At 39.5% G+C, this 72089-nt stretch overlaps 1 protein-coding gene and 1 pseudogene across 2 annotated transcripts; one reads left to right on the forward strand and one right to left on the reverse strand.

The window, feature by feature from the left end:
* The first annotated feature begins 21499 nt into the window (after nucleotides 1-21499).
* LOC143572588 (heat stress transcription factor A-1-like) lies at nucleotides 21500-24953 on the forward strand (annotated as a pseudogene). Its single transcript, XR_013142283.1, has 4 exons — nucleotides 21500-21536; nucleotides 22704-22918; nucleotides 24053-24762; nucleotides 24853-24953. The product of XR_013142283.1 is annotated as a heat stress transcription factor A-1-like (transcript).
* A 1728-nt stretch (nucleotides 24954-26681) lies between these two features.
* Nucleotides 26682-32103, reverse strand: LOC143573783 (MACPF domain-containing protein At1g14780-like). Its single transcript, XM_077058583.1, has 8 exons — nucleotides 31870-32103; nucleotides 31550-31791; nucleotides 29885-30086; nucleotides 29672-29749; nucleotides 28349-28532; nucleotides 28095-28264; nucleotides 27526-27590; nucleotides 26682-27434 (listed from the first exon to the last, which is right to left on the reverse strand). Exons 1-8 carry the CDS (start codon nucleotides 32101-32103, stop codon nucleotides 26819-26821), a joined length of 1791 nt encoding a protein of 596 aa, XP_076914698.1. The 3' UTR covers nucleotides 26682-26818.
* Between the last annotated feature and the right edge of the window lie 39986 nt (nucleotides 32104-72089).

Consider the following 72089-nt stretch of genomic DNA (forward strand, 5'->3'; position numbering starts at 1 on the left):
AATTGAATGAGCAGGAAAAATGGCATGTTCGTGTTCTTTCATTTAACTTTAAAATAACATAGACACTTAATTGAACACATATTTATGCTCATGTTTGTTTATTTAAAAAGGGATATTGTGTTCCTTTGTTTAAAATCTAAACGAATATAACTGAACAAAGATAAACGAACATATATGAACAAATGTACATGAACACAAACAAACATAAACGAACTTAAATAAAAACACATAAATGAAGTCAAATTAACAAATATAAAACCTTTAACCAGATGACCTATCAAGATAATATTTAATTATTTTCTATTAATACATAAACGAACGTTAATGAACATAAATGAACGAACGGAACATGTATTCCTGTTCGTTCGAACACAAGTTTTTTGTCCAAGTTCGTTCGTTTATTAAATAAATGAACATAAACGAACTTTCCGCCGAACGATTCACAGATGTTTACCGAACGTTCGGTTCGTTTACAGGCCTAATATTTGAACAAGGAAGTATGGTCCTTTTTAATGTATTTATGTCAATTTGTGGGACATAGCGACCCAATTTAATCTCCTAAAAAGATTTTTTCTTCTTTTTTCTTACGTAGACGCTAAGGTTGAGGGAAGGTTCGTGGTTTAATAAAATATTAAAATTTGTCGCCACTCGTATAGTTTTTTCTTTTCTTTTTCTTTTTTTTCCCCTTACTTTTTAACAAACTTTTACATTTACAAGCATTTGAACTCATGCCAATTTTATAAGAGAAACACATTTTTCTATACCATGGTAGATAGAGATCAAACTAGCTAGTGGAGATGTAGAATTAGATATGGGTTTTATAAGTGGACAAGGTGTTTGTGAGGTCGAGTCGAGAGTCAAGACACATGCTGGTGTTTATTAACTTGGGTTTTATTCATGTTGGACTTACGAACCAGGCCACCAGAGTTGCCAACTTGGTGGCCATATTTATGAACATGTTGCTTACTTTCACGAGAACAGGTTGGGGTCATGTTGGAACGGTGGTGGATTCTGGAAATTCTTTTGTTGTGGTCGAAAATTTTCTAGGTTGAGCATCGCTATATACTCACAATGGTCGGTTAGGATTTAGTTTTTCACAATATATTTAAACAAAAAAAATATTTTCATTGGAGGCACTCGACCCTCGTACCATGTTGGAACCTATTCCCACGAAGGAAGTAAGGCGCCTAACAAGATGTAGAGAATGGTGATCAAATGTTGATAGTGAGTAAAGAGTATGTTGTATTATTAGTGAATGTGTGATGATCTTTACATGATTCTTTCCTCCCCTTATATAGAGGGGAGGTATTACATGATGTGTGGTTAGTTTCCCTCCAATTCTATAAGAGGCATTTTCCCTCCAAATCCACATGAGGCATTTTCCCTCCAAATAAGCTTTTAGAACGTTTGGGCCATTGGGCCTCTTGCTATTGGGCTTGTTGTTGTTACTGGGCTGGAGCCAGCTCATTAGGTCCATCTCATGGGTAGGCTCTTCAAGTCCCCCAATCTATTGCCCTTGTTATTTATGATAAAGGTAATAGACTTAATAACTATGTCGCTGGTGTCTTTCTTCACTTTCTTTTTTTTGGGCTTTGGGCACCTGGCCCATTGTGTATTCCTCCCTTCAGCCTTGGGTCTTCTTTCTTGCTTAATGGATTTTAGCCAACCTCCAAAGCCTAATTCTGAGGTAGGCTCTTCAAGTCCCCCAGTCCATTGTGCTCGTTATTTATGACGAGTACAATGGACTCACAACAAGTCTCTATTCTTCCTCCGTCGTGAGCTCTTGTGTGATCCTCCTTATTTTCCGATTGACCTTTATATGGCTGGGGAGTACCAAAAGAATATCCATAGAACTATTATATGCTGGTTCTTGACCTACGAGCTTTCCCCTAGGCCATTGTTCTCTTTAACTTAGGCCCCATCCATTCTAGCAACATGTGTTATTCTAATCCTTTCTTTCGGGTTGATATCACCACTTGTTTAGATTGATTGGACATGCCCTTAATCCTTCTGGAACCTTTGATTTCATTTAGTTACTTGGAGAGGTCTTTTGGTTACTCTCTTTTGGGCTTCCTTTCTAAGGTAGCTTCATCAGGTCTCGCTCGCCTTGTGGTAAGGGTGATGAACCAACTCAGCATTTTTATTGACTTAACTTATCCAATCCCCCTTTTATCTGTTCAGCCTATCGTCAGGCCCATACCTAAACGGGTGATAGTTCTTAAAAAGCTTCTCTCGCTCCCCCAAAGATGTGATGACACCTTTTGACTCGCCAGGTCTCATAACTGCTTGTTCCCTTTTCTTACTTTCAAAGTTGCATTTCCTATCTCCTTCATACCTGGTTGGTAGGATGTTTGGTTAGAGTAACTAGAACTCCCCAAGTATTTTGGTTTCTTCTGGGCTTTCCTGACTTGGACCTCATCATGTGACGGAGACCGGTTTTCACAGCAGGCTTTGCAAGTCCTCCTAGTCCTTATTCTAATATGGACAAGAGACTAATGTAGTCTTGGCCATCTATATATACGAGATAGGTTCATCCCTTTTAAACGCATTCCTTGGACCAGTTTCGGGGGAGATCCTCTTTTGATATTTTGGTTGAAGTAGATGATACTTAGTTCACATGATCTTGATCCAATTCTCTTGATAATTTAAATCTACCTCAATAGGAACACGCGGTCCTTCTTAATTTTGCCTTTTCAAATTTGGTCCCAGTATAGTCAAGATGGAGAAGTCATGGATGAGACAAAAATTACGCATCTCTAAAATCATCCCCATACAATGGGCCCGATCTTGGAGTTACCTCTTCAAGTTCCCTAGTCCCTTATGCTAATTATTTATGATTGGGAAAAGGGACTTTTAAGCCCAAGTTTCTTTATCATAACCAAGACAATGTTAAGCTTTCTTTCCTGGGTTACTATGTTGCTTGCACGTAATCTCTTCTTGTTGAATAACCCTACCAAAGTTGTTAGTAACCGATTAACAGGCTGTAATAATGATCATGCTATTCCTGCTTTACTAGTATTGGACATAAAAACTAAGTCGTAAACAATTTCCAATGTGATAATAAATGATGAAAACGTGTCAAACCGCTAGCATTAATCATGGTGATTTTAATTCTTTCTATATGTTTCTTCTACAAGTTCTTGTCGGTTAAGATGATTGAATCACACTAAAGATGTGAGTGGATATTGCATTTCGACTCCACGGTGCATTTGAACACATTTTGGGTTATACCTCCTGCTTGGGGGAGGGGGTGTAAGTTCCAAACCTTTTACAAGGAGCTATTTTCCTCTGGGGAAATGATAATTACCGGGCCTCATGCATAAGGCTATTTTCCTCGAGGGAAATTACAAGTATTGAGCCTCATAGATGGGGCTATTTTGTATATGGATCCAAGCCTTTCACCCGGGCCTTCCTTTCACACTCGTGAAGGAGAATTTATGTCTTTTTCCCATTATGGGGAATTATATGTATTATGCCTCTTAAAAGAGGGTTTTCCCACATGGGGAATTATAAGTATTGTGCCTTTTAAAAATGGCGTTATCCCACATGGGGGAATTATAAGTATTGTGCCTCTTAAAGAGGGCTTTATCCCATCGGGGAATTATAAGTATTATGCCTCTTAAAGAGGGCTTTATCCCACATGGGAGAATTATAAGTATTATGCCTCTTAAAGAGGGCTTTATCCCACCAGGGAATTATAAGTATTATGCCTCTTAAAGAGGGCTTTATCCCACATGGGAGAATTATAAGTATTATGCCTCTTAAAGAGGGCTTTATCCCACATGGGGGAATTATAAGCAATGATCGACCAATTATATTTGTTAGTCATAAATATAAAAGTATATTTTTACTACACGTTAGGAGTCTTACACGTGAAGAATGATGAAAGGGGCTGATGGAAGGGGATAATGGGAGGGCCCCACTCCCTTATGATAAAAGTTAATATTGATATGGAGGTTTCTACCCCTTGCAAAATTCTTGGGATGTTAAGTGCTGTTGCAGGAGGTTTTTTCCTTTCATAGAGACTTTATTACTCTTCAGAATGGGACTCTTCTTCTTTAAAAGGACAGCTCTTGAAACATGAGGGGTTGCTGTAGAAGACTTTCATTCTTCTTGGAAGGGACTCTCCAATACCTCTTTCACTGGAAATAGACTATTTTTCTTGGAAGTCTCTTTAAGATGGCGATTTCTTTATGAGATATGTCTTTATGCATAAAAGCTGATGAATGGGGTCCCCTTGTCTTAGTAAAAAGACTTCAATGATGAAACCCACGACACAATGGTGCAATGTCAAATTAGTCCCCCAGCTCCATGTTGGTGTAGGGAGGGGGTTTCTTCTGCATGGGATTGACCTTTCACGTGTGTCATCCCCTAGGCAGGGATTTCTCTTCTTTCTAGAAAACTCTTGTAGTACGGGATGTTGTGATGTAGCAAGGATATTTTACGGAAAGAAGTACCTTTGAACATTTCATACCTTGGAGGGGGATTCTTCTCCTTCAGATAAAAATCAAATAAAAATCCTGTAATACAAAAAGTTGTTATAGAAGTCTCTCCTTCCTCACAGAAGGAACTTTTCAAATACTTCCTTCATTGAAAAGGGACTATTCTTCTTGAAAAGGAAAATCTGGAAGAAGTTGTTTTCCTTTGCAGATAACTCTTGCCCAAATGATATTTTTTCTTCGGGGAAGGAAGTTTTTACACCTCATCCCTTGGAAAGGGAATCTCCTTCTTTGAATAAGATTCTTGTAATATGGAAAGGGGCTTCATTACGGATTGTCTAGGAGGAGTGTTTGTAATGAAGGGATTATTTTGGAAGGGGCATCATTATGAATGGATTGTCTTGAAATGAGGCCTCCTTCTTGGAAGGGGCTCCATTATGACTTGCTTTTCTTGGAAGGGGCTTTGTTATGAAGGAATGTTTAGTAAAGGACCTTGTTTTGAAGGAATTATTTTATAAGAGGCTTTGTTCTAAAGGTATTTTTCAGTAAAGGGCTTCGTTCAAGGGAGATTTTTTAGTGAGTGAGCTCGTTCTAAATGAATTATTTTTTAAGGGGGTATGCTCCAGAGAGATAGTTTACTAGGGGCTTCATTCTGAAGGAATTTTTAAGTAGGGAACTTCATTCTGAAGGAACTGTTAAGCAGGGAACTTCCTTCTAAAGCAATTGTTAAGTAGGGAGCTTCATTCTGAAGGAATTGTTAAGCAGGGAACTTCTTTCTGAAGCAATTGTATTCTTTTCAAGAAAATGTTATAAACTACAAATGTAAGAAACTCTCAATGTATAATAGGTGTTGGGGATTTGACCATGGACGTTGAGTCCTTAATTGAACACGAGTAATGTTTCTTGGACTCATCGGGGTATGGTTCGGTAAGGGATCTTGTTCTAAATGAATTATTTTGTGAGGGGGTTTGTTCTAGAGAGACTGTTTAGTAAGGGGCTTCATTCAGGAGAGATGGTTCAATAAGGGACCTCGTTCTGAAGCGTTTATTTGGTAGGGGGCTTCATTCTGAAGGAATTATTCAGTAAGAGACTTTTTTAGAAGGGCCTTCATATTAAAGTAATGGCCCAGGGCACCCCCTAAGAAGGGGCTCGCCTTCAAACTTTAATAATGTTTAGAAGATAAATAAAGTTCAATAATGTATGGGGCAGGTAGGGTTGTCTAAAAAGATGTATGCTTGTGGGTTAAGTCACATCAACTTTTAAAAGGCAAATTTCCCATCATCCTTCCTTGTTAAATGTGAAGTTTGTGTTTGAAAAGTCAAATATACATGCCTCCCCATGTGACCATGTCTCCTCTTTTGCAACATATTAAATTAAATTAATACTTTACAAAAGTGACTTGCCAACCTTTTATAATAACAAATACTTTACAAAGTAAGTAAATGTATGATTTGACCTTACTTTTCTTTCCTTCTTTATTCTTTTACTTTTTATATTTAGACACATTTTTTTTTCAATATAGAAATTCATACCTTGTGGTATGCTAAAGTAACTTAAACAGATGAAGAGGCCTAAATAACTTAAACAAGATGAAGAGGCCAAACCGATTACTTTCGTTAGGAGTGGAGATACCGGTTAGGTGTCTCTGGCGTCACCGTAATAAAAACCATTCCGCAATATCGCAAGGCTTTTCTATGCCTTTGGACAGAATCTAACTAGAAGACTTGTTGTCCTAAACTAAATAGGCTTGAACGTGAGCGGATAGGGGCTCCAAACTGAGTTGAAATGGCGCGAACATGGGCAGAATGGGCTCAAATCGAGCTTATTCATTCCCCCATTTCTACTAAACATGTGTAGATCTAAATATCATGTAGACACTTGAAGTTTTCTTCATACTCTTGCTCTTCGACGCTTGCTAAGCGTCTCGGTAAGTTCGTATGAACTCCAAGGTTATCTTGGGTCTTTCGGCCATAATGTCTTCAACCTCCATATCATCTTCATTTTCGAACAAAACTGGTCCATCGGTGTTCTTTGTATCTTCCCGGTATGGGTGTGCACTTGTGGGCACTATGGACTTAGCGACGGTGCTAGTTACGATGGAGCCGGAGGTGGAGGTTGCGGTGGCCTATCGCCGGAGTTGCTGGAATTAGTAAAATACACCGAGCATGTGTCTTGTTGGTTGAAAGCAATCGTCATGTCCGACTTCTCAAGACTCGCCGGAAAATATTTCTTTTGACTTCACGAAAAATTCCGAGGAGTCGGGAAAAGATTCCGACGACGGAAATAACACCGGAGAATTTGAACCAGGTTGTTGCTTGTTTACCGAAACAGTGGATGGACAAAACCAAGACCTTTCAATGGTGAGACAACGGCGGTGATAGCAGATTTGATCGACCATTCTTTTAGAGGTTTAACTGAGGCCTGTGATCATGAGGTCCCACGGATGGCGCCAATGTTGAAACCTATTCCCACGAAGGGAGTAAGGTGCCTAACAAGATGTAGAGAATGGTGATCAAATGTTGATAGTGAGTACAGAGTATGTTGTATTATTAGTGAATGTGTGATGATCTTTATATGATTCTTTCCTCCCCTTATATAGAGGGGAGGTATTACATGATGTGTGCTTAGTTTCCCTCCAAATCTATAAGAGGCATTTTCCCTCCAAATCCACAGGAGGCATTTTCCCTCCAAATAAGCTTCTAGAACGTTTTGGCCATTGGGCCTCTTGCTGTTGGGCTTGTTGTTGTTACTGGGTTGGAGCCTGCTCATGAGGTCCATCTCATGGGTAGGCTCTTCAAGTCCCCCGGTCTATTGCCCTTGTTATTTATGATAAGGGTAATAGACTTAATAACTATATCGCTCGTGTCTTTCTTCAGTTTCTTCTTTTAGGGCTTTGACCACCTGGCCCGTTGTGTATTCCTCCCTTCAGCCTTGGGCCTTCTTTCTTGCTTAATGGATTTTAGCCTACCTCTGAAGCCCGATTCTAAGGTAGGCTCTTCATACCACAAGGGTAGATCCTCCCTATGTTGGAATGCTAATATCGATGTTATTACTATATCATTGTCAAACTCTATAAATGAAAAGATAATCATTTAAAGTTAAATCTTTGATGAAATCTGATGGAAGGATGAAAACAAATAATTTATTTTCTTGAAGCTTCAAAAGATTGCGCAGTCTCTCTTTGAGTGCTTCCGGGGAATGGGTCGACTTAATTGTTTTCATGGATGTGGAGGAAGAAACTGTTCAATGAGGAAGATCTTATAGAGATATTTGATTTGCAGTGTATCCTTGAATGTTTACGGTTCAAGTTGACGACGATTGAAATTGGACATGGGACATCTCGTGTAAATTATTGATAAGATTATTGGGGCGACCTATGGTGGATACATTGGGGGTTTGACAACCTCTTTTCGATGGGTCAACTAGATCGTGATCAAAGTCAATTGTTTCTCTTGGAGGTTATTATGCACCAGTAAGAATTGTAAGTAGAGCTTCCTACGACTCAATTGAACCGATTGAGACGATACAACCCCTGTTGGTAGCAAGTTACTATTGTTAACACCGAACCAACCTTCCATTATTCAAAAACATAGAGTAGGCTTTGAAGTAGCTTGAAGTGCATAGTGTAGCATCAAAGCGTTGCATCACCATAATCACTAAGTACATGTAGAACAAATGAACAATTTTTTATCTATTTTCATAACTTTAAACGTTGCAATCATACAACTTTAATTATCAATATCGTATTCATATTAGAGCTTCGTTTTGGACGAAAAATCACATTTTCACATATTTTTTATTCAATAATGTGAATCAACTTTGGCAGGCTCTAGAGTTAAGTCGAATATTGTTTTAATTACTAATATAAGAATTAAAAGCAAATTGATTTTGGAAGTCTTAGAGAACTGAGTATGGAGTCCATACATTAAACTATGAAAAAGGTAAATACATAAAAATTAAAAAGAGCTAACAATGGATTCTACTTACATACATATAACATGTACACACGTACACATGCACTTGTTTATTTTGAAATCTAGCACTGTTACATGTGTTGCATAAATTCATCCTCGACATTTTAAAATTAAATGTTTAATCTATCATTAATTATTAACTTAAAATTTAAAACTCCTTTAATCATTAGTTTCTATATATTATTGTTTTTCTTAAACTGCAAATTTATTAGCAAGACCAATTGTCCTAATACAAGCTGAATGCCAAACTGAAGAGGTAGGTCCCAGCAGAGCCCAGTTGGACCCGCAAGACTCACCTTGAAGAGGGACGTCTGCGCAGAAACCAACTGGATCCGCAGGACCCACCATGCTCAGAGACGTGACGTCCTTACGCGCAGTACGCAAGCTGTTCCCGCATGAAATGCCTCCCAATGGTGAAGTACTCTGCCTGTTCCCGCAGCTGCGGATACAAGCCATCAGGGAAGGCCACCCGCGCAGCAAGGCTACACGCACAAGGCACTTAGCTCTCAATCACTCAGTTGTCACCTGAAGGAATGAGCAAAGCCGGGAACAATCCCGCACAAAGGCGGGAGGGGGAATACTCCCGCCCAAAAGCCAGTCCGTACGATACGGGAAGATCTTTTGTACTGTACCTGACGAGGTATGGGCAAAAGATCTGACTAAAGATACGACAGCTTATTGACAACAGTATAGCGAGCAGCATGCTCTTGTACTGTATGTCACTATTAGCCGCTGCCTACTCACCAACTCCTGTCATACCACGTGCATAGCCGGCAGTTGGTGGAAAAGGAATAGTACACAGCAGGCCTGGTCACTGTCAGCCGCTGCCTACCCACCAACTACCAGCATGGCACGTGCGTAGGCCACAGTTGGTAGAACAGGAATACTATTCAGCCGGCCACACCTCCTTGGAAACCTACCTTCGGCTATAAATACCCCAAATGGTATGATCATCTTATCTTATCACATTATCATCATATACTATCTCGTATTACATATTATACCTGATATCTGCTCTAGCAATCTCTTAATATACATTTATATTTAAGAGCAATCTAGTCTGATTCTCACGCCGGAGGGTGGTCACAAGGAGGAACCCCCCCCCCCTCTCAGTGACGAGCTCACGGTGTCTGTTTTGCAGGTTATCAGAAGAACCATCTTTGCCGGGTCTAACCCCTCGTGGGAAACATCTATCTAACCCCCAGGTTATCCGTAATCTGCCCGGGGTCAGATTAGTGTTTCTTCATTGGCGCCATCCGTGGGTAAAAGCTAGAACTTCATTTCTTTTCAGTTTTTTCAAACTTCTGGAAAGATGGTTAAAGAAACTCCGGTAACCACAACCCCAGCTACTGGGGGGAATACCGGCGACTACACAGTTTTTACGAACACTACCCCGGTTACCCAAGCCGGGGCAAGTGCAGTAAATTTTACAAACACTACCCCAGTTACCCAAGCTGGGGCAAGTGCAATAAATAATCGCTCACTGGGATTCACCGATACCCGGTTAGAGAGAGAACGAACGAGACTCCCCCGCCAAACACTCGATGAAATTAAAGCGTGGGCGGAAGCACGTCAAAAGGAATTCCAAGCTGAGTTGGACGAACGCTTGCGTTCCGTCCAACAGGCTGACGAATTTGGAAGCACTCAACAGCTCAACATGAGTAGTGAGTGCGAATACTCGGAGGAATCTGACACCGACGCGAATCCTCGCCATAGGGCAAAAGGGAAGCGTAAGGAAACAGACTCCCAACCGAGAAGGCGTTTTGGAGAAGCCTTCAAACCAAAAAACACAGGTGGAAGTCCACGTGACTTCTCCAAAACATTCAGACCAACTGTTGCAAACGCGGGAACGTCCAAATTTGCAAGGGACATTGCGGAAGCAATCGCCCCGAAAAGTGCCAAACAGATGTCCAACATCGGCACTTACGATGGTATATCTGATCCAGACGATCATTTGAACAGGTTCATAGCGGGGGCAACCGTCAGTAGTTGGACGGAACCTACGTGGTGTTACATGTTCCAAATGACGCTTGTTCGGGCTGCTAGAGCGTGGTTCAATCGTCTACCGGTCAACCACATCTACGACTGGGCAGACTTCCAACAGAAGTTTAGCCAACACTTCAGCCAACAAAGAAAGTATACCGAAGAGCAATGGACAATCCTCAAATGCATTCGAGAGGAAGAGGAATCTTTGCTAGACTTCATCACTCGCTTCAACTCAAAGAAGCTAAGTCTGGGTAATATCAGCGAAGATCTTGTTCGCGCTGCTTTCATCCAGGGCGCGAACGACCCAGAGCTCATCCGCACCTTAACGGGTAAAGATGGCATGCCATCCACATGGGATGCCATCATGACAGCAGCAAAACGCTTTGCGGAAACGGAGAAGCAACTGGGTAGAGATCTCCCCCAGAGCACAAACCTCTACACCCAGAAAACAAGAGAAGACAACGTCCTTACCGCCCGACTAAACAAAAAGCGGAAGCTAGGAATTTGGCAGTCAAGGGTAAACTTTGACACCTCATCCGGCTTGCAACATCGGTTAGGCGGAAGGGATAACGTACGGTCAAACCAGAACTCCAGATGGACGCCACTCACCAAAAGCGTCACCGAGATATTCGCCACTGAGGAGCTCCCATGGCCAAAGGCTCCAATAATCCGACATCGTCACAATGCTGATCGGAGCAAATACTGTGACTTTCACAGGACAAAAGGCCACAACACTGAAGAATGCATAGACGTAAAGGACATGGTCGAAGCATTTGTCAGAGATGGGACACTTGCGCACCTCGTGGCGCAATGAACGCTGAGCAGGCTGATGCGTGTAGAACCCCAGCTGGGGAAAACACGAATAAAATTGCAGCTTCAATGTGGAGACTACATGCTGCGTAAAGAACGAGATCCCGAACCAGGTATCGGCTCGATGGCACTCCCATCCCAACAACATGGAAGGGAGCTCAATTACACAGTTTGCATGTAGATCAATTCCAAATTTGTAAAGAAAAGGCCCAGAGCCACTTCTAATGGAAATGATTCTCCCTAGAACATCGACGCTGATGATTTTACATCTATACTTTTATGAACTTTCAACACTGATGCCGGTTTTCACCGCATACATAAGTGTGAAAGTCGTTGCGTGGGGAAGGCGGCAAAACCCGCATAAACCCAAAAAATGGCAAACCTTCACGCAGGTCAGTTAAAGGTAAAGTTCAGTCATCCCACTAAATGAAAGTTCCGGTCTATCCGCATGAATCATGATAGAGGAAACTGAACACTAACCTATTAACAACCGCGCGTCGAACGGTTAATTTATTCAACACTGATATGCCGGTTTTCACCGCATAATTACGTGGAAAGTCGTTGCGTGGGGAAGGCGGAAAAACCCGCATAAACCCAAAAAACGGCAAACCTTCACGCAGGTCAGTCATAGGTAAACTTTGGTCAACTAAGTGAAAGTGCCGGTCCTAACCGCACAAATCATAAGAGGAAACCGAACCTATTGACAACCGCGCGTCGAACGGTTAACTTATTCAAAAGAGAATTTCTAACAAAAGGATGAGGAAAACCTACACGCAGGTTAGATGTAGGTAAAGTTTAGCCATCCTACTAAGTGCAAGTGACGGTCTTACCCGCACAATCACGAAAGAGGAAGCAAAACTTCAACCTATTATCTACCACGTTCAAAGGTTAACTTATTCTAAACACTTAGAAATTTCTAAAAAGATGAGGAAAACCTCCACGCAGGTCAGATGTAGGTAAATTTTAGCCATCCTACTGAGTGCAAGTGACGGTCCTACCCGCACAATCACGAAAGAGGAAGCAAAACTTCAACCTATTATCTACCACGTCCAAAGGTTAACTTATTCTAAACACTTGGAAAATTGCTAATTTAAACTAAAGTATGCAAGTCATATAACGTTTTTAGAGCAAGGAATCCAGTGAAAATAGCGGTCTTACCCGCACAAAGATTTATATTTCATAATATTCATTACAAGAATGGTCGGGTAACTACCCGCCTACAAGAATATAAATCTATACAAGCTAAATCTATCCTAGCAGTGGGAAGGGATCTTCAGGATCAAGCTTCAGGGCCACTTCCACTTGGACCAGCACCATCAGTAGAGCGTGGCAGTTCAAGGAAAGCTTTAAGGATAGCTAGCCCATCATCAGCAGCAGCAACTTCGTTTACCTTCTCCACCACCGGATGCGGGAAGGCGACATACTGATTCACTGCTTGGTCGTATACAGCTTCAGTATCCACATCAAATAAAGGGAAGTTGGAAGGCGAGATGCCTTTCTCAACGAACCCTAGACCAAGCAGGAAGCCGGCCTTTTCCCCATCCTCATGAGAAGCGTTGAGGGCTGCGCTCATAGCATCGTCATAAGACGTATCCGCGAAGACCCGATGCACAACCTACAAGAAAAAATACAAGTATCAAAACATTTTCTATTTACAAAGAAAAGCGTGAATACATGAAGCTAAACATACCTGAGACAACGCTTCTCGAAGAAGCCATTCCTTGGCAACCAGAGCCTCCTGGAGGGCAGCTTGAGCTTCGTTACGGGCGCGTTCGGCTTCACTTTTGTTGAGGTTGGCAATCAACACTTCTTTAGCCGCAGCCTCTTCGACGCCCTTTAGCTTCCGCTCAGTGTGGTCAAGCACCCCCCTCTGGTCCAAGATCTCTTGGAGCTTTTTGGCGTCTTCCATCGCCAAGGCATCATGAGCCTGCTGGAGAGCCTCTAATTTGGCTTTAAGCTCCTCAATCTCCACGCGTAGAGGCTCAACAACAGCTTCAGCCTTGGTGGCCCTCTCGGTTGCGTTCCTTGCAGTTTCCTTAGCCAGCCGAAGCTGTTCGTTAACAGCTTGGGCAGCCTTGGAACGGGCCTCGAGCCGGGCCTGAACTTCAACCTCGAGGGCCTTGAAGGCCTTCTCCTTTTCCGCAGCCACTGCGGTAAGCCTTACGTTCTCCTCCCGGACAGCCCGCGCCCGAGCTACTTCTTGAAGGCGAGCTGCTTTTAACTTGTCGTTTTCACGACAAAGCAGCTCGACGCGCGGCTGCATCCGGGCCAGGAGAACCCGAAGCTCATTGGTTAGCCTACCCTCCTGGTAGCTAGCCATGGCTTCCCCCAACGCACCACTCGGAGCTGCGTGACGAGCCCACTCCACGCACTCCACAGGTGTGCGAAGGGTTGTTCCTCGGCGGATGTTCCATCGTGGAACATACACTTCATTGGAATCCGATACTGCAAGAAACAAAAAGCAGTTAGGAAAAGATGATATATATATAAAAATAATATGCCAAAAGAACCCTACGCACCTGTAGGGTCAATAACAGGCCGATAGCCGCCAAACCCATCACCTGAACCCAAGGGAAATCCGTCCAAGAGGTCAGGCAGATGGGAAGGAGGCAGAGGTTGGCGATAAGCCCCAAATATACCTGAAGGATCGGCTGAAGCTGCCGACGTCGGAGGCATGGAGGCCGCCGCGGTAGAAACCAACGGAGGTGAACTCACAACCGTGGTCGCCGCTGCGGAATGCGCAGAAAAAGTAACCGCCGGCTCAGTGAAAGATGCGGTAAAAATGGCACTGACAGCCGGCGGTGATGTCATCACAGCTGGAACAGTCGGCTCAACGGAGTGAGCAACTGAACCAGCGGAAGCAGGCGCAGGCGCAGCCGCCTGGGTCGTCGCCTCAGGTAGGCTGACCAAGCCTACCGTCATGGGCGGAGAGGTACTCCTCCCCGCTCCACCCTGGAATGCGTCAACATCCACGCCTGCAAAAAGAAAAGTATTAATGATGGAAAACTATGAAGTTAAAAATAAAGTTTGTACTTACGGGTTTTCTTGAGCCTAAAAGTGCGGACAGGCGGGGATGAACCCGATGGAGCCGGCCTCTTCACGCCGCTCACCATTGTCATCCTGGGCTCTCCGGAGGTGACAGTCGTCGCAGCCTCCGGAGCGGTGGTCTTATCACCACCGGGGTTCCCCGCCACCTCCTCGCTCTCGGCCTCTGAGTCAGACCAAGGCACCGGATCGGCAGTGGAGGCCACCTTCTCCTTCCCCTTCCCGCTGGCAGCCTTCTTCTTCCGCACCAACGGAGGACCATCTGCGGATTCCTCATCAGAACATAAGATTAGAGGAATACCAGCAGAGGTTTCAGCATTGAGGGGTCGAGGGTTGAATAACGCCTTACCTGGCCGCCTGGCGCTCAGGATCTCGTGGCCTAGCGGGTAGACCTCCACGAACCGATCCGCCGTCTGTTCAAGGATGGGCAACTCGTTCTCATCCAGAGCGCGAGTACCCATCCGAGCGGGACTGTAAGCCTCCCGCGGATACAGGAGCGACTGCAAGTCGTTCCCCTCTGAAATAAACAGGAAAGAAGTTAGAAGAGATTCTAAATCAACAAAAAGAAACAGAGCATACCGTAAGGAACAGAGTTCGAACCGTATTCAAGGACGATTGGGATCTTTTGCGCATCCGCATCCTTCCACACCCGGCTCATCCCGAGCATCACCATCCCGGACTCCGCAAACCGGTAAACCGGAGATTGGACTCGGGATATCTTCGAGAACCATTCCGCCTCCTGGTAGTTGGAGGCGTGAAGGCTTGGGAGAGCTTGCCCATTCTTAAATTTCATGGCAAGGGGGATGGCCCGAGCGGAGATGTAGAAGAACTCCCGCTTCCACGAACGAAGACTGCGCTCGGTTGCGCAAATCTTCAAACCCTTGATCCGGGTTATCAGGGTATACCACCCCTGGATGCACCTCCAAGAGTAGAAGGTCATCAGGCGGTCGACGAAGGGCTCAATGCCCAGAATCCGGCACACCCACTCGAAGTGGCGAATCTTCGCGATCGCCATCGGGTGCACCTCGGTCAGGTGCACACCGTGCCTCTCCAGGACACGGTAAACAAACTTTGTCAATGGGAACCTAAGATTCCCATAGACAAAGAATGCAGCATATACCCCGATCTTGCCTCTGGGGGCATCATACACCGTCTGATGGGGTTCAGGAAACTCAGGCTCGAGAGACTCGAGCATGAACTTCCTGACGATGTACTGATACAGATCGACAGGCAGAGCACACTGGCACTCGCCAGCAGTACTCTTGTCATCGGCGAACACCCCAGCCTCCTGGGCTGTAGCTTCGAGATCGTGAGAAGACATCTTGCAGATGAAAGAAGAAAACGATTTCAAGAGAATGCTCGACTGAAAAGATGAGTATTCGCCGGAAATCGTTTTGAAGATGAAGAGAAAAGTGAAAGTGTGGATTACAAAGAACCCTCTCCCCTTTATATACTAATCGCAATTAATGCGATGAATTTAATGCGGAAGAGAGAGAAATCGAAGGTGCAATGAAACTATGACACGTGGCAAAAAGCAAGCTGGCAACAGCTGTTGAAAGGACGCGTACCATTAATTTCGCGGCCACGCGCCCGGAAAATCGCGCCCACGCGCCTGAAAAAGCGTCTGGAATGACCATGTATTGTCACGTCACCATAACTTCCTGCACGTCCTGACAAAGTCAGAAGAAACCGTCGCACGACGTTTCAGAGGTTTGGATTGTTCTTATCCTTTCACCAACTCTTCGAATTTCAAAATTCAAAAAGATTCAAAAGTAAGCGGGAAAATACCCCTTACCTTGGCAACCAAGTAACCATAAGACGGGTGCGGGTACAGTGTTAAGGCAAAACCCTTCACATACTTAGCACCTGCAGGGAATTGAAGCCAAGAATACCTCGGCAACCAACTATAAGACGGGTGCGGGTACAGTGTTAAGGCAAAACCCTTCACATACCTAGCACCCGCAGGGAATTGACGCCAGGAATACCTTGGCAACCAAGTAACCATAAGACGGGTGCGGGTACAGTGTTAAGGCAAAACCCTTCACATACCTAGCACCCGCAGGGAATTGACGCCAGGAATACCTTGGAAGTAAAGTAACCGTAAGACGAGCGCGGGTACAGTGTCAAGGCAAAACCCTTCACATACCTAGCGCTCCGCAGGGAATTGAAACCAATAAGGATCTTCTGGGCAATGCTTGCGGAAACGGAAATAACATCCCCGCATAGCGGGAACGTCGAGAACTACATTGTTTGAAGCTCCAGGATGGAATTGGTGGTTTTAACATAATTGATCACTATGTTCAAAACTACCAAAACCTCATGGAGAATCCACACAAGTGGGACTCAACGCTCCTGACTTGCGAGGAGGTTACAGACCTACCCGCATCATACCCAAAGATCAAGCAGGAAAGTCGGGAATTTCTGCAAGTGACAAGGACTTCCGCGGGAAGAATCCCCATGGAAAACCTTAAAACTAAACCCTTTTCAAAACCCTTTGCTTAAGTCCAAAAGTTCACCTCACTTTATTAAACATTCATGAGAAGAACATTGGACTGGGGGGACTTGAAGAGGTAGGTCCCAGCAGAGCCCAGTTGGACCCGCAAGACTCACCTTGAAGAGGGACGTCTGCGCAGAAACCAACTGGATCCGCAGGACCCACCATGCTCAGAGACGTGACGTCCTTACGCGCAGTACGCAAGCTGTTCCCGCAGGAAATGCCTCCCAATGGTGAAGTACTCTGCCTGTTCCCGCAGCTGCGGATACAAGCCATCAGGGAAGGCCACCCGCGCAGCAAGGCTACACGCACAAGGCATTTAGCTCTCAATCACTCAGTTGTCACCTGAAGGAATGAGCAAAGCCGGGAACAATCCCGCACAAAGGCGGGAGGGGGAATACTCCCGCCCAAAAGCCAGTCCGTACGATACGGGAAGATCTTTTGTACTGTACCTGACGAGGTATGGGCAAAAGATCTGACTAAAGATACGACAGCTTATTGACAACAGTATGGCGAGCAGCATGCTCTTGTACTGTATGTCACTATTAGCCGCTGCCTACTCACCAACTCCTGTCATACCACGTGCATAGCCGGCAGTTGGTGGAAAAGGAATAGTACACAGCAGGCCTGGTCACTGTCAGCCGCTGCCTACCCACCAACTACCAGCATGGCACGTGCGTAGGCCACAGTTGGTAGAACAGGAATACTATTCAGCCGGCCACACCTCCTTGGAAACCTACCTTCGGCTATAAATACCCCAAATGGTATGATCATCTTATCTTATCACATTATCATCATATACTATCTCGTATTACATATTATACCTGATATCTGCTCTAGCAATCTCTTAATATACATTTATATTTAAGAGCAATCTAGTCTGATTCTCACGCCGGAGGGTGGTCACAAGGAGGAACCCCCCCCCCCCTTCTCAGTGACGAGCTCACGGTGTCTGTTTTGCAGGTTATCAGAAGAACCATCTTTGCCGGGTCTAACCCCTCGTGGGAAACATCTATCTAACCCCCAGGTTATCCGTAATCTGCCCGGGGTCCGATTAGTGTTTCTTCACAAACAAATACAAACAGGTATGAATCTTTCCTTTGAATTATTCTAAATGTAAGTTTTATATTTTTATGATGTATTAATGTTATATATTGATTTCGTTGACGGGTGAAAAGTTTAAATCAAAACTACGATACACACGACTCATTAAACTATTTAAGACATTTTAAATATGTAGCCTATCCAAACTATCTCATTGATATGGAGCCAAGCCAAAGAAATATATATTTAATCCATTTCTAAACAGAATAACATTAATTTTTCAAAACAATGGGGTGGTGGTCAATTGACAAAGACTGAGGTCTTGGGTTCAAATCCCGCAAAAAACAGAGATTATAAAGAAATTTGTCCTTCAAAAAAATAAAAATTAAAAAAACGCCAGCTTATATATAAAAGAAAACACACACACACACACACATATATATATATGAGAAGTACAGTTTGAAAACCCTCTTGAGTTGAGAAAACCCGTAAAAACCCTATTTAACATCGTTTTTTTTGTTACATGTAATATATGTTGTTACATTTAATACAAAACATCGAAAACATAAAAAAAATGTTTTGCTTTTTTTTACATTTTTTTATAATTTTTATATATGTTTTCAGAAGAGAGAAAATGTAAATAAACTTTTACATTTTTTATTAACTTTAATTGTGGACCACAAGATTTAATTTTTAATTAAAAACATGTGGTTGAGAATGGGTTTCTTGAGTTTTCACAATTCAAGTAGGTTTTTATTCTAACCTAACCATATATATATATATATATATATGTATATATATATATATATATTTTTTATTTGATATATAAACAATTTTTTAATAAAAGAAATTAAGCAAGCTAACTAATACCAACATGTGCGGGCTAATTTTTAAGTGACAGAGAGCATTTTATTTTTAATGGACCATTATTTACTTTTCAAAAAAAAATTTACTTTTTTAAAAAATGAGATTAAATGAAGCCAAAGTTTGATTGGTGGATTATGAGATTTATCCTATAGGGTAGGGTGTAAATGAAAAATAGGGTGTGTGCAGTTAGAAAATCCCTTGCTCAAACTAGCTACCATAAGCTAAAAATCGAATAAAAAAGAATTTGAAGAATAATGAATATTAAAAAACAATATATGGAACATCATAAATGATAAACCCTAAAATGTTACATGAAACGAATGCTCTTTCTCTTGGGACGAAAAGTCGATCGTTGCTTGAGTCCATCAAGCTGCATCTCCCACACCACTCTCGAAAAACTAACCTTTTGTTCACCGCAAGCATGGTCTCCAACCAAGCTCAAATCATACATTCTTCGAGATTGTGGATCTGAAAGAACTTCATAGGCCTCGCGTAACTCCACAAATTGCTCGGTACATTCCTCCTTTTTAGCCGTAGGACAAACATCCGGATGCAACTGAAGAGCCTTGGCTCGGTACGCTTTCTTGAGATCATGGAAACTAACATTTTGAGACTCAACAGAAAGAACTTGGTACAAGTTCTTTTTGTTATTTATTTGCAATTCTTTGGTTTTACAAGATATGATACTTGTGGTCTTGACACCAATATTAAGGGTAAGAGACATATGAAGAGATGTGGTTTGTGTGTTTGAGAGGAAGAAGTGAAGAAGTTGATGTTTATAAATATAAGAGATGTTGGGTGTGCATTGTTATTATCATAAGTAATATAAACGAGTCTTGAAACAGCAGACGCTTTTGAACGAAAAAGTCAGTTTGTGATGTCCTGGTGGAAGTTTCCAATATTCGGTGTGTATTATTTCATAGATTTAAGTGTTGGAATTAGTCTTAAGGCTTAGTTTGTTTAGACAGTGAAAGCTTCTCTCACTCTCCATTTTTAATTTTAATCTAACCTAATAAAAAAATTATTTTAAATAAATATTTATCATCTTCTCTTGACTGTTTGGTAAGCTCTGAATGATTTCATTAAGAGACTACATCTGAATCGATTAGAGGTAGAACGTATTTTGTTCATTAAAAACGTCTCTTAATGGTTCATGAATGGTTAAGATTTAGAAAATACCGAATGATTCGAATGCAACCTCTTAATGATAGCACAAAACTGCCAAACGTATATATATATATATATATATATATATATATATATATATATATATATATATATATTTACTAGATTTTATCCCCCATATTACGGGGATTGTTTTACGTTATTCGTTTTTAATATTTATATATGTATATTTGGGTTTTAATTTTATTTATTGTAAGAAAGTTGATAATTAATATACTTGAGGTTTGATGATGAAATGGTTTCACAAATAAATTATATGTTATAATCCGGTTTAAAAGCTATCTGGGTTTGGTGATACCCATTACCCGTTTATTTTATTTATTATAAAATTGTTTCTTAATTATAAATAATATCTTTTTTTTAAATAAAATAGGATATTAATTTTTAGTATTTTCCTATTTTATATGATTTTCATATCAAATATTTGATTAGATTATTTTTTATTATAATGAGACGTTATAACTCGTTTAAGAGCTATCTGGGTTTGGTGAGACATTTACCCGTGAATTCGGGTCAAATGCGTAAGAAGCCTTCATTTACAAATAAAACAATCTGATGGCTTGAGAGAATGGTTGTTTTACATTTTTTGTTTTTTAATATTTATTTTTTGTATTTTAATTTTCTTTATTGTAAGAAAGTTAATAATATACTTAGGGTTGGATGATGAAAGGGTTTCATAAATAAATGATATGTTATAACCCGTTTAAAGCTATCTGGATTTGGTGACCCATGACCCCCTTATGTTTTTTTACTATAAAATTATTTATTAATTACAAATAATATCTTTTTCTTTTTAAATTGGATATCAAATTTTAATATATCCCTATTTTATAGGATTTTCATATCAAATAATTGGTTAGATTAATTTTTAATTTAATGAGATGTTATAACTCGTTTAAGAGCTATCTGGTTTGGTAAGACCCATACCCATGAATTTGGGTAAATCAATGAGAGACATCCATTTAAAAATCAAGAAATCTGGTGGCTTCCATAAAAGGGGGGAGCGACCACATCGCGACACATAGGATTTTAGGGCTATTGTTTATATATATTATAAATGAGTGATTTCAAATGAGAACCCCTTTGAGTTTTAAAAACTCGAAAAAACTCAGTGTAACGATTTTTTATTTTTTTTTTTGAATTTTTTTTATACATGCATAATATATACATATACGTAAAAAAAACTACATTTTTTACGCACCGAGTCGACTTTTTACACATGTGTAACGGACGTAAAAGTTAGTGTAACCACTTACATCTTTATTCTCTCTTCTACTTTGACTTTTTTGCCAGATTTAATTTCAACCACATATTTCAATCCATTTAATTAAATGTGTGGTCTAGAATGGAGTTCTTAAGTTCTCACAACTCAAATGATTCTTAACAGATCACTCCCTATCACCTTAAGAGGGTGTTCGGGATTCCTTGTTTCACCTCTTTTTTAAAAAGTTAATAAGTTACAATATTGTGACTTATTAACTTTTTTTCTCACAACATAAAATGTATATTTGGGTCTTTTGTAGTTGTTTAAAATACGATGGTCAAATTTTATTACAAGTTCACACGACTTTCTACGAGGGAGTTTTTGTAGTTACAAGTATATGCACATTCACCAAATTATTTCATATATTATTCCAAAATTTCTTTCTCTTCATATGGACACTGTTCTTTTTCCATGTGCATTATACGAAGGTACTATCCGCTTTGATTATGGCAACAGAGAATTTTGTATTCCTTGTCTTCGGTCTATGTACCAACCACATGCATCTAATAATCGGGTGATCTGCGGGACAAGGCACAAGTTCCTACGTATCATTTTCCTGTAAGCCCTAAATTCGTTTGTCATGACATTACACCAGTTATGATTGGTTGGAATGGAAGGGATAGGTTGCGCGATGTGTAAATTTAAACAAGTAATAGGTTTAGTAGTACTGGATTTTTCTCTCGAGTGGCCATAGTGTGAGGATTATTAACTGGACGAGCGTATGCAGTGGGTCATCCAAAAGGCTTTTTTTGAATGGCTTTATGCAACTAGTTGCCGGCAAACTCCAAAAGTCTTACCACCTGCATACAATCCACTTTACCGAGTTTGAATCCTAGAACAATGGTGATCTCCCCTATTAATGGCACGCACTCGTCGTAATCGAACCGAGACCCCTAAGAGGTCCTTACAAAATTCTGGCCACATGTATATTTCGAAACATGATACATCACCTTGTCTCACACTTAATCCAACTAGCATTTCCCAATTAAGCTAAGAATTACTGGAAAAAAAAACGGCACTTAACTCAATATCATAGATGTGGCATAAAACCCGGTTTCAAACCTAACCCGGAATCGGACCCGGTATACCTGACCCGCATGTACGAATCATGTTTCAGTTTCTTAGAGAACCCGTACTTGAAACCAACCTGGACCACCCGCCGAAACCAGTTCCACCTCTACCAAGTCAAAACTCTAAAGCGAACCACTCAGTCAAAGACCCAACCATGCTCAAATCGGTTTCCACCTAACCCAGTTATAAACTTTATTAACCTAACCCAAAACCAGTTCCTACCAGATTCCCAGTTCCCAAAAAACCCCAATTTACCCACCTCTAATCTATCCTTTTAAATTACTTAAATGGGCTAAAAGTCTAAAAAACAAAGATAGAAAACTTAACTCCTAAGTTTAGTATATCGGCCCAAACATATATGGTCACCCAACTTGTTTGACAAGTCTTTGTGTTCGTCAACGTCTTCTTCCCCTTAGGGTTCCAATAATAATAATAATAATAATAATATCTCAACACAACACAAACCAATCCAAACACAAATTAAAACCCATAATAATCCATGGCTAAGAAATCATAATCAAAAGAATCTGGAGATGGGTCATCATCATCATCAATCGCACCGTTTCTGTCCAAATGTTACGAGATGGTGGATGACCCATCAACTGACGCCTTAATTTCTTGGAGTCCGACTTAAGACAGTTTCATTGTGTGGAATGAAGCCGAGTTTACTGCCGAGTTGCTTCCTAAGTACTTTAAGCATAGCAATTATTCCAGTTTTCAACGCCAGCTTAATATCTATGTGAGGTTCTTCATTTTGTGATTTGGGTTTTGGGTTTTGTTTGATTATATATTTGTTGTTGTTATGTGTTTAATTTGTAATTTAGGGGTGACAGTTTCTGACACTAGTACGGAGATAAATTGGTTTTGGTTTGGGATTAAATAGTTTCGTGTCATGAACAGGTCGATTTGTTTAAGACAGGGTTAAAATCATGTCTAAACAGGTCTTAACCTAACCTAGGGATGACTTTGGTACCGGTGTCAGAAGTAGTGATCCCAAGAATTACAAAAACGGGTAGCGGTACCGAAAGTTCTAGGTATGATACCGAAAGTTATAGGTGTGGTACCGAACCGGTACGGTAATTTAACCCAAAATGCCGGTATCGATCCCGAAAAAGTCAAAAGGTCAGTACCGAACATTTATGGTTTGGTAGCTGTACCAGGTACTATTTGCTCATCTCTATTGTAACCTGCTTAACCTGATGATATCTATTTATATTTTTTTTTTAAATATATACATATTTATATTTGTTGGAAGGATATAATTGTTATGGATCTTAATTTATGGTAATATTTATTTTATTTTGTTAATTGTTAACTATATTAAATGTTCCGGGCTGTGTCGGTTCAGCTTGTGTCGCGTCAGTAAATAGGTGATATTAATTGTGTTAAATAGGTCGTGTCGTGTAACAAGTTTATTAACAGGTTCGTGTTTGAAGAAAATGACATGATTAGTTTGTTGTGTCGTGTTCGTGTTTAGCACTTGTGTTAATCGTGTCATGTGGTGCCTGACCTGTTTAACACGTTTTAGACCTGTTTTGGCAGCCCGGTTTAATTTCATATTGGTGATTAAGATTAACATTTTGAGTTCTTTACATAGTTTCTGTGATATTTGGCTTATTTTATGTGTATGCTTAATTTTATCTTGAAGTCTACCACGGAATGCTGCTACTGTAATCGACTGAATTTTATTTCAACTACTTTCATATTTATGCTGATGGAGTTAATAACTTATTTGTTATTTTGTTTATGTTCTAGCTCATTTGGATTCTAATATTCCATGGTGCTTTTGGGATAAAAAGATTGATACTTTACTTGTGATTAATTTCTTGGCTTTTTACTTTATTTCCAACATTTTTTTTTCCAATGGAATTAGGGATTTAGGAAAACCGACACGGATCGATGGGAGTTTGCAAATGACGGTTTCATCAAAGGCCAAAAACATTTATTAAAGACCATCAACCGAAAGAAAGCAACGATTGTAACCACTCAGCAAAAAACTCCACATCAGCAACCAACTGAGCCCGACCTCAATATTGTTAACCGACATGAAGCAGCACCGTACACCAACTTATGGAAAGAAGTAGAAAGCCTCAAAACGGATAAAAACTCGTTAATGCAGGAGCTCGTGAAACAGAGACAGCATCAAGAAACATCAAAAACTAAAATGTTGGTTCTTCGTGAACAGTTAAAAGGTATGGAAAAAAACCAACATCAAATGTTGTCGTTTATCGTTATGGCGATGCAAAGCCCTGGTTTTATCGCTCAGTTATCACCTCCGGTGCAAACAAAAAGTAAAACTAGATTGAAGCCACGAAGGCGCAATTGTGAAATACCAGCCGCCAGTTGAACAACCGAGTTTGATGTTTGAAGATTCGATTGAAGTCGATGATCTTTTTATGGATTGTGTTCCCGAGCCTGCGTTTGATGTGGGTATAAACGAAACGGAAATTATCGACCCGTTAATATTACATGATCTGCCTGACGGCGATGATATGCTGGATCAGCTTCTTGCAAGTGATGTTGATGAAGAACACGAGTTTGGTATTGTTATCATCCGATTCTTATTAACTTTAGTATTATGTGGTAAGTCTGTTTTGTTAATTTTGGTTTACATTGATCGCTTATCGTCGAGTTTCTTGTTTGTAATGTTCTGTATACGGTGTTATAATGAAGGTGGATTCTCGAGGTTGCTCTCGGGTTATGAATGTATATTGAGAAAGCGGGTTATAATCCGTCTGACGATTTTGGTCAAGTTATTTTTTGTGAATCTCTAGTTGTACATCAGTGGTTGATGGCTATGGATTGAGAATTTGACAGTGTTAATCCTTCCTGCAAGTTAATATTCAAGCTTGGGCTTGTCTCGTTTCAAGCTTGAGATCTCTTATAGTCAAATGAAGTATATGTTTGTAAACAAGTTGAGTTCGATTTGTTTAACTTAAGAGAACTTCAAGCTTGAGCTTGGTTTATTTCAAGGGAGTTTTATTTATGAAGCTCAACTTGTATATAATTTTTCATGTTTTATCTCTGTTTAGGCTTGACTAGTTTACTATTATTGAATATATAATAATTATTTAATTTGCATATATGTAAAATAGTTTATGCATAAGTATTTAATATATAATATAAGTTATATTATTTAGTTATTTATCATATACTTATTATTAACATGCAAAACTATTTTAGTTATGAAGATTGTGATCATTCATTAATTTAATAGGATTTGATTTAAACTTAATTTTGAGTCTTTTAAACTAGCAGTCTCAAATCTTTTGATGAGTCAAAATCTCAAATAGTTCACGAGCTGCTTAGTTTGTTTTAACACATTTTAATCAGTGACGGTTAAGGCTTAAGAGTCATCCTTGCTCGTAGAGAACCGTCTTTTTTAGTTGTGATTCCTTCGTTTGGACTCGTGGGCATGGATGGGTTTGGCTACTCTTGACTTGGGTAGCTGGCTACTTGGGGTCGTGGTCGAGTGAGTCACCCGTTAGACTGTAAGAGGCTCCCTAATGTGGGGTTTATGCCTCCCTTTCCCTTGGTCTTTGAACAATCAGTTTTTGTAATTTATAATTGTTTGTTCATGGGCTCATGGCAACCCAAAAACGATTTCAGTATTACCTTTTCAGATTAACTTGTGAAAAAATAAAAATAGGTTCGAGAACCGAAACCATTATTGAGACCCGTTTGACAAGAACCAGTTAGGAACCGACACATGTTGTTGGTTTGGAGTTTCTGGGCCAGGAGTTAGTTTGAAACCGGGTATTTAGGATCAACTTGTGGAACCGGTTTATGATAGTTTGATAAATTTTAGCGTTTTTTTCTCGCCGTTGAAGGCCTTTTTTACGCCTTTGCCTCACATTTTTACCTTTTTATTTATGCCTTTGCCCCACATATGTAGTAAATAAAGCTATTGGTTGTGTCGGTTTAATCAAAGCACCCTCTAATTTATTAAATCTCAAATAGCTTTCGAAGGGGAGCAACCTTTCGTTGGTGTTGGATCTCCGTCAAGCAACTTAATAGGTTTTGCGATCATAACTATGAGGAGGAACGGATAAATTTGGAAGCATTTTGATTAATGCGAAATGTTAGGTGGTCCGAACAAAGATCATGCCATTAATTGTGTTGCCGTGTTGAACCAATGCCTACATGTTGGTGAGGTTGAAACTTGCTTGAAAGAATAACTATTTGAGGTTACTTTGTTAACTATTTGATTCCCAATCGGTTTGGAACCTAGACCGGATCCAATGGGATTGAATTTTTCTCGAATTAGTCCAACTGAAATCCTTTTTGACTTTTGTTGACCAACAATAGAATTGATTCTAACCAAAACCAATTAGGCCAGGATACCGAATTTGCAATTGTGGCGCTATACATGAATTTCTAAAAATCATGCAATGAAAATTATTATATTAAAATAACCGTATGAGTTACAAGAAAATAAAATAAACTTTTACAAAGATTGAACAAATTAAAAAGAATAAAACATTCCTTCACCATACCAAGTTCTAAGTGGTTCTAAATATGTACAAAAATGACATTTGGTGCTACATTTTAATGGACTTTTGAGTCCTTAACCTTTATAGGTACGTCAAACTTATATAATGACAGCAAAACTCATTCACTTCTTACAATTTAACTAAGTTCAACATATGTTCAATAACGAAAACTTGACAAGAAGGCATATTTTACCTTTATTCATGTGAAGTTTAGCCCCGGTAACCAACCAATGTCCGGGGTTGTCCCTTGGTCCCTTACATACTTGTGTCATATCAACAAACTTCAAAAGTTTTGGCGTCGGTACCTCCACTGGCGGCCCCTTTGGGAAAACACCAGAATCTACCACTACATCAGAAGATTTTAACTCTTTCTCGGGATTTCCAGTCAATGTTGTGCTTATTGCTGACATGAAACCCGACCTTTGTGATTGATTGATCGGGCCTATAGTCCAAGACGATTGGGCAATGCATGAATTTGAAACCTTAGAATATAATAACCGGAGATGCAAAATGCTCTTTGAGTCATGCTTTTGAACATGAAGTTGAGCTCCTGTAACAATAAACGAGGCATCTTTTCCAGGGACCGCCCAGTCAGGATCGTATTTGACCGGGGCGGTGCAAATATGGGAAAACCTCTTCCATTGAACTGGCTCATAGAAGCGTGGATCAGCAATTTCTGATCCACGCCAATTTAAAGATTCATCAATTTTATCTTTAAATAAAACAGGCGTCTCTGATAAGTGTTGTAAGTGTATGGCTAGCCTGATATAAGAGAAAGGAATGTTTTTATAAGAAGTCTTACAATGTGCAATGGGTATACGTATTTTGATAATCGCTTACAAAGATAGCTTACCTGTTGCATTTCATACCCTCGAGATAGAGTCGCATTCCAGTAACAGGCTTCTTCGATATTGTGACCTTTAAATAACCGTTTTTAACATTAGCATATTAACCATTGGAATTAAAAAAAAAGTAATATTCATTTAATTCTTGTTAGGGTGTGAAGTATTCAAATCGGGTTTTGAAAATATTAAAATTCAAATGGAAACAAATTTGAAGTAATTTTTATGGTTATTTTTGTTGTATTAGTGATAAAACCTAATTCATAATTTGGTTTTAGAACCTCGTTTCGATATGAACCAACCCGAAAACCCGTAGTAAATGTATAATTTATCCTATTATAAAATAAAGCCATACTCTCTTTCAATCAAATTGGATCGAGTTACAAATTTACCATTTCTCCCGTTATTTGGTTTATACGAGACAACTCAAATTTGAATCGGTTTTTTCAGTTCTAAGACAAATTCAGTCCGATTTCAAATTCATTTTAAAAATTCTAAATTCGATGAATCCGATTCAACTAACCCGAAAACCGATTCGGTAAACCATCATTACCGTAACTTTGAGGCATGGTGTATTTACCTGTGTGGTGTTTACATAGAGCTTGGGGCCCATCAAGGTAAAATTCAAGCCCGGGGTTCTAATGGCTCTATTAGTAGTCAGGCCCAACGAAAGCTCACTATGAACGGGAGCCCATAATTTATGGGCTTGAAAGTCCAAAAAGTATTCCAAATCTGCAATTGGAGGCTTATCTGCATTTCAATAATAATTATTATTATTCGTTTATTATACACTATTTATTTAGTTTAAAGAAAAATAGGAAAAATGAACCGTACAACGAAGATAGAGGTTGATCGCATGCGATAAGAAACCCTTGCCAGGAATACCCGGAAGGAGGGAGGTGATCGGGATGAAGTCGAAATTAATAGCGTCTGGCATTGACGGCACCGTCAATAACCATTCACAATGTGTAGTGGAAGTAAGATCTCCTCCTCTCTTTGAACACATTACACTTAAACCCTACACCATTCATGCAAGTATTAGTTAAAAATATTTATGAAATAATTTAATATACATATAATTGCAATTTAGTATTTACATGTAAAGGGACATAATTATGAGAAAACTTATTTTTCATTAAAAAACAAAAAACTTTATACTACACGTTCATATATGCAGTATATCAAACCACACATATATAATATGCATATATCATGATATACTGTATATATATAGTATAAAGTTTTTTTTTTCTTGCTAAGAAGAGTTTTGTCATTATCCCTCTTTCTCTACATATGAATTGTAGAAATTATAATGTGTAATACAATAAAATAATAAAAAGATATATTCTTAAAAATATTCAGTGTACATGACCAAGTCAAGAACCTGCTTGCGTTTACACATCTTCAAAGGAAATGCCGTATGAATAAAGAAATGTAAAACTGATATTACATATAGCTTGCCTCACACGGTAGCGCGCCTTTTGTTATCTTATAGATATAATGTATATATAATAAATAATACGTTGAAATAATAAACTAAAGAATTATACCAAGTCAAAACTATAAAGTAGAATTTTACTCTCTTGTAAACTCGAAACTGGCCACACTTCTCTCCTTTGAATTTATCTTTTGAATTATATATAATTATATACCTAATGTTTGTACGTAATTACAAACCTCATAAACTGTTACACTATAAGTTGTTGAAGGAGATGTTAGGATCTATTTTGTCACTCAGTTAAGAGTAGTCGGGTGTGGGCCCAAATGTGAATGGTTTAAAACTCTCATTAAGTTCGAAGATGTGTACATATATGTACACACTCAACCAGAACCAATGATTGATCTAAAACATATCCAAGATTGGTTATAGGACCACCTAGACTAAACAAAAATTGGTATGTCCCATGCAAGTACATAAAAGTAATCGGGTGTATATATAATATGATTTTGGATCAAATATAAATGAAATTAAGATGTTAATTGTAAGAATCAAATAGAGTAATTATATATACAAGTGGAGTAATTATGTAATTACATCATAGAATAATTATGTAATTACTCTACTTGGTTCTTATAATTAGCACGTTAATTTTATTTGTATGTTAATTTTCCCCTATATAATAATATATTGCTTTAGTGTATGGTAATCAAACTTACATCCTTGGGTGTGGTAGACGAGAAGCCGTTGTAGAGCATTAGTTCCGGGTCGAAAATGGTTGTGAATGCGGAAGGTGTCTGCAATTACGTTGATAAACTTGTTAATTTAAATAATATAAACTTCATATTTTATTATGTTATATATAGATGGTTATGTTTTTTTTTTCAATATATATTGAAGACAAGAAAAAGAAACCCTAATGACTATTGAACCTTGTTCTTGTGTTCCTTGTTCTTAAGTTGATGAGGGGAGAAAGTGCAAGAGCCATTGAACATTTGATCTCCAATGTCTTCCAAGTGTTTTTTGAGTTGTGAAGGCTCCAAGTTAGAGGTTTTGCTTTGCTTCAACATTATTACGTCTTGCCCTCCTATACCAATCCCAACTATTATGTGTGTTCCATATTTCTCTATGAATCTTAAAAAAAAAGTAAAAAAGAAAGGCATTCAATAATTCAATAAATAATTATGGATAATTGCTCAAAGTAAATGATAACATGTGTCAAACATCAACATTACTAGAAGGAAATCACTAACATGTCACAATATTGACTTGATTTATTTTGTATCAACTAAAATTTTTATAATTCTTTGTATGTGGTATTTGATGTCTACACCTAACCAACTACTCATTTGCCATCTCTTGTTTATAAGTCATGGTCATTTGTTACATTTATTAATTCTCATTTAGTTTGAAAAAATCTTAGTTAACTTTCAAAATATCGGTTAGGTAATTTGACCATTTTAAATCAAAGCAAGAAGAAGAATAGCAAAGGGTTAGAATTTTTAAAATGAAATATTAGCCAAAATCGGTATAAGATCTGTCGTGTCAGATAAGATTTTTTGTAGTGCTTTTGTCTTTTTGTTGATAAAATATTACTCATTATATTATACCAGGTATCACTACCAGAAAACAGGTCAAATTGCGACAACGATTTTTTTGGCAAAATTATGGTAAATGGCATGTAGCCACGTGTTTCCGACAAACCTGATTTGCGTGAAAAAAAGCTAGATTAATTTGTGTATTGAATGCCTAGATGAATGTATTGAATGCCCACGTGAATGAAAGCAAACAAAACAAGATACTGGATTAATTTGAATAAGTGTTTGGTTAATGTTGTTTCTAGTTTATAAAACTTTATAATGTTTTATTAAAATAACGAATGTCTTTTAATTAAAATTAAATTCTACATGAACACGCAAAATTAGCCATTGATATTGTTGTAATGAACAGTCAAACAATTGAACAACTTTAATTACCTGGCTATCGTTGACATTAATGAAATTCTTTAAAAGTCTCTGGGATATTATCCATAAATAAAAAATTAATTCTACACTTAAATAATAACAAACTTAAATAGACTTATAACTTACCATGATGTATTTAAAGAAAAATATTATTATTATTATTATTATTATTAACCATAATATTATAATATATTATAATAATATAATACATTGTGCAAATTTCTTGACTTGGTCATTAGTTACCGGTTTGGTCATCTATAATGGGGTCAAAAACACAAAATCCACCATGTCTGCACCTCCACAAAATCAATACACACCCACCAACCTGATCATGCCATATTATGCATATTTGACTTTATAATTATGATCTTTAAATTTTCAAAACAATAAATATTTAATAATAAAAATAGTAACCTTCAAGGTGTGCTTTCTTAATCTAATTTCCAACTTAAATAATAAAGATTTTCTATGAAAATATTGATAAGCATCTAATTCTAGTTTATGTAAGACAATTAAAATATTGATTTCACTAGTTTTTCGCTAATTAGCAGGTTGATGATGGATTTTCCTGTAACTATTCACGTATTTAAAATAATATGAAAATGATGATCATACTATGATAGTTCTTCTTACCTTGCAAGAGCAGGAGGATCCCAAGTTGAAGGAACCGCGTTTCGAACTTCATCCGAAAGAATCAACGGGTACCGATCAAGATGAACATTAAACAACATAATGAAGTAACCATCCAACCCTAAATACTTTGTGTTAGCAGCATCACTAGCCCACGAACCGCTTTGAAACCCGAACATGGCGTTAAAGAACCCGTTCGGGATCTTACCAGGTACTGAACACTTTTTGTTGAAGAACTCCGACATCTAAACACAACAATCAAAGCATCAAAAACCCTTACATAGTATTTTTATTTATTTACAAACTATAAACTTGAAACTTACGTGATTAAAGTCAAGAATATCAGATTGAAACCGAACCCTATCGCCTTTGTCGCATTTAATATCCGGTGACACGCCTTTAAACGATCCAAACCCAGGCACACGAAGCTCGGTTTCGTTACCGTTTAGTTCAACTAAGCGGTCTTTGCCTTTGCAATACTTTAAGCGGAAATCAGATGTTAAATCAAAGCCTCTTCCAAGGCTGTTGATGGCTTTTTGAACGAGTTTTTCGCTCATTTTTTGTTTGTTTATTATGGTTTGAGGGGCGGGTGAGTATTAGAAAATGAAATTGTGAATATGGAAAATATGGGGTTTTAATATATGGGTGTGATGAATGAAGACAGGATTGGAGAATTTGTGTGGTGATGTCTTGGAAGTTTCATATTTGGTTTGTTTTTTTTGGTTCCTTTTGTTGATTCTCTCTGACTGATAACTTATTTGTATTTATTGGAAAGCCGACCTTAATTGGTAATAAAAATAATATTCTTACATTATTTATGTATTTATTTAAAAACGTTTAAGTATAGGTGATTAATAGCTTATTTTTATTTAAAGTATATCTAGGTTCCGTGTATTACACGGGTTTGAAAACTTAAATCTTATTTATTATCTTAATATATGATTTTGGTTTTTCAAGTTGCAATAATCATATACAAAACGCACATCAAAACTCTTGAAAAAAATCACAAAAGCTGAAAAATGTAAACAAACTACTTCTAAGTATATTATTATGTTAGTTTCAACATATATATCTTGCTATTGAACAAACAACTACAATAGTGGTAAAAAAAATTTTACTAAAAGATTCAAATTGAGGGTTTAATGATATTAAATTATTAACCATCCATAACCAACAAAAAATAAACTTGTGTGACTTACTTCATTTATTTTTTTTTCTAATTCATGTCTTAGGTCATAAAATTAGAAGCAATGACAACAGCATATTATAGGCAAAGAAGGTGTAATACTAATCAAGTTATAGGCATTTGATTACGAAATTTTTTTTTTTGTTTCAAACATGCCATCTTACTAAACTTTTAATTTTAAACGATCTTGACACATTTTACTCAACTCTAACATACAAGAAACTAAACAGTTATAGTGAGTTTTATATTTGTGTGTTAGAGTAAAAATAAAAAAGTTGTAAAGAAAACATGTTCCGAACCAAAAGTAAAATTTTTTTTAAAATAGCCAGTTTAGACCCTAACTTGTACCGACCAAACCGGTTCTTATGAGTTGTGCCGATTGACACGACCCGTTCGTTTTGCCAGTTATAGAAGAACACGGTAGCAAATTAAACCCATTTACTTAAAGAGTCGAATACAAGTTTAACTTGCCCGAAATGTTTCAAGTCATACTAAAATGGGTTTGTTTCAAGTGGAACTTGTTGTGACTGGTGTGCTAAAACTAGTCTAATAAAAGCACGCTAATCTAGACACTAAGTGATAAATTCTAGACTCTTAACTTAACTAAAACTACTAACCGGCAAGTGAACCGATCGACTCTAGTACAGCTAAGCAAGTCCAGATATCGAACCCACGAGACTCTTTTAATTACGTAAACTAGCTAAATTAAACTCAACTACAAACACGACTATTTATTTATTATTTGTTTAAGAAGGTTTTACTAATAAACTAATTTTAAACTAATTAAGAAAACTAAAGACAACTAAACTTAGAAGTTGGACTTAATTCAGATGATGATGAGATAACTACCTAGGCTAAAATCCCCTAAATTTCAGTTGTTAATTAATCAGGAAAATATTTAGTTATGGACTGGGATCGTAAAATAAACACCTAAGAGAAAACCCGAACAAGACCTCTGTCTCTTCTCAAGAGACACCTATGGGTTTCTAATAAGTTTTAACACACACCAGTATTAAAAATCAAGTTTCCTTGCGGTCACCTAATTATTTATGACTTAGTTCCTTTATACGAAATCCTACTTTATAGTGCGGAAATCAAAAGCAGTTTAACATATTTAATTGATTCAATAGAAAATAATTAAATAATCAAACCTAGACGGACTCCTTACGAAGAACTAAATCTAGCAAGATTAAATAATAAAGATCTACCAATAACCTAGCACCTTACAGATTTTAGGTTAACAGCACACTTAGGTTTATTTAATTAATAATTATTATTCCTATGATCTTATCGCGAAATCAATCATAAAATAATCAAAAACACAAAGTAATTGACCTAATAGCAACCTATCATAATGACAAACAATAATCAATGCAACTATGGAATAATAACATTCAATCAAACAATCCTAAGCATCCATATGCATCAATTTAACATGATTAAACCTTTCTACTAAATCATAAAAATCATAACGATAAATAAATCCCAAATCAAATCACAACGTCAAAATAGGTTCATCATAAGCCTAGGCAGTTTATAATGTTTAGCCTAGCATAATAAAATCCAACAAACAATAATAAAAAAAATCATGGCGAAAATAAATAAGAACGGAAGATTAAAAGTGATAAAACCCGTGGTCTTCGTTCTTGAATAATAAGCACGTCATCGGCTGATTCCTTGCCTTCAAACCCTCCAAAAGATCTCCTCTAGAGCTCCAAATTTTGTCTATGACTTTCAGGTTATGATTAGGGTTAAGTTTATGGGTGTTTATATAGACTTTCAATGCCCATAAACTTAAAATTAGTAAAAGATTCTGGAAATCTAAGCCCATAGACTTAATATTTGTAGAATATTCTAAAAAATTGAGTCCATATACTTAATATTTGTAGAAGATTATAGAAAACTGAGCCGAAAGTGCCACGCGACGGGCCTTCTCCCATTTGTTTGTTTTCGCTTGCTTTTCGCCCTCTTTTCGACATGATTGAAACCCGGAACCTAAAATATATAAATATGTTAGTAATATACAAATCTTATATAAAACCGAACTAAAGTAATAAAATATTATATGAAATAAACAAGGGATTTATATATATTTAGCATTATATCAAATATCCCTACACTTAACTTTTTTCGTCCCTGAAAAAGTGTAATTGCAATGGGATTAAAATCAGAGAAATACAGTCTTAAAAACATATTAGGTTATCTCAAAGCTCAGATAAATGTAAAAACCGCGATGGCCGATATTGTTGTCCACTTAAACCCAACCACCAGGCTATCAAGCCCCCACGCACATTAAGCATTTAAGTTCATATGATATCAAAAACCTATGGGTCTTATACCTTTGGAGTTAAGATCCACCAACCCCATCTCAAGCATAGTAAAGACAATTAAAAATAATCGAGTTGAAACAAACGGGTTCAACATATCGCCATAAGATAACAACCCCTTAATGGTAAGAAGAAAATGCACTTAGATAGGATTAATGGATGATAGGTTAAGTGAGGTCGTATGAGCATGCCCTAAATATTTTTGGACTTTGTCCTATATATGCCCTAAGAAAATATTTATTGACTAGAAACTTTCGAGCCCCAATAGTGTATCCTCAGAGTCGCCCTCCCCTTGGTAACACGTAAACTCTCAGTCTCGTCTAGTATGTGCACTTTGGCCTCTTTTTTTAATTTTTGAGAATGCTTCTTTGGCATTTTTCATTACATAACTTTTCTCACTTTTGCTTTTTAGATCAACGTTTTGAATACTTATTATTATTTTTTTTTATTATATTTTTTAATTTTTTTTTTGTGCACATAGGCATCTTTAACCTAAAAATATATAACTAAAGACTAAAGCTCGTATAAAATTGGACATGGCGGGGCATCACCACTCTTTATTTATTTTCATAAAACGGAGTGGCGTGCTAATTTTAAAGTGTATTCAATTCTCACCACCTTAGGGTAATCAGCTTATGGTAATACTCTCTATGCCTTATCGAATTTCAGCTTCACTGTCCCCCCTTAGGATGAGAACCCACAAAATCTAAGATTAATTAGGTTTATTAAGAATATGTAATGGAAAACCTTTCAAGATTAGTTGGGCCTACCGACACATCCCAAGTTAAGTACGCATTCTTTTATATTATCTTGTATTATTAGTAGCTTGAAAATCCGATTCCCGATAAGTATCCTTGTCTCCCATTTAAGTGCAAAAAGAGACAAAATCAAGGGACATTTTTCGAAACTTTTTTTTTTTAATTTAACTATGACTCAAGTGTCCTATCCCCACACTTAAATTCTGCATTGTCCTCAATGCAAGGATAAGGACTAAAAATAAAAATAAATTCAAAATACAAAAAACTAAAAACCTAAAAACCAAAAATAAAAACAAAAATAAAAATAAACAAGCAAGATAGATAATGGAAAAGACTTAGCTGGTAATATACGCATGACGATATGATGCCAAAGTTTTCTTCCGAAGCTGCCCTCCAACTCCAAACATGTGCCCAGCAACCGGTATCTCCTTCTCTCACTCATAAACGGAATCGGCAAAAATTTCAACAAAAAATATCTAAACTTATCAGCTTGATAGATATTCAACATTAAAAATATGTCACCCGACCAACCGACCCACCCAATATATAAACATGAAAAAATAGTAGCAAATAATGAAAAGTATACAGGTCGGCTGCTCCATCCCCATACTTGAATATTTCATTATACGTCATGGGGTCGTTTTTCTAGCTCTCTCAATCCTGCAAAAAACTTAAAAACAAATAACAAAGAAAACTACAAAAATCTACGTTAGTGACTCGACAAGACTCAAAAATAAAGATGGAATAACTATACAAACTCTACACTTGAGTTTTCACTCAAGACACTCTACTGTGTAAACTACTCGACAGTCCGAGTAGAGCTTCCTCCACCTCGGTCAAACTCCATGGTCCTCCAAGAAACTGCATCACGATACGACCATTCATCTTCAATCTTATTCCTCTTATCTCCAACTTTTCCAAACTTCACAAACTTATGCATACCACCACCTCTTTCTCTATCAAACTCCGTCGACTCTCGAGAACTCGCGACCTCTCTCCCCTCCTCCATATAAACTCTGACGGAACGGGGGTGCTCAAGACGTAGATCCATGCCTAGAACAAAAGACTCAATCGCATAAATGGGATGGCATGGATCAATGAGACCGTCTTGACTACTCAGGTGTCTCATGGATTTAGCAACATAAGTGACACTATCGTCGCCGGCTCTAAGGGTGATCTTACCTTCAAAAACCTCAATGAGTGCCCTAGCAGCACACAAGAATGGACGACCTAAAATATTAGGAACTCTCTCATTGGCCTCCATATCTAAAATCACAAAATCTACGGGGAAAACCAAATTATCGACTTTCACGAGCAAGTTTTCTATGATTCCCCTAGGGTACTTCACCGAACGGTCAGCTAAAGACAATGTCATACGGGTTGGTGTGAGTTTTCCTAGGCCTAGCTTCTCAAACAACGAATATGGCACTAAATTTATACTAGCTCCTAGGTCCGCTAACGCTTGGCATGAGGTATCCCTACCGAACAAACATGGAACAGTGAAAACACCGGGATCGGGTAATTTTTCAGGTACCTTATTGAGAACTACTGCCGAACACTCTCCGTTCAGTGGAACGGTCGAAAGCTTCTCCAGACTTTCCTTTCGTTTAAGAAGATCTTTCAAAAACTTGGCATATTTCGGCATATGCTGGAGGACCTCGATAAATGGAAGATTAATCCTAAGCTGCCTAAACATATCTAGGAAGTTCCCGTACTCTCTTCTGAATTTCTAATTCTTAACACGGGCTAGATACGGCATACGAGCATGATCTATAAGCGGTGATGGCCTAACATCTCTCGGTTTCTTTTCCTCATTTCCTCTAACCATGGGCTCACTGGTTGGTGTGGTACTTGCTGGGCCTAGCCTACGTTGCATCCTCCCAGGAGTCTCCATCACTATCTCCTCATCAACTAACTTATCTCTCTCCTCTACCTCAATATCTCTCTCCGGACCTAAAACCCTACCACTACGAGTAGAAATGGCATTTAACTGAGCTGCCGGATTTTGTTGAGTGGAACCCCAAAACTGACCTGGGGGGTCTCTCATCTAAATGTCGAACAATATCGCCTATGGTTCTTTGCATGTAGAGTAGAGCCGATTGTTGATTCTTAAAACGCAGGTCATGATCGGCAAGAGTCTTTTAAGTAACTTGATCTCTAGTAACGATTTGCTGCATCAGCTCATCCAACTTCTTACTCAGATCTGGCCCATTATTCGAACTCTGACTATTTTGATCCCCACTAAACGACTGATCATGCCCCCGGTTAAGATTTGAATTTGATTGGAAACTAGGGGATGTACCAGAGGAACGCCAATTAGAGTTATAACTATTACTTTTATAAATGTTCCAATTCGAATTATTATTTCCATTAAACGTATTAGGAACCCTATTTTGCCCTCCTATGAACTCTACCTGCTCCTGACTCATCAACGGACAATCTAAAGTACCATGCCCCCTCTACACAACCCACACTTATCTATCTTAGCCTTATGTTCTTTAATCTCACGGGTTAGGCACTCTAAGGCAGCAGCCATACTAGCATCCAGATTGACCTGGTGCACACCTCGGACGGATGAGGGTGTTGTGACATTTGTCAATTTTGGGTTATTTTATACTTGTATTCTTAATGTAAACCCTACCCGTTTTGTATCCCGAACCTTTTGATATTATCAAAATGATGAATTGTATGTTAAATATTTGTTTTATAGTTGTTGGATAAAAAAAAACACCTTTTTCGGTTCTTAAAATTCCGTGAAAACACTCAAAACGAACTCCAGGGACTAAAACTACCAAAATGGAGACTTGAAGGACCCATTTGTAGTTTGTGCTTCTTGGGTCTATAACCAACCCATTTTCATGAAACACCCTTTATGAAAGACCCATTCAACTTACTCTATATATACACACCCATCTTCTTCATTTGTGCTTGCTCATTTCTTCATTTCTCTCTCAAATTCTTGAATTCTAAGGTTGTTCTTCATAAGCTAATCTTTCATTTTAACTAACTTCTCAACACTTAAAGCTTGATGTTACAACATATATATAATATACACTCCTTGTTTACCTTCGGTCTTTCATTTCTCCGGTCTCAGCCGGTTGAAATGTCGGGCTAGTAAGGCAAGGTTACATGGAGGACTTTGTAGTCCTTGTTTATATATTTAACAAATCTAACCATATAACTTGTTATGCTTGCTTAACTTCTACATATTTTAGTTTATTGTTCATATTTGTCAAGTTCCATGGTATTGGGTATGTGGTGACTAGCCTCGGTTTCATCCCGAGTTGAGAACCGAACCAAAAACCGAACTTCTGTTTAAAAGCATTATTGTTAACTTTTTGAATGTAAAACTTGAGTATTATTATTTATAAGTTATTTTACAAGTTCCATGGTAATTGGGTATGTGGTAACCATCCTCGGTCTTATTCCGAGTCAAGGACCGAACCAAAAACCGAACTTTTGTTTAAAAGCTTTATTGTTAACTTTTTGAATGTAAAACTTGAGTATTATTATTTATAAGTTATTTTACAAGTTCCATGGTAATTGGGTATGTGGTAACCATCCTCGGTCTTATTCCGAGTCAAGGACCGAACCAAAAACCGAACTAAGCCGAGTTCACTCGCTTAAGACACACAAGTGTGTTTTTAGCCACAAAAACTCATATTTTTCTTCAATATTATATTTTAAATCAATTTTAGTTAGTTTCTAAACATACTTGGCATGTCGGTAACCAACTTGATCTTATAACAAGTTCGAACCGATAAGGTCGTATACTCGCTTAACGAACGTTAAGGTTCTTCACAATAGAACTACATACTTGGTTAAGTCTATTTTGATTTTATTGAGTTATCTCATAACATTTATTATTTTGGGAAGTTAACTGTGAGCTTGGTCAATTATCAAGTCTCGAACCGACAAACCCGAACACTCGTTTAAACCTCGTTTTGGGTATTCTTATAACCAAGGGTTTTGCAATATCGCATTTTAACCCACATTATTACTTAACATAGGTTGAGTAAAAAAAGTAAAAAACTAATGAATAGAATACCGAGACCCGGTTTCGAGTAAACTTATTTTACAAAACTCGTTTCTTTAATTTCTCAAATATTTACATTTTAAATCCTAAACTTTATTTATTTACCTTATTTGTCATGTATTTTATTTTAAACCCTTCCAAGACTACCTACTAACACAAGACCCGTTTAATATAGGTCTTGCTCGTTAAACCGATCTCTCCGATTATTCACGACACTATCTTTCAAGTTACTTGTTAATGTGAGTACTTTTTCATCCCCCGTTTTCCGTCTTTCATTTTGGGGGTGGCATTGCATACTTATTCAAATTCAAATGATTTATACTTGAGTCTTAAACCACAACACGTATTGTATATGTTTACTTAAATAAATGCTCGATTTGGTGTTATATGCTTTACATGATTATGTGCAAATTCTTGAATGCTAAGGCGGGTAACCTCTTGAATGCTAAGGCGGGTAGCCTCATCAAAGTATGATCATACGTTAATTCCGAGTATATATGGTATCCCCATATAGAAAGGTGTCGTCAATGTATTCTTATTGACGATTTCATTATTGTCGTCAATGTATTCTTATTGACGGTTTTATTATCTAAATTGTTGCTATTGTTTATTGTTTTCATATACTAGTTGTGGATTTCATACTATATACTTATTGTCCAAAACTATGAAAATTGCTCACTAACCTTCGTGTTGACAAACTCTATTTTATGCAACGTTACAGATTTGATGTTAGCTTGATTGGATTACTTGAAGAAACTTATTATCTTGGCTTTAGGATATTAGAAAATAAAAGAAAAAGTTATTTGTTTATCTATCTATTTGGCATTTTGTATGAACAATTGTTGTGTTATTTATGATGATATGGATTTAAATGAGTTGTTTAAATATTGTAACTTTATAGTGTCATTGTGCAATGAGCAATCATGTCGCGCCTCGATGTTTCCGCCTTCATTGGTCGGGGTGTTACAGGTGTACTAGTGACGGGATTTGAATTCCCATGACGTGGCTTTTTAGAAAACTCGGTTCGGGCAAAACTCTCAAATAATTCATTACACTCAACTACACTTTTCTTATCCATTAAGTTACCTCCAGCACTAGTGTCCAAACGAGCTTGTCTCATATGTTAGCCCATTGTAAAACTTCTCGACCAGGGCCCACGGAGTAAGACCATGCTGTGAACAACGGGCCAATAAACCCTGAAAGCGCTCCCAAGCTTGATAGTACGGCTCGTCCGACTCTATATGGAAAGAATGAATTTGATCACGGAGACGAGATGCTTTGGCAGGCGGGAAGTATCTCTTCAAGAAAGCAGTACGCAACGCCTCCCAAGTAGTGAATGCTCCAGCAGGTTGTGAATCGAGCAAAGTGGAAGCCCGACCCGTAAGTGAAAACGGGAACAAATAGAGGAAAATGGCATATTCATTAGCACCTTGTAAATTGAACGTCCTAAGCACACGGGTAAAACGGTTGATGTGCGCTGGTGCATCTTCATCGTCACGGCCATGGAATAGATTGCTCTGGGTGAGACTGGTTATGACATAAGATGAAATCTGCCAGGAATTAGGGTTATTGATTGGGGGGGTGATGATGGGCAAGTGATCTCCGGTGAAACCCTCAAAGGCTTGTTGGTAAATGGTTCGGTTGTTGGCCATTTGAATATCGGGAATGGTTCTGGGACTCGACGGCGGTGAACTGTGTGATGATGACTTTGGTGGAGAATCTATGATGATCGGTGATCTGATTTCTGAATTTAACGGAGATGGTCCTTGCGATCGAAGATGTGGCATAAACCTGAAAAGCACACAAGACCAAATCAATAGACTCTATTTAAATGCTAAAATAAAACTAATAATAAAAAAACTAATCTTAAAATTAGAAACAATTAATTAGACTCCTACGACTCAAAGACAAAACAAAATAAAACAAGTAGCACGTATGTAGCAGATAAATCTAATCAAAGCTAACAATTCAATCGCCAAGAGTCCCCGGAAACGGCGCCAAAAACTTGGTGCGCTAAAAGTAGTCTAAAAAGGCACACTAATCTACACACTAAGTAATAAATTCTAAACTCTTAACTTAACTAAAACTACTAACCGGCAAGTGAACCGATCGACTCTAGTACAGCTAAGTAAGTCCGGATATCAAACCCATGAGACTCTTTTAATTACGTAAACTAGCTAAATTAGACTCAACTACAGACACGACTATTTATTTATTATTTGTTTAAGGGGGTTTTACTAATAAACAAATTTAAACTAATTAAGAAAACTAAAGACGACTAAACTTAGAAGTTGGACTTAATTCAGATGATGATGAGATAACTACCTAGGCTAGAATCCCTAAATTTCAGTTGTTAATTAATCAGGAAAATATTTAGTTATGGACTGGGATCGTAAAGTAGACACCTAAGAGAAAACCCGAACAGGATCCCTGACCCTTCTCAAGAGACACCTATGGGTTTCTAATAAGTTTTAACGCACACCAGTATTAAAAATCAAGTTTCCTTACGGTCACCTAATTATTTATGACTTAGTTCCTTTATACGAAATCCTACCTTACAGCGCGGAAATCAAAGGCAGTTTAACATATTTAATTGGTTCAATAGAAAATAATTAAATAATCAAACCTAGACGGACTCCTTACGAAGAACTAAATCTAGCAAGATTAAATAATAAATATCTATCAATAACCTAGCACCTTACAGATTTTAGGTTAGCAGCACACTTAGGTTTATTTAATTAATAATTATTATTCCTATGATCTTATCGCGAAATCAATCATAAAATAATCAAAAACACAAAGTAATTGACCTAAAAGCAACCTATCATAATGACAAACAACAATCAAGGCAACTATGGAATAATAACAATCAATCAAACAATCCTAAGCATCCATATGCATCAATTTAACATGATTAAACCTTTTACTAAATCATAAAAACCATAACGATAAATAAATCTCAAATCAAATCACAACGTCAAAATAGGTTCATCATAAGCCTAGGCAGTTTATAATGTTTAGCCTAGCATAATAAAATCCAACAAAACAATAATAAAGAAAATCATGGCGAATATAAATAAGAACGGAAGATTAAATGTGATAAAACCCGTGGTCTTCATCCTTGAATAATAAGCACGTCACCGGCTGATTCCTTGCCTTCAAACCCTCCAAAACATCTCCTCTAGAGCTCCAAATTTTGTCTATGGCTTTCAGGTTATGATTAGGGTTAAGTTTATGGGTGTTTATATAGACTTTGAAGGCCCATAAACTTAAAATTAGTAGAAGATTCTGGAAATCTAAGCCCATAGACTTAATATTTGTAGAAGATCCTAGAAATTTGAGTCCATAGACTTAATATTTGTAGAAGATTCTAGAAAACTGAGCCCAAAGTGCCGCGTGACTGGCCTTCTCCCATTTTGCTTGTTTTCGTTTGTTTTTCGCCCTCTTTTCGACATGATTGAACCCGAAACCTAAAATATACAAATACGTTAGTAATATACAAATCTTACGTAAAACCGAACAAAACTAATAAAATATTATATGAAATAAACAAGGGATTTATATATATTTAGCATTATATCAGTGACCCATTATGTAAATCAGAGTAAAAAACTGTTGGAAAGGTTTTATTTACAACAAATAAGTATCTCATTGAAAAACCAAACCATCATTCCTCCATATATCAAACAATTTTGAGATGCTTACATAGAAGATAGAACACAAGCAAATCATAATAATAAGCAACCAACTTAAAAGAAGCAAATTAGTATTTTGAACACCCTGCTCATGATCTTACTTCTTATAATGATTTGTATAAAATCAGTTTGCAACACCCATAATTACAACTTTTTTCCTATCATTTATAATAGTCAAGTATACTTTATGGCCTTAACTTGCAAGATCTAGAAAAAAAAAATAAGTGTTGTGCCTATAACTAACAACACAATGTCTAAATGGATTTAAACATATCATCAAGGAAACAAAACTCACAACGACACCACTCTATTTTAGGGGATCAAAACAACTCATTTTTTATATCAGCTTGACCCAAAACTCTGGTTGATGCAAGTATGTGATAATGAATAAGCACAATGAATTTCACTATAGTTAACACGCGACAAGAAAAATGTACATAATTATTAGATCTGAAAGTAAAAGTACTGATATGCACTATCATCAATCTATTAAATTCTCCATTAGTGCTAAATTATGTCACTTTAACAAAAGTTATCAATACATATAAAAAAAGGTTATTATATAGATTTAATAATAAAAAAATAATCAAATGAGATGAAACATTTTCGTATTGCTTAGAGTATAGACGAATTGTGCACCTTCTGAACCGGTCACTAATAAACTAAAAATATACAACACAAATTTATACGTACTAAAATGAGTTTAAAAAGTTCTACATACGTTCTTTTATTTATTATTTTTTTACTTTATTTACTACTAAAAAATTATAAATATATCATTAATATGTAATGCTTAAAATATTTATTAGTTATTTTAATTAGACAATTAAGACTTTCAAACTTAAACAATAATGATGCCACTTGGCAAAAAAAAATAGGACAATTAGGTGCTATATGGCGCAACAAATGTTTTTGTTTATTATAATAGTAGATTACTAGGATATACCCCGTGTGATACACGGGTGGTTAAAAAATAAACAAAAAAGTTAAATTTAATAATATACATAATAACATACCTTATGGATTTATAAGATATAAATAATTTTTTTTAAAAATACATAGATTAGTAAGAATAATTTTTATTTGTATTTTAAAAAAAATCAAAATGGAAGGTTGTGAATCTATAACAATTAAGAAATATGGATTTATACATAATAACATAATAACATACCTTATGGATTTATAAGATATAAATATTTTTTTTTTAAAATACATAGATTAGTAAGAATATTTTTTATTTGTATTTTAAAAGAAATCAAAATGGAAGGTTGTGAATCTATAACAATTAAGGAAAAGAAAATGTTAACATCAATTCATCCTAGTTGAGTTGATAAGTCATAAACCTTTGAAAATTAAGGTAGTGAATTCAATTCTCACCAACATATTTTTTATTTTATCAATCATTAAATGGAAATTATAAAAATAGAAACTTATACACTTGGCACCTATATAGAGGGTCCAGTTGAATGACATATGAAAAGAGTGTGTTGCTTTAAAAATATAGGTAGATGTTTGACATTATTTGATTTTATTTTATATGTTAATACATGTTGAAAAAGTTTTTGAACAAATGCACAACTGTACATGTTTTGTACGTCTATGCTATTGTGAATTTTAATTTTTTTTTTGATTTAGAGAAAAGTAATTATTAATTAGTTAATTTCATGGAAGAATTTTTCAAAAAAGAATTAGAAATTGTGAAACATTTTATCAAAAAAGAATTACAAATTTTGTCCTTTAAAATAAGACGAATTACGGTTCGTGTCCTTTTCTAAGTTTCCTTGCAGGCGGTGTACTTTAAACTTTTTTTTCCTACACGTTATGTCCTTTACGCTAACTGGGTTAGAAAAACTCAGTTAAATACCCTCACGTGAGTCGCATGTGAGGGCATTTTTGTTTTTTCGCCTGTAATTTGTCTAATATATATTAAAATGACTCTCTCTCTCTCTCTTCCCATCTTCTCTCTCTCTCTCTCTCTCTCCACACCAACACCACCACTTCTTCTTAAATCCGGCACCATCTCCTGGAAACAAGCCGATGAGGCCATTCCGCTCCGGCGAGGAAGACGACAACAGGAGCGAAGGAGGCGGCGGTGACTCCGAGCTTGTCCTGAAGGTACTCGACCAGAGACTGTGCCTGAGCTAGGGTTAGGTTTGAGATGTCATCGCCTAGCTGGACGACTTTCTCCTCTGCCACAGCGGCGACTGGACTGAGGAATGTGGACCGGTGGGTGAGTTTGGGGCCGAATTCTAGGGTTTGTTTGGGGGAAAGACATTGAGTAGTGGTGGTGGCGCGTGGAGGATAAGAGAAGGCGCGTAGAGTCACTGTAGAGAGTGTGGAAGATGATGCCATTGAAGCAGAGTTTAGAGAGACTGAAGAAACGATAGGATAAGAGGATTGACAGGTTTGGTTGATTTTAGATGAAAGAAAATGAATGAGACAGGTATTTATATAATACACCCTGATATATTTTTTATTGTTTAAAAAATAACTCTTGCTTCAAAGAAAATGAATGAGACAGGTATTTATATAATACACCGTCGCCTCCTTCGCTCCTGTTGTCGTCTTCCTCACCAGAGCGGAATGGCCTCATCGGCTTGTTTCCAGGAGATGGTGCCGGATTTAAGAAGAAGTGGTGGTGTTGGTGTTGGTGTGGAGAGAGAGAGAGAGAGAGAGAGAGAGAGAGAAGATGGGAAGAGAGAGAGACGGGCAGATCTCAGTGGAGGGTTTTGGAAAAGGATGGGTCGGGTTCGGGTGATAGGGATACGGGTTTTGGAAAAGAATGGGTCGGGTTCGGGTGATAGGGATACGGGTTTTGGAAAAAGGATTGGTCGGGTTCGGGTGATAGGGATCGTTTGCGGTGGCAGGAATTTATGGTGGCCGGAATTTATGGTGGTGGCTTAGAGAGAAAGAAGAGAGAAAGGAGGGGAAGGTATTATATATATTTTCTTTTTTTTTTTTAATTTAAAGATACACTAAAATTACAATTATGCCCATCACATGTCTGGCACATGTCATACTTAACTAAGTTTTTCTAACCCAGTTAGCGTAAAGGACATAACGTGTAGGAAAAAAAAGTTTAAAGTACACCGCCTGCAAGGAAACTTAGAAAAGGACACGAACCGTAATTCGTCTTATTTTAAAGGACAAAATTTGTAATTCTGTCTTTTATCATTAATTGCTTAAATCTTTATACAGTTTGTTTATGAAGATTAACATTTAATACCATTACTTTCATATCAATTGTATTAATTGTTATAAAACGTATATATTCTAATTTATTTAATATAAATTTTATAACTAACTTCATTTCTTAATTAGCATTTACATATTAAAACAAGAACATTCAAACAAGAAGTAAGAATAGGAGCGCAAGAGATCGAATAGCAAGATCAGTAAGAAAATCGATTCTGATTAAAGCAAGAAGAATGAAGAAAGCATAGCAAGAGCAAGAAAGTAACGAAAAGCATGGCAGCAAACAACATTGTAGGACCAATTCGTGAGCAGGGTAACATGTGTCTATAATGCCCTAGATAGACTGAATCAAACTATACCTCGCGGGCAATTCTATTGGAGACGATCCTATGGGCATATGCTATTTGGGAGGTGCTATATACAATCAGGTGAGCAAAGAATCGAGGAAAAGCAAAACTGTTCCACTAAAGTAATGATCATCAAAACACGATTGTGTGACATTCTACTTCAAGTTGCAAAACACAGGGATGCGAAAGATGTATGGACATTGATCCAAATTTGGTAATTAGGAGTCGGTTGAGTCCGAAAAGTACGTATACATAACCAACGAGTGAGTTAGAGATGATAAGGATAAAAGAAACGAGACGAGCAATGACTTTTTAATTAAGTAAGCTCAATGGAATGCAAAGCACGTTTAGAAGTCTTGGTTGATCAAGTCTTGAAGATGAAGCAACCATGAGAAAACTCGGTTCTAAAGAAATATCCACCAAGCATTGCCTTTGTCGAGTAGTATTCCGAAATTCAGAGCCTGCCTTTTGAAACGTAAAATAGACAAGTTTATTAATATTTTTGTAAGGTATGTTTAACGGTTAAACGATTTGTTTATGTGTGTGATTATCTGATTGTTTAATTTCTAGGTGTCAGGAGTTTGAGTCCTAAAACATTTAGGAAGTTATTTAATAAAAGTATTTTGGTCTCCATAGATTACCAAGCAACATAACCTTTTGACATTAGTTATTACACCAAAACAAGTTCCTCATTTACGCTATGCTTTGATAATCTTATGGTCATCTTTTTAATTTCTAGAAGAAAGAAATTAACGGATTAGTCTAGCCTTGTAAATGGTGATACATCATCATAGCAAATAAATAAAATTGTCAGTCTGCTTAAAAGGTAAGCCACTAATATAGATATATAACACGCATATCTATTGAACGACCAAAAAATTAATCAAAGTCTAGAGTCGACTACCGTTTATTCCTTTTGAGGATCATTCTATTCACTTTTGAATATTAATAAACCAACATCTCAGAAATTTACTTATTAGTATACTACTTACGGGGACAAGTTAAGAAGAAAAATCGTCACAAATTAGTTACCAAGTTTGAGAAGGAAAAATCATAGTCGAAAATAACAATTTAACAACGAATTTTAGGACTAATTTAATGAGATGGGTGTTTTCTTTTTCTTTTTATTTTTGTGCAAGGGAAGCCGGTCTCGTAGAGAAATGGTCACAAATTTTTGTTCCAAAACGAATTTAAAAGTAAATTAAGCAATTAGACTTACTTAAGTGGGCTATTCGTTTTGGGGTTGGCGGACTAGTGTCAGAGACAAAGACCCTCTTAATCACCTAAAGGTTATGGTTCAATTCCTGAAAAGTAAAAACAAATTTGGCGTTTAGGAAAAAAAAAACCTTAATTCAATCAATAAAAGGTTTTAACACCCCTTCATACTCTTTCATCTAAATTCTTCGTTAAAAGTTGTCTCGCTTTTTTTAATTTACTCTAACTGTCATCTTTATAGTATAAAAGGTTTTATCACATATTTATACTTTCATCTGTTATATTTTGAGAGACAAACGGGTTCTCTTAGAAAAGACTCCCAATATATTTTAAAGACCCGTGCTGGCAGAATCTAAAGCCAATGTTTTTCTTCTTGTTCGTATTAACTCCGTTGTAACTAGCATTACTAATTGCTTTTCTTATAGTATCTTATTTAAATGTGTTTTAATATTACTTTGCCAACGGTGTTTCTTCACATGGATTTATAAAGTGGTTTTAATACTTAGATGAGATCTCAATAAAATAAATAAGTACTTGGATGACTTCTTTATATATTATTCCTTTTAATTAAGACATACATTGTTTTAATTAAGACATGCATTTTGTGTAAGATGTTTTTTAAACAAAACACGTGCAATAAACTATAGTTGAAGAGAACTACTTTTTGAACACTTTGGATAGACAACACTATATTCTTTGTGAAGAGGTATGTATCCGCCTCAACACCGAGCAAGGCGGGTCAACCCACAAGATAAAGACATTATGAAGGCACAAAGCCAAAACCTATGCGAATGGGTTCATACAAAACATGCTCAGGCATCATATGCCCAGGCACACATATGCTCGCGCATCACATATGCGCGCGGCGCATCAGCGCGCGGCGCATATCACATGCCCGTGTATATCGCATCTGCCCAGGCACACATATGCTCGCGCATCACATATGCGCGCAGCGCATCAGCGCGCGGCGCATATCACATGCTCGTGCATATCACATCTGCGCATGAAATATCTGCGCGTGAGAATAAAGAGAAGACCCCGCGCATCCTCAGGGTGAGCGCATATCATACGTGCACATAATCAACCTCGTCCTTATCCAAATCAGGATTAGGGCAACCTTGATTGTGCACATCAGACAACCTTCCAGAAGGCATCTTTTTAAGGAGAAAGAATATGCTGATGTTGATAGCTGCCAAATGAAAGGTTGACAACTCAGCATGACACATGTGTTACCACGTGATTACAACCAACGAGAAAGCGCCAGGTGTCCCAGAGGACACGTGGCGCAGTGCGATTGGAGGAAGCCAACGAGGTTGAGCCCAACCGGTGGTAACCCTAGCACTATAAATACAGCATCAACTCCACTTTGATGACACATTCATACTCAATCATTGACAGTTACAAGCAGTGATAACACATTCAATCATATTGAATCACATTCACTCACAGTCAGTTACATACAAAACAGACAGTCTCACAATCAGAGGGTATTGAGCAATTAAGCAATACTCTTGAGATTCTCTGACACACATTATTATCTTCTCCATAAATATACTGATTCTCACGCCGGAGGGTTACCCCAAAGAGGACCCCTCTGTCCCTTTCTGAGGGGTAAGTAACGGCGCTGTTCATTTTGTAGGTGGAAGAACACTGATCCAGAAAAACCATCGGTGAAATAGTATAATCACACCCGAGGAAAGTAGATCTGCTACCAGTGAGTAGATCCACGTTTCTTCATTGGCGCCATCCACTGTTACAAACGGCAATCAGATCTCATCAGATCTATAAAAAAAAAAAATCAATCACCATGGTTTCTGGAGTTCGTAACGTTGATCAAGCTCTGGAGGATATTGAACGTGAGGGTGTTAACGACGGACAGCAGGTTCTGAGGGTTCCGCGTGATTCTACGCGTACCACCAGCAACCGTCCCTTCGTCACAACCCCTCACGGCCAGACTGAAACTCCTCCAGACGATCTCACGTTACAAAATATGGCCGGCGCGAAGCTGAAAGGACCAATGGGTCCAGAAGATGAAGCAAATGATCCGAATGAATGGCTCATAAACGAGCAGCGGCGTCTGATTGAAAAGTACAACGAAATGGTCAAGCAGAAGAAGCTAGCCGACCAAACACAAAGGCAAGCTTTTGATAAGCAGACTACAAAGAGGCCGCGCGCGCCGGAAGAAGGACATTCTGTTCACACTGCACACACTGAGTTCAGTGATGAAGAAGTGCATAGCATGAGGAAGACACGGGATACTCATGCAGGAGGCTCACAGCTCCGCGCGCCTGTGAACATGGCGCCTGGAGCCAGAGCAGATCTGGATCTGCACATGCCGTACAGCCCACCGGTCAGAGGGCAAGTGGACGTAACCACGCCCTACAGACCAGCCATCCTGGTAAAACACTCAAAGTTTACTGCGCGCATCGCGCAGGCTCCCATCCAGCACAAGACAAAGATGCCAAGTGGTCTGGGCAAATATGATGGCACAACAGATCCAGATGACTTTTTGCAAGGTTTCTATAACACGGGAAACCTAGAGAGCTGGACGATGCCAACATGGTGTCATATGTTTGCTCGCTGCCTCACGGGCGCAGCGCGGGTATGGTTCGAAAGCTTGCCGACAGGGCAAATTGATGGGTTCGAGGAACTATTAGAAAAGTTCCAAGCCCACTTCGTACAGCAGCGCAGGCACACGCGCGATCCTGATGACATCATGCACTGCATACGCAGGAATGATGAAACGATTGAAGATTACATCACTCGTTTCAATCATGAATCCCTGGCAATCGGGGGTATAACTGAGCAGCTCCTGCGCGTGGCCTTTATACAAGGCGCGCGCAGTGATCAACTCCGCCGGGCTCTCGTAAGCAAAGATGGTATGCCCACCACGTGGGCCAAGTTAATGGAGGCATCGCGAGTTTTCGCGAGAAATGAGAAACAGATTGCCCAAGATAGGGCAAGAGAAAGAGCGCATCAGGCAGAATCACCGCGCAGCAAAGAGAAGAGGGCCAAACAGAACTCTGTATGGTCCAGGTTGCAGCCAACAAGTTTTTCTTCCGCGGAAAAACAAGCGCAACCAACCTCACCCCAGCCCCAAAAAGAAGTTCGTAATCGCGGGGAGGGTGACAAGAGGGAGGGCGGCAGAGATCCTAGCAGACCTCTGCCAAGAATATGGACGCCCCTCACTAAAACACCTTCACAGGTGTTAAGTACTGAGAATGTCCAATTCAAGCCCCCCAAGCAACTACACTACAAGGGACCGCAAAACAGTGGCAAATATTGTGAATTTCACAGGTCCCCGGGCCACAACACCGACGCATGCCATCATTTAAAGGATGCGATCGAGAAGGATGTAAAGTCAGGCAGGCTGGCTCACTTGGTAAAAAACCAAAGAATAGAAGATGAGCAACCGGAAGGAGCCTCTGCCAGCAAGAAATACAAAAGAATCTGTGTGGCTGAGGGGGGACGACAAGGGCAGACGTCAAAAAAGAGAAGCGCGCAAATTCACGGAGATTGGCGCGAGCAGCAAGTCATCTTCCCAAGAATCAGGGGAGGCCCTTCAATAAGCAGTCCTCTCGTCATCACCACACACATTGCTCATTACGAAGTGTCAAAGGTCCTGGTGGACACTGGAAGCGAATCTGACATTATGTATGAGCAGTGTTTCAGAAAGTTAGACCCGGCAGACCAAGCGCGGCTCGAAATTGTGAACGCACCAATCTGTGGTGTCTCAAATGAAATCATACATCCCCTAGGCCAGATTCAGTTTGAACTAACTATGGGGGATGATGAGCACAAGCGAGCCGAAGTTGTCAACTTCTTGGTCTTGCCCACCACGTCATGCCACAATATGATCCTGGGTAGGGGAACGATTGCCCAATTTAATGCTGTACCGTCGCCAGCGCACGGCGCATTGGGGTTCCCTACACCAACAGGCGTAACATTTGTTTACCGCGATCATTTGTGCGCAGTGACAAGCACGCCGCGGGAAGGGAGAATGAAACTTCCAATGGCTGACAATGCGCCAGAGAAGTGGATTTTAAACCCAAAATTCCCAGAGCAAACGGTCACAATTGGCGCTACCATTTCAGACGAAACGAGATTGAGAATGAAAAAGTTGCTCACAAAATACACGTCGGTTTTCGCGTGGCAACACTCCGATATGACGGGGGTCCCGCGAGACTTGGCGCAACATTCTCTTAACACGTTCAAGTCGGTGGAGCCAATTGCTCAGAAAAAGAGAATCATGGGGGATGAAAAGGCGAAGGCCATGAATGAGCAAGTGGAGGACCTGTTGCGCGCAAACATCATCCGCCCGATCTGATACCAGACATGGGTAGCCAATCCTGTGATGGTAAAGAAAAGCAACGGGTCATGGAGAATGTGTATTGACTTCAAGGACCTCAACAAAGCATGTCCGAAAGACTGTTACCCCCTCCCAAACATCGACGCAAAGGTGGACTCCGTGGCGCCATTCAAGCTCAAATGTTTCCTGGATGCCTACAAAGGCTATCACCAGATTCAAATGGCACCACAGGATGAAGACAAGACTGCATTCAGAACCGACAAGGGTGTTTTTTGTTACACAAAAATGCCCTTTGGTTTAAAGAATGCGGGCGCAACCTATCAGAGACTTATGGATTCGGTTTTCAGTGAACAAATCGGAAGAAATCTAGAAGTCTACGTTGATGATTAGGTGATCAAGAGCAGGGAGGAGAGACAAATGCTCAAAGACATCGAGGAAACTCTTCAGCGCCTAACGGAAGTTAACATGAAGCTCAACCCGAGCAAATTTACTTTCGGCGCAGAAGAGGGGAAATTTCTTGGTGTAATGGTCACTAAGGATGGTTTCAAGGTGAACCCTGAAAAGGTGGAAGCCATCCTTGACATGCCTTCACCATCCACCATGAAAGAGGTTCAGAAGCTGAATGGTAGATTGGTGTCAATCAACAGGTTCCTAGCGAACCACGCCAGCAAATCTACTCCATTCGTTAACACCTTGAGGAACTGTTTGAAGAAGAGCCAATTCAAGTGGACGCCTGAGGCTGAGCAAGCTTTCACTGAGATAAAAGAATGTCTCATAAAGTTGCCAGCGCTCACAGCTCCACTTCCTGGCGAAACCCTTACATTGTACCTGTCAGCTGGAGACCGCGCGATCGGCGCAGTATTATTGGTGGATCGCAAGGGGATCCAAACGCCAATATACTATGTGAGTCGGGTGCTCACAGACCCTGAGACGCGCTATTCCATCATGGAAAAGTTAGTTTTGTCACTAACACACGCGTCGCGCAAGCTCCATAGATACTTCAATGGTCATCCTATTGAAGTTCTGACTGGTTACAACATCCAGCAAGTCTTGCGACGCCCCGCGCTCTCCGGAAGGCTGACAAAGTGGGCGCTGGAATTAGGTGAACACACGATCACTTATAAGCCCCGTCCAGCGATAAAGGGTCAAGTTTTGGCGGATTTCATCACGGAAATCCCAGAGGGAAAGATTGAAGAAGCTCAGCGCGAGGTAGACCCTCCGCGAGCAAATGATGAAGAAGATGTTTGGAGGCTATTCACTGATGGAGCCTCCAACAGCGAAGGGTCCGGCGCAGGCCTCAAACTGGTGGACCCTGATAATCATGAATATACTTATGCTATTAGGTTGGACTTCAAGAGTACCAACAATGAGGCTGAGTATGAAGCCCTGCTGGCTGGTCTGCGCATTGCGCGCAAGTTTGGAGTTAAAAGGCTAGAGGCCCATGTTGATTCTTACTTGGTAGCTGCTCAGGTCAACGGCCTATATGACGCCAAGGAGAACACAATGCCTCTATATCTAGAGCAGGCAAAAAAGTTCGTTGAGCAGTTTGACTTCTTCAGAATCATACACATCTCGCGCAGCGAAAACAAGTCCGCTGACGCGTTGAGTAAGATGGCATCAACTAATTTTGATCACTTTGGCAAAGATGTCAGGGTGGAAGTGATGAGCAACCCGTCAGTGCAAACGCAATCGGTCATTGTAATTCATACAACCCCTTCATCCTGGATAACTCCAATAATGGAATTCCTGAAGGAGGGGACGTTACCGGATGATCGCGCACAGGCGAGAAAGATAAGACACAAGGCGCAGAACTATGAACTACTTGATGGTACATTATATCGGCGCTCTTATCTTGGACCGCTCATGAAATGCCTGGATGCTGAAGAAGCAAGCTATGTGATTAGGGAGATTCATGAAGGAATCTGTGGAATACACGCTGGTCCGCGCATGGTGGTTGCCAAGGCAATGAGCTCAGGCTACTATTGGCCAGGCATGTACTTGGATGCGCTAAAAGAAATCCAAAAATGCAAGGCATGTCAGAGCTACGCGCCAAACACCATGCGTCCAAAGAACAACTTGATTCCAGTGACCTCCGCATTGCCTTTCCACAAATGGGCCATTGATATTGTGGGGCCCCTGCCGCAAGCGCAAGGGCGAGTGAAATTTTTGGTAGTGGCGATAGACTATTTCACAAAATGGGTTGAGGCCAAGCCACTAGCAAAAATCACAGCTGAGGCGATGAAGCAATTTATCTGGAGCCACATCATTTGCCGTTTTGGCCTTCCTATGGAAATTGTGAGCGACAATGGCAAACAATTCACTGACAGGAAGATATCAAGCTGGCTCAAAGAATTGCACATCAACCAAATCTTCACGTCGGTCTACCACCCTCAGGGGAATGGCCAAGTGGAGCGCGCGAATCAAAGTTTGCTAAATGGGCTGAAGAAAAGGTTGGAGGGAGAATCCCATTCTTGGGTGGAAGAGTTACCTAATGTCCTGTGGGCGCACATGACATTAAGCAAAACTAGCAATGGCGAATCCCCGTTCAGCCTAACCTATGGGACAGAGGCTATGATCCCAGCAGAAATTGGATGCCCATCCCATAGGGTACTCATGATGAGCAAAACTGATAACGAGCGCGAAAGAAGATTGGACCTTAACTTGCTTGAAGGGCGCAGAGAAGCGGCTATCATCAATGAAGCCAGATACAAGAAAAAGCTGGAAAAATATTATAATCAGCGCGTTAAAGAGTGCCACTTCAAGAAAAATGATTTTGTCCTTCGAAACAATGAAGCTAGTCGCGCAATACCCCCAGGAAAAATGTCCCCCAATTGGGAGGGACCTTATCAAATTTCAGAAGATTTGGGGAAAGGCGCGTACACTTTAAAAGATTTGAATGGAAAAAAGATACCGCGCGCGTGGAACGCGGCACAACTTAGAAAATGCTTCATGTAAAAAGTTCAAATATGTAATCAAGGCTTTTAAGCCATCATGAATGATGATTCGCGCTATCTTTCAATATTTGTCGCGCTATCTTTCAATATTTGTTCTATTACCTTTGCATACATGTTTCACACTTCCTTTATTAATTTGGAACAATATGACAACACTATATTGACTTCAAAGCAAAATAAAGCGAAGTAAAACATACATGCGCGAGCCTTAGCTCAAACGCGTTAACGAGTCTTAACTCTAAAACGCCAGGGCCTTAGCCCAAACTTACGAGCCTTAGCTCAAACACGTTAATGAGTCTTAACTCTAAAAACGTCAGGGCCTTAGCCCAAAACAAAGAGCCTTAGCTCAAAACACTCACAAACATCCATCTTACATCCCGCGCAGCCTGATCATAAAAATCCTTAAACACAACTAAGGCAAAGTACATGCCATATCATGTTAAGGTCTCAGGTCGAGGTCGCGCGCGGAATCATAGTGGATATCTGAGTAACACACGCTGACATGTAATGGCTAAACTCATACTTCCATATAAATACCGCGCGACAACGACGCGCAAAAAAGAAATAATGAAAAGTTAGCGCGCATGTCAGCATAAACAAGATACTGCGAAACCACAAACAAAATAGAACAGAGGTTAAGTGAATAATTTCCTTACAACCTTGTTCTTATTTTAACGTGCAAGCATATCTTATATCTATACAAGCAAACATGAAGAGATGAATGGAAATGCGCAAGATGTGAAAAAGAGAAAACAAGTTTCATTCCATTGGATTGAAATTTACAAGTATGATGAGTTACAAATTACAAGTATAAAAAATTAAATATGTAAAATTTGATGAAGGGCTTCTCAAGTCTCCACGTCGACGTCAGCCACTTCATCACCTTCATCATCTCCCGCAGCATCTGACGCGGCCTGCTCCTCGTCTCCGAACTGACCATAGTCAAGTTCTTCCTCCTCATTGGAGTCTTCTATCACGACGGTGGCAGGAGCAGATTTATTCGCAGCGCCAGAGCCGCTGGCAGGGGCAACATCCCCCACGCCACCATCATCGCCACCAGCCCTCTCGCATTCATCGAGCAACTTCTTTAGCGCGCCGAGGTCGGGCTGGTCAGCAAGCGCAGCTATCTGCAAAATCATTAGAAAAGTATTGAGTACAAAACACTTGAAAAAATTAGTCAAGTAAAACTCATTAAGGTCAAGGTACCTGCATAAGGATGGGGATGGGAGTATTCATGTACTTTTCCCCCACCGCGGCCATGTCCGCGCAGGCCGCGTCGCTCTTGTAAGGGTACTCGGATGGGTTCTTCTTCAACATGCCATAGTCATACCCATCCGTAAACCCTTCAGCTCGGCCCACCAAGCGCGCGGCGGCATTGCAGTCCATCACAAGGGCCTGAAACTCGGCGGAATATTTCATCGCCAAAGCGCAGCGAGTTATGCCCTGTGACACCAGCCATTGGCGATCCTGCGCGAGGCCAGCAACAGACGTCTCGAGGACAGGAACCTGGGAGTTTAATAACTCAACAGTTTCCTTAGTCTTTTGTAGCTCCTCCTTATCAAACGCTGCTGCCGCCAAGATTTTTTCTTTCTCCGCCTGCGCAGCACCAAGTGCTTCCTGGCTGGACGCCGCCGTCGCCAAGGCCTCATCTCTATCGGCCTGCGCGGCCGCCAACTCCCTCTTCAGGCGCGCAACCTCGCTCTCCAGTGATGATTTTTCAGTGATACTCTGGACGATAGCTTGGTCACGCGCCTCAGCCTGCTGTTCCAAGACACGCACTCTACGCGCGTACTTGGCAACTTCGGCCTCCGCCAACTGCTGCTTCTCCCGCGCAGCTTGGAGCTCATGCCCGCGCTTAATATAGGCGGTGTTGGCACTTGCTCTATTTTCGCTGAGCTCCGCCTGGAGTTTCTCAGCTCGTGCGCGAGCATCAGAAAGGTTCCAGGCAGCCACCTTAGCCTCTTGCTGGGCTGCCACAAGAGCATCGCGTACTTTAATATAATCGCGATGAAGCTCTTGGGAGGCAGCAAAGAAAGCTGACCCAACGAAAATGTGATCGTTGAGCAAGTCAGCGCGAGTGCGCTCCTCCTGATAACTCCTTTCAGTAGGAGGCACGGCATGAGCCCAGAAGTCCTCGCATACGCCCATGGATTGGAAGGAACTTTCTTCATTAATATTCCATCTCGGGCGATAAACGTGGTCACCTTCCTACAAAACACAAGAAATGTTCTAAGTCATAAAACATACTTATATGGAGGTACGCGCAGCGGAGCAACAAATTAAAACATACCTGCGGGGATGAAGCAGAAAAGTCAGCGCCAGCCCCACCAGAAGTATGCGCTGCGAAGACTTGTGGCATCGCAGGGCTGGCGCGGTCTCCCAAGGAGTCCTCAGCTTGAGCCCCCTCATCCTCCTCATCTTCTTGAATAGGCCTCTTCTCCTGCGACCTGGGGGGCTCCAAACCAGCCTCGCGGAGAGGGCTGCGCGTAGGAGGAGGCGAGGGAGGTCTCGACGCCGCCAGTTCGGCGCGCAATACGGCTTCCTGCTCTTTTGTAACCCCAATAAGGGGAGAATCAGCACTAGCAGGAGCAGGACCAGAACCCAAGGAGTCCTCAGCTTGAGCCCCCTCATCCTCCTCATCTTCTTGAATAGGCCTCTTCTCCTGCGACCTGGGGGGCTCCAAACCAGCCTCGCGGAGAGGGCTGCGCGTAGGAGGAGGCGAGGGAGGTCTCGACGCCGCCAGTTCGGCGCGCAATACGGCTTCCTGCTCTTTTGTAACCCCAATAAGGGGAGAATCAGCACTAGCAGGAGCAGGACCAGGAGTGTCGCCAGCAACTTGTACGCCAGCTACAACTCCTATGAACAAATCAACAAGGAAAAATGGTTTATGACTGAATCCAAAAGAAAAATAAAGAAGACAAGTGTGCAAAACATACCTTGGCGCAATTCTGTTCGCGCGGCGAACATCGCCATAAAATTCATTCTACCCTTTTCAGAGGGTAGAACAGGGGACTCCGAAGCAGCCCCCGGCGCAGCCTCAGCACCTTGTGGCGCCTGTGGCTCATCTGCTACCGTCGCCGGTTCTGCAAACATTCAAAGGAGGAAAGGTTTAATAACAATTCAGCCAGATGAAGATAAATAAAGTATACCTGTTGCAGGCGCGGCACTGCTTCTCTCTTCAGCCGCGCGAAAGGAGGAGGCGACGCCACCATACCTCAAGTGGACAGGAGGTCTGCCCACTCTCACAGGCAGAGAAGCTAAAGAAACCTTTGTGGTAAACACCTGGGTTTCCTTAGGTCCCTTCGTTTGAGCATGGGGATGAGCGACAGGGGTGTCATCTTTCTTCTGTTTCTTACTGGCCCCTGCGCCAGATTTCCCCTTAGCTTTGCGCTTTAGTAGGGGCGCCTCCTCTTCCTCCTCCTCCTCTTCCGCGAGCTCTAGCTCGTAGTTTTCAAGCGCATCTACAAAAACAACCAACAGAACTGTTAATAAACTTGGGTATTCTAAAGGAATGAGCATAAGTGCGAAGGCTTACCAGGCGCGTCACTGTCAAAGTCAAATTCCAGATCCACTGGGATGAACATGTCATCGAAGCGATCTGGGAAACCAACTTCCCCAGCGCCAAGCGCGACGGAGCCACCCTCCACTTGTTCATCATAAGCGGCAAGGACATAATCCTTGGTGACTGCGCAAAAACAAATCAAGTGATATCAGCAAAAGAATTATGTTCGCGCAGAAAAAATAAATAAAGCAATGAAATAAACTTACACAACCCGTCGACTTGGATAACGGGCTCAAGCGCGCTGTCGGCCCAAAGCTTACTCATGTCGACCCCCACCAGCGCCTCCTCGCAAATTTTCTTCGCGGGGGATGGTTCGGCGGTCAGTTTCTTAACCCAGGCGCCAGTTGGGTTCTTGAGGACACCCTCATCCGCAGGCGCAGAAGAGATAGAGCGCATGGTCATACGGATGGGTATCACACCAGCCCTAATGTAAAAGAACCTCTCAGACCAGTCATGAAGGCTCTTGAATGAAACAGTGGAGCACTTCACCTTCTGACTGCGAGGAATGAAAGAGATCCAATTGTCCTGGATCTTGGGCTTGTAAAAATATTGAAAGCGCCGAGGAGTGGGTTCCTCGCGCTGGGATTTGCACATGAACTCAAAGTGAGTCACGCGCACGAGTCCAAACGGATGGACTTGGGATATATGAATCCCATAGAACTTCAGCAGTGCACCCACAAACCTTGTCATCGGGAGACGAAGGTTGCAGTGGGTGAAAAAGTGGCTATATAGGGATATATAGCCGGCAGGCGGGTCCGCCGCCGTTTGCCCGGACCTAGGCAACATGCAGCCAAACAGGGTGGGAAAGCCCTGAGAGGCGATGAGGTTGTCGAGATCGGCCTGCTTCAATTTGCAGAGGATTTCATTCCACCTTTTGGTGGCCTTGGTCCTCCCTACTTCCTCCGATGTGGTCTCAACAACCCTCTTCCCTTTCCCCTTTTGCTTCAATGTCGACATCACCACAGATTTCACACGGCGTCTTCGAGAGGCAACAGAGGTGATTGAGGGGCTAGACGAGTCTGAACTATCAGACATACAACTGCAGCAGCAGATAATCGAGAAATCGAAAAGATGAAAACACTCAATTCAGAATATGAAAGGCAGAAACTCGAAAATTATCAACAATGAAGATGAAGATAAAAAATTTCCTAAGGGCCTCCTTTTATAGGCCCAGGAGAGAGAAATGTGGCAGCTGATCGGATTTCACGCGCCCCCACTCGCGGGTGCAAGCCAACGAGGGCGCGACACGTGTCCCTAACACTGTTGAGGGGACATAAAAATGTAACCGACCTGCCACGGAACAGAGACGCGCCCCCACTCGCAGGTGCTAACCAATGCGAGCGCGACACGTGTTCAGGACAGCTGTGTGAGGGGACATGAAAGGCAACTGTAGCACCTCGAGCACACGAAACGTCTGACACGTTTACGGCGCACGTCACCACCAACTAACCACGTGTTTGGACCCTTCGTTTTCAACCAAATGGATAGAACTTCGCGCAACGATGGAAGCAACCAGGAAAACGACAAAACCCCATTAAAAGACAAAAATCAGTAAGTCTAATATCCATCTTACCGCGCTCGCGCGAGATAAGACACACATTAGACTGGGGGGGCTTGAAGAGGTATGTACCCGCCTCAACACCGAGCAAGGCGGGTCAACCCACAAGATAAAGACATTATGAAGGCACAAAGCCAAAACCTATGCGCATGGCGCATACAAAACATGCTCAGGCATCATATGCCCAGGCACACATATGCTCGCGCATCACATATGCGCGCGGCGCATCAGCGCGCGGCGCATATCACATGCCCGTGTATATCGCATCTGCCCAGGCACACATATGCTCGCGCATCACATATGCGCGCAGCGCATCAGCGCGCGGCGCATATCACATGCTCGTGCATATCACATCTGCGCATGAAATATCTGCGCGTGAGAATAAAGAGAAGACCCCGCGCATCCTCAGGGTGAGCGCATATCATACGTGCACATAATCAACCTCGTCCTTATCCAAATCAGGATTAGGGCAACCTTGATTGTGCACATCAGACAACCTTCCAGAAGGCATCTTTTTAAGGAGAAAGAATATGCTGATGTTGATAGCTGCCAAATGAAAGGTCGACAACTCAGCATGACACATGTGTTACCACGTGATTACAACCAACGAGAAAGCGCCAGGTGTCCCAGAGGACACGTGGCGCAGTGCGATTGGAGGAAGCCAACGAGGTTGAGCCCAACCGGTGGTAACCCTAGCACTATAAATACAGCATCAACTCCACTTTGATGACACATTCATACTCAATCATTGACAGTTACAAGCAGTGATAACACATTCAATCATATTGAATCACATTCACTCACAGTCAGTTACATACAAAACAGACAGTCTCACAATCAGAGGGTATTGAGCAATTAAGCAATACTCTTGAGATTCTCTGACACACATTATTATCTTCTCCACAAATATACTGATTCTCACGCCGGAAGGTTACCCCAAAGAGGACCCCTCTGTCCCTTTCTGAGGGGTAAGTAACGGCGCTGTTCATTTTGTAGGTGGAAGAACACTGATCCAGAAGAACCATCGGTGAAATAGTATAATCACACCCGAGGAAAGTAGATCTGCTACCAGTGAGTAGATCCACGTTTCTTCACTTTGTATGATTAATTATTTGTCATTTTGTTCATAAACATGACAAAAGTAATAGGTCTAGGTTAAATGTTAGCTTGAATTTAAAACAGAGAGAATCTATAAAGAGAGGAGACCTATTTTAGGTTGAAGCTACTTCATTCTCATGAGCTCGTTTGTTAATATACCGCTAACCAACAAACAAGTAGTCAGTTAGTAAATAAAACTCTATTATAACATTTACAGAATCTGTCCCAATACAATCTACTTATAACATTATTAGCACAAAGTATTAAAATCGTAACAATGCATTCCAGAACACCCATGTAACATTTGAAATCGGTAAGCTTTCCGAGTAAACCTATTTTAGATACAATCTACTTAAAACATTTTGCATTTTTAACCTCCAAAATAAAATTGAGGAAAACGAAGTTTAAATTTATCCCACAAACACGTACCCATGTAACATTTGAAATCGATAAGCTTTCTGAGTGAACCAAAGTCCTCATGGCGAGGCGACTTCCTCTTTTGACCAACTGTTTATCGATTACAGGTTGGGGTTGTAAGTGAAATCCGGGAGCTGTTGGTAAAGATGGGAATATGAATATGAGCACCATGAGCTTGTTTCAATAAAGAAACAGGAAATGTGTGGATGCATGAGTGAATCAATAGGTAGGTATAGGTGATAAGCAACTTTCAATATTCATTGTAAAATGAGAAATGGTCCGTAAAATGAAGAGCCAATTTATGATAGCAATGTGTATAACAATTTTTAAAAAGATGGTTGTAACTTTACATAAACCTAGTAACCTTCTTGAAGATTATAATTTGTCCTCTTAAGATCTGTGACGGGTATAAAGTGGTTATATAAAATATAAATCAAGTTTTAAAAATAATTATTACTAATTAAACTACACAAACGGTAAATGCACCGCTCACCGTGTATTATTATTAAGCAAGTAAAATCAGACCATATATCGAATCTAGGACAATATGGCAACTCTCACTACTAAAGTGATTTTAGTTTTAAAAAGGAGTTTTAAATATTAATTATTAAATAATAAAATAAAGACTTTAAATAAGAAAGAAAACTAAAACCTACACGAAAGCAAAAAAACAAGAAAACGGGTTTGAAGTTCAAATATAATACAGATGAGCTACCAAGGCATAATCCCAGACGCATGCTATGAATTCCTAGCTCTAGTTAGTGACTAAAGACCCGACTCTAACCTAATAAACCTCCCGCTAAAATAAACTGCGTTCGAATTGGGCCAAGTGATAAAGTGCTAACATTAACTGGCTCACCCCATCGATACCAAATCCCACAACTATCATATCTAAAGTCATTAATAAGCTAAAGCCCTCTAATTATGAAGCTGAATATACTTTGAAAACTGAAATCTTAGGAAACTCTAGACATGAATAAACAACTGAACCCAAGCCATCGGCCACCTAACTATCAGACAATGACTAGTTAATAACTTAGCAACCTTGAATCATATTTCTAAGCATTGGGAAGGAATGCACACCTTACTTGGTTAATTTTAATATTCATTAAACTTGAATTATTCCTTACACAAGGGACTAGATTGAAAACCTACTGATTAATGAGCTAGACTGATTTACCGAATTACCACATCCAATCAATAACCAAAATCAAGAAATCAAATCATACTGTCTAATTCATCAACCTAAGTAACTACGAATTGTTTAGCTACTCATAATTATCAAAATCATCATCAAAATAGATTTTATTACACAAGTAATCATGATATTAATGTCTAAACGAAGTGCTTAACCCAAAATCAAACCCATAATAGCTTCAAACTTGATCCCAATGATTCCAACCACCAAGAATTGATGAAGAACAATGTCATCTAGAAGTCGTGTTATGCAAATAAGGGCCGGGGGAGTGTAAAATCAAATTTATAGAAAAGCCTTAATTTTAGCCAACAAACACCCATCTTGCATATTCGAGCATGTAAGCCAAATCACTTGCGTGATGCGCAAACAAATAGTCGGGATGACCCTTTTTGAAATTTCCTTATTTCATTAAGGGTATTTCGGCTATTCCACCTTCCTTGCGTGTCAAGAGGCAGCTTCAAAACCCTCTCGCGTGTCGCGAGAGGTCAAGATATCAAAATTTCTATTTAAACCCCTGAAATTTCCCGTGTGCACATTTCTAGATGGTTTTAACTCATTTTTGCTCCAATTGCATACCAACACCCGTGGAAAGACCCTAAACACATAATTAACTAAAAACTAATAAAGTCAACAAAAATGACTCATAATGCAAATAAAATATACAAAAATTGATAGAAAAATATTTGTTTTACAACACATCAATTTGCCAGCTTAGGGATGGCAATGGGTCGGGTCTGTGTATTCACAAACCCGAATCCATTTATGAAGTCTGTCCCAAACGCGTAGGGTATTTATCGGGTAATACTCATCGGGTTTCGGGTTTTCTATTAAGGTTTCTCAAAATATCTGTCAGGCATACCATAAGCAATCTAACATCATATATAAATACCATAAGAATTTTAACGTTATATCTTAACTAAACCATAAGCAGTATGAGAACATATATGCAAGCACCATAAGAAATCTTTTAAGTATTGTATTGTAATTGACAAGTTATAGAATATGAATAATATTATATAGTATAATTGAGAAGTTTGGTTTCGTTATGTGCCCATTGAGCCATTTGGCGACACCATAATGGTCAGATATTTTTTTAAGTTCCAGTAGTCATAACAAACGTGAAGGAAACCGACCGAATTCTTGTATACTCACCGCATTTTGTTTTAGCTCTTCTACCGTAATGAAAACCGACCGAATGTCAATTTCGTATTTGTTTTTTTTAGTTCCGATACCGTAAATATTGTGACGAAAACTACCGAATTTGCATAGACTCACCACATCAACGTTCGGGATCGGCAACGCTAGGGTTTTATCAACGCCGGAGTTTTACCAACCGACGCCACTCTATTGGTCCACCTCAATTTTCATAATTTTTTTTGGTTTTATTTTTGTTTTAGTCACGTATCATAAGACACGTAACTGAAACCAATCGAATTCACGAAAAATTAACGCCTCAATGCTCGAGATCGACAAAACTTGTGTTTTATCAATGCCCGGGTTTACCAACTTGCCCAGCACAACCCACTAGGTAAAACACTAGTTGATTATAATATAAATGATTTATAAAGATAGTGTATCCTCGTTCAAATTTCGTATATAGAATAATTGATTTACAGTATATTTAGAATATTATATACACACACACACACATACATACATACATACATACATACATACATACATACAATACAAATAAATAAATAGATAAAAAAAAGTTATGTCGGGTACATCAGATATATAATCAAGTAAATGGGTCAGCGTTATCGAGTAATCGGGTCGTATAATCGGGTATATTACAAATCTCAAACCCTTCCCAAACCAACAAAAAGAATTTAAAACTAATCCCAAACCCTAATTGGTCCGGGTATCACCCGTTCCAATTATAACGGGTTTCAGGTTTTCCTATTGGGTTTTTATTGCCATCCCAGCTAGCGGCCTCATTCAATTCCTAGGTTGCTCCAAATTTGACTTTAATTTCTTAATCGTAGCTTCTCTATCCGACACATATCATCCCCTACGGCTTTTTGGATGTGACATTTGTCATTTTCCAAATCTAAAAATCCAACCCTTTTAAATTTGGTTGGTTTTCGAATCCATTAAAATAATGTTTTTATGTTATATTTATATTGTACCTTGTTATGTTGTTATAAACTTCTTATCGAACTCCACTCATTTATTTGCACCTTAAAACCACCCAACCAAAGTTCAGGGGCCATTTGTGCCAAAAATCAAAGTTGTAGTGAGCAATATGATGGGTTGTTTAGATGCGCGACAAGCCATCAGACCAGCCAGTTTTGTTCGTTATTCTTTTTTAATCGTTTGTGCACCAAATTTCGAACCCTTTTCGTGTTTTTCAACTAAGGCTTGACCCAAAACATCTTTCCCCAACCTCCAAACTTTATTTTATCATATTTGATTGTTTTAGTTTTATTTTATACTTTAAAGTTAATGTTGTAACACCCTGGATTTAAGCGGAATACGCCCGGGTGCAACATACAGATCACTCATAAGCTCGTAGCACTATTAATAGTGACAATATATTTATTTTATTCCATAATTTCGTAAGTACGCAAATAGTTTGATAATGAGACAAATAACATTAAATCTAAATAACACAAATATTATTCATTGAAATAATCCTAAGGCATAACTAGTTTTCTTATCATGATACTTCATCATATCAACCTGCAGCACGTTTAAAATAATATATTTTGCCAACAACACATGTTGGTGAGTTTTCATAAGTTTTTGCGTATATAAATATATATAAAATGCGCGATTCAACGATACTCACGCAATAAATATCCAAACATAATTTAAATGAATCAAATAGTGTCGTCCTCCCGTTCATTTAGTCGAAGCCGTAGAAGTCGGGGAAATGAGAACCACCTTACGTAAACAGCCGAAGTCGTAACGTTAGACGGCGCAGGTACGTCACGTCGGACCCTCCCACTATGTGTATACGTTTTCGTTTGCTATGCAAGAATAATATTAACATGTACGATAAATGTGAATCGGTTTGTGAAATAATATTAACAAGCGCATAACTAATGAAATAAAAACTTGTGACATGCTACATCCCAAAACTATTAAAAGCGTTAAAAAGGGGTTATGAAAAACTCACTTAGAATAAGGGAAAGCATCAACGGGTGGACGGTTTAAACAAGCTAGTTAGTTTCATGATGAGTCACGACGATTTACTCTAATTTTAAAGTATAAAAGGAAATAAACATCTAATCGAAATGAACGAACAAGACACGATAGAATGGGTTTATGACGGATTCGAGATGGTTAAAGCGTTAAATATAATTTATGTTAACTTATAAAGTTGAACTAAAAGCGTAAACAATTTAAATATTATTATACCATATATTTTATTAATTTATAAGACATTTTGTATTATAATATTATTTTTAATCTTTACCGGCGTTTTAATGATTTATAACTAATGCTATTAAAAGACTTATGGTATTTATAAGGCACGGATTTTATTTTGCAAAATTAACTATGTTATTGGAATAAAACCAACGAATTATAATCTAATGAATTATAGTTAACGAATTTTAAAGCTAATGAACGAATTAATATTAACGAGTTAACGATTTATAAATATTTCTAAATTTCAAGATTAATAATAAGTTTGAATGTTATAATGTTTACAAAAATTTGGTGCTAACGATATATTTTATTTTGAAAAATGAAAGTGTTACGAATTATAAGGTTTAACAAACAATATATAAATATTTTACGAATTTTAACGAAACTTGACGGGTTTGAAAGATTGGTTTGAAGGTGAAAATGATGACATTAATTTATAATAAATTTATTTAATCTTAAAATAATTTTATTTAAATTTTAATAATTTTTAAACACTTATTTTGGTTATATATATATATATATAAGAAAAAGGTTTTTTTTTTAAATATAAACCAAAACGGCCTGACTCGGGTTCGAACCCGGGTCCTCAAGACCACAATCTTATGAGCAAACTATTTGACTAAACTGCTTCTTTGGAAAACATATAGAAACATAACTTATATATTATATGCTTCACGTTCATCACTATCATACATAAACCCTAGGTTCTATTTCTGATATTTTGATCCATGTATGATAAAATACAGAAACATAACTTATATATTATATACTTACGTCGTGTATTGCGACGGACTTCTGGGCTAATCCATCGCGTAGCGCGACACCGCCCATTATTGGCTTTGGTGAAGTGCGCAACATTGCTCCCATCGCCCGAACCCGTGCGCATCAGGTGCCTCGCACCCTTGCTATGACCACTTGATGCATCTTGGCATATAAGAATATTAATATGTGAATCATTTTTCTTATAAGGAGCTCACAAGGTTTGTAATTTATCAATGTGGAAAGAATTTATCTTTCCTATTTATATCCATTGGAATGACTCCACTTTCTTCTTTCTTCTAATGTGGGATGAACCCACTTTTCTTATTTCATCTTCTCCATTACATATAGTTTAAGTCCCTCATCTTTTCTAAATTGTCAAATATGAACAAAATTTTCGGGATGCTACAGACCACTAGGTCAATCGGGATATTCGGGGTTACCCAAAACCCATTAAATGGTACTCGGTACTCGAATCAAATTAGTTTGGATCAGGCTCTTGTCTGATAGATTTGGCTTCGGATTTCATTAGTATGGGTACGTACTTTCGGGTTGAGTTTAATAGTTTTTCGGATCATGTTGCAGATAAAAATGACAGTCCTACACCTACTGTCAAAGATTTTAACCCATTAAATAATAAATATAGTTATTTGATATCACAGGTGACACGAATTTAAACTCAGTTAATAATAAATCATGTGGTTGATATTAGAAAATGTTGATTTAGTAATTAATTTTCTTATGTAAAAAGGTTATATTTGGACATTTGAAAGTAAAAGTGTAAAACAACCTTAAATTCCAATAAACCAAACACCATTTCATACACCAAGTCCAACTCATCTTGTTTGTAATATATTTACCTTTTATCATCATTTAGAATTTGAAAAGGTTTGATCCGAATAAAATAATAACCAGAAAAAAATTCTTTTTGAGCCTTTGACACGTTCACTAATGGACCAACAATGGTTTGAAACTAGTTTCTTTTTAGCCGTCCATTGCGAAATCATTCAAATTATTACATCTATCGTTCAAATGATTACGTCTATTATGTATAATAAGATTATAATTGTTTAATCAATTAAAAGTTTTATTAAAAAAACATTGCACTTTCTTTTTAATAATGATTAAAAAAAACAAACTTTGCATTTAGTGTTTAATACTTACAAAGTTTTGCTTACTGAAGAGGTAGGTCCCAGCAGAGCCCAGTTGGACTCGCAAGACTCACCTTGAAGAGGGACGTCTGCGCAGAAACCAACTGGATCCGCAGGACCAACCATACTCAGAGACGTGACGTCCTTACGCGCAGTACGCAAGCTGTTCCCGCAGGAAATGCCTCCCAATGGTGAAGGACTCTGCCTGTTCCCGCAGCTGCGGATACAAGCCATCAGGGAAGGCCACCCGCGCAGCAAGGCTACACGCACAAGGCACTTAGCTCTCAATCACTCGGTGTCACCTGAAGGAATGAGCAAAGCCGGGAACAATCCCGCACAAAGGCGGGAGGGGGAATACTCCCGCCCAACTAAGCCAGTCCGTACGATACGGGAAGATCTTCTGTACTGTACCTGACGAGGTATGGGCAAAAGATCTGACTAAAGATACGACAGCTTATTGACAACAGTATGGCGAGCAGCATGCTCCTGTACTGTATGTCACTATTAGCCGCTGCCTACTCACCAACTCCTGTTATACCACGTGCATAGCCGGCAGTTGGTGGAAAAGGAATAGTACACAGCAGGCCTGGTCACTATCAGCCGCTGCCTACCCACCAACTACCAGCAGGGCACGTGCGTAGGCCACTGTTGGTGGAACAGGAATACTATTCAGCCGGCCACACCTCCTTGGAAACCTACCTTCGGCTATAAATACCTCAAATGGTATGATCATCTCATCTTATCATATCTTATCACATTATCATCATATTATACCTGATATCTGCTCTAGCAATCTCTTAATATACATTTATATTTAAAGAGCAATCTAGTCTGATTCTCACGCCGGAGGGTGGTCACAAGGAGGAACCCCCCCCCCCCTTCTCAGTGACAAGCTCACGGTGTCTGTTTTGCAGGTTATCAGAAGAACCATCTTTGCTGGGTCTAACCCCTCGTGGGAAACATCTATCTAACCCCCAGGTTACCCGTAATCTGTCGTGGGTCCGGTTAGTGTTTCTTCATTGGCGCCATCCGTGCATAAAAGCTAGAACTTCATTTCCTTTCAGTTTTTTCAAACTTCTGGAAAGATGGTTAAAGAAATTCCGGTAACCACAACCCCAGCTACTGGGGGGAATACCGGCTACACAGTCTTTACAAACACTACCCCGGTTACCCAAGCCGGGGCAAGTGAAGTAAATTTTACGAACACTACCCCAGTTACCCAAGCTGGGGCAAGTGCAGTAAATAATCGCTCACTGGGATTCACCGATACCCAGTTAGAGAAACGAACAAGACTCCCCCGCCAAACACTCGATGAAGTTAAGGCATGGGCGGAGGCACGTCAGAGGGAATTCCAAGCTGAGTTGGACGAACGCTTGCGTTCCGTCCAACAGGCTGACGAATTCGAAGAATACTTGGACGATGACTCGGAGGAATCCGACACCGACGCGAACCCTCGCCATAGGGCAAAAGGGAAGCGTAAGGAAACGGACTCCCAACCGAGAAGGCATTTTGGAGAAGCCTTCAAACCAAAAAACACAGGTGGAAGTCCACGTGACTTCTCCAAAACATTCAGACCAAACGTTGCAAATGCGGGAACGTCCAAATTTGCAAGGGACATTGCGGAAGCAATTGCCCCAAAAAGTGCCAAACAAATGTCCAGCATAGGCACATATGATGGTATATCTGACCCAGATGATCATTTGAACAGATTCATAGCGGGGGCAACCGTCAGTAGTTGGACGGAACCTACGTGGTGTTACATGTTCCAAATGACGCTTGTTGGGGCTGCTAGAGCGTGGTTCGATCGTCTACCGGTCAACCACATCTACGACTGGGCATACTTCCAACAGAAGTTTAGCCAACACTTCAGCCAGCAAAGAAAGTATACCGAGGAGCAATGGACAATCCTCAAATGCATTCGAGAGGAAGATGAATCTTTGCTAGACTTCATCACTCGCTTCAACTCGAAGAAGCTAAGTCTGGGTAACATTAGCGAGGATCGTGTTCGCGCTGCTTTTATTCAGGGCGCGAACGACCCAGAGCTCATCCGCACCTTAACGGGTAAAGATGGCATGCCATCCACATGGGATGCCATCATGACAGCAGCTAAACGCTTTGCGGAAACTGAGAAGCAACTGGGTAGAGATCTCCCACAGAGCACAAACCTCTACACCCAGAAAACAAGAGAAGACAACGTCCTTACCGCCCGATTAAACAAAAAGCGGAAGCTAGGCATTTGGCAGTCAAAGGTAAACTTTGACACCTCATCCGGCTTGCAACATCGGTTAGGCGGAAGGGGTAACGTACAGTCGAACCAGAACTCCAGATGGACGCCGCTCACCAAAAGCGTCATCGAGATATTCGCCACTGAGGAGCTCCCATGGCCAAAGCCTCCAATAATCCGACATCGTCCCAATGCCGATCGGAGCAAATACTGTGACTTTCACAGGACAAAAGGCCACAACACTGAAGAATACACAGACGTAAAGGACATGGTCGAAGCATTTGTCAGAGATGGGACGCTCGCGCACCTCGTGGCGCAATGAACGCTGAGCAGGCTGATGCGTGTAGAACCCCAGCTGGGGAAAACACGAATAAAAATTCCAGCTTCAATGTGGAGACTACATGCTGCGTAAAGAACGAGATCCCGAACCAGGTGCGTATCGGCTCGATGGCACTCCCATCCCAACAACATGGAAGGGAGCTCAATTACACAGTTTGCATGTAGATCAATTCCAAATTTGTAAAGAAAAGGCCAAGAGCCACTTCTAATGGAAATGATTCTCCTTAGAACATCGACGCTGATGATTTTACATTTATACTTTAACTATCAACACTGATGCCGGTTTTCACCGCATACATAAGTGTGAAAGTCATTGCATGGGGAAGGCGGAAAAACCCGCATAAACCCAAAAAAACGGCAAACCTTCACGCAGGTCAGTTGAAGGGGAAAAGTTCAGTCATCCTACTAAATGAAAGTGCCGGTCTATCCGCATGAATCATGATAGAGGAAACTGAACACTAACCTATTAACAACCGCGCGTCGAACGGTTAATTTATTCAACACGGATATGCCGGTCTTCACCGCATAATTACGTGGAAAGTCGTTGCATGGGGAAGGCGGCAAAACCCGCATAAACCCAAAAAACGGCAAACCTTCACGCAGGTCAGTTGAAGGGGAAAAGTTCAGTCATCCTACTAAATGAAAGTGCCGGTCTATCCGCATGAATCATGATAGAGGAAACTGAACACTAACCTATTAACAACCGCGCGTCGAACGGTTAATTTATTCAACACGGATATGCCGGTCTTCACCGCATAATTACGTGGAAAGTCGTTGCGTGGGGAAGGCGGCAAAACCCGCATAAACCCAAAAAACGGCAAACCTTCACGCAGGTCA

The sequence above is a fragment of the Bidens hawaiensis genome, unplaced genomic scaffold, assembly GCF_021521415.1.
Source record: "Bidens hawaiensis isolate Kalapana, Puna unplaced genomic scaffold, B.hawaiensis_p1.1 tig00001382_1, whole genome shotgun sequence".
NCBI lineage: Eukaryota > Viridiplantae > Streptophyta > Magnoliopsida > Asterales > Asteraceae > Bidens > Bidens hawaiensis.

Coding starts and splice junctions, on each gene's coding strand:
- LOC143573783 (XM_077058583.1), bottom strand. CDS start 32,103: ATGAGCGAAAAACTCGTTCAAAAAGCCATCAACAGCCTTGGAAGAGGC. Junction 30,087..31,549: donor GATCCTCCTGCTCTTGCAAG/GTAAGAAGAACT, acceptor TTTTTTTTTAAG/ATTCATAGAGAAATATGGAA. Junction 29,750..29,884: donor ACAAGGAACACAAGAACAAG/GTTCAATAGTCA, acceptor ACGTAATTGCAG/ACACCTTCCGCATTCACAAC.